The 71614-nt window shown below is 50.3% G+C and overlaps 1 protein-coding gene across 2 annotated transcripts; it reads left to right on the top strand.

Annotated features, from left to right (window-relative positions):
* Positions 1-24459: 24459 nt before the first annotated feature.
* Adgra1 (adhesion G protein-coupled receptor A1) lies at positions 24460-68626 on the top strand. 2 transcript variants are annotated; one of them, XM_048455293.3, is made up of 8 exons: positions 24460-24829; positions 25479-25676; positions 31257-31570; positions 36602-36729; positions 38352-38475; positions 42531-42676; positions 64518-64616; positions 65504-68626. In XM_048455293.3, the coding sequence occupies exons 3-8, from the start codon at positions 31559-31561 to the stop codon at positions 66726-66728; spliced, it is 1734 nt and encodes a 577-aa protein (XP_048311250.3). In that variant the 5' UTR covers positions 24460-24829; positions 25479-25676; positions 31257-31558; the 3' UTR covers positions 66729-68626. The 2 variants fall into 2 exon arrangements, with proteins under 2 accessions (XP_048311250.3, XP_048311251.3); XM_048455294.3 differs by lacking the exon at positions 31257-31570.
* The last annotated feature ends 2988 nt before the right edge of the window (positions 68627-71614 follow it).

Raw genomic sequence — 71614 nt, 5'->3', positions numbered from 1 at the left:
CACCCTGTTTTGGTGTGTGGTGATAATGGCTTTCATCCTGAGGGGTCCGTCAAGGAGCGAGCTCTCTCTTGCCCTCTCAAGTGGGCCTTAGAGTCTAGGTCAGTCCCCCGGCTAGGGCTGGCCTACCCCAGAGGGCTCTACCTGTGCAGTTGCTCTCCTTTGCTAGTGTTTGGGGTTAGCAGGGGCAGCCCCAGGGCCCTTCTAGAGGATGCCTTCACCCGCTTATCAGTCTTTCGGTTCCATGTCTTTTCTTTCCATTCTCCCAAAATGCTCAGTAGGATGAACAGCATCTTATCTTTTCACTAAGAAATAGATTCTCTAGCCCCTAAGATCAGCAACAACTTAAAACGAAGGAGACTGAGCTTCCTGTGTAAAGGAACAGGAAGCCCCAATAGGCCTGAAGGCGACTTCCTCCTGTCTGCATCATCTGGGTTCCTGCGAGGGTCAAACAATCTCTCCATGGTATGGAGCCATCCCCAAGCCCACATGGCAGGTCAGCCCTCTGTTGGGAACAGGCAGCTGGGCACAAGCCATTCAGTTCATCCAAAGAACCCGCTGGTGTCTGCGCCCAAGTCATACTGACCGCTCACACTCTTCCCTTCAACTTGGTGCTGAGGACATAGCACAAGAGAGGACAAGGGTCTCCGTGTCACCTCTCCAGTTGTGAACGGGACAGCTGGCTCGGGGAGGAATCCTCTGTTCAATGTGGTCTACATGTTTCACTATAGGACTCCCAGGGGCACCACAGCGAAAATCTCAGGGGAACCAGAGGAGAGCAGGTGACACAGAAAAGCAGACACCAAGGCAGACATTCAGCCACCCGCTGGTGCGCACTCTGTAGCTGGCTGGCGAAGACAGGACTCCCCTTACAAGGAGCACATCCTCTTGTGACCTTCACACAACAGTGGGGACAGCACCTGCACATATATCTGTACACATAAGACATCTGTAGGGCCATCTTGCTGCAGTGAGTGGCAAGGTGATGGCTACCTGCTGAGTTAACATCCAGTGCCCAACCGAGAGGCCGTGGCTTTGGAATACCCCTGGCCAGTGTGTGCCAAGAGACACTGGTAGAGAACATGGCTCAGCTTCCTCCCTGGGCCCAGTTTCCCGCTGAGGAAGGAGCAGCTGGTCTTTAAACATTGCCTAACCACTGTGCAAATACTTTTTTTTTCAGCAAAGTTAAATTAACACATCACATTCACGTTCCTTCTTTCACTGTTATATAATAGAGCAAAAAAAAAAAAAAGTCTCCCATTGTAAGTGAGCCAGCCAGGAGCTGCAGCTCCCAAGATAGAGCTTCAAGGTCACTCCCCATTAATGTAGGCAATGAGATCTCATGTCAATGGACCACATGCAAGGACAGCCCTCCCCAACCTCACCCCCTCTAAGAAACTGCTCATCCGTCAGGCAATGGGGAACTGGAGGCACAGAGACTAGTTAACTGCCCTAGCAAGTCTTGGCTCTAATAACAGACTCACCCGACTCTGAGTCAGGTAGAATTCAGAAGAGCTGACCCCAGGTCCTGTAGGACGAACTACACCTGAAAAGAGGAATCGGCTTAGTCGGTGGGGGTTCTAGCTGAGGGTCTCACAGGACAGACATATCTGACATAATGTGTTGTTAGCACAGCCAATAGGGATCTTAGCTGAGGGTCCCATGTGACAGACATGTCAAAAAACCAAAGAGGGCACTAGCTGGGGGTCCCACATGCCAGACACCTGACATGCTATATCACAGTCAATAATACGAGTTCTGGCTGAGGGTCTCATGGGATATTCTTGGTGCATCTGAGGGGATTCTAGCACTGTACGGTTCCAGTGGCTGCTACAAGACCAGTAACAGTCCACTCCAGTTATTACCTCATGGGCAGTCTGTCCACAGAGAAACAAGCCCACACACAGATTTCCATAGCCTCCTGAGCTGGCCTCACCTCCAGAAAACACTCCCTGGCCCAGGAGCCCCAGAAACGGTCAAGAAACCTGTGAAGGTCAGGCAGGCTCTTCCAGGTCAAGGTAGCAGGAGTGAGGACAGAGTCTTTACCCGGAGCCTCTCAGGGAGCCTGGGATGATTCCATACCCCTGAGCGCTTTAATGTTTGGACCAGTCTACTCCTACCTGGCCTGACTTCCAAACCATGGTCTCTCAGCCCATGAGCAGCTAGGGCTGGTCCACAGTGATGGAGTGGGTTCCTGACTTTCTCTGACTCATATCTAAACATTTGCTTTGGTCCCTAAGGACCTAAACCCAAATGTCACAAGCTGATTTCCCTCAGTGACCTTTCAAGCCCCAAGTGCCAGTCAGGTAACCCTGCCCCTCCTGACCAACTCAGGCCTATGCATTCATAATTGAGATGAACTCCTGCCCCCAGAATCTCACTACACCTTCCCTGCTGGTCACAGTCAAAGACTGCCCCATCCGAGCTTCAACGCCTCCTGGCCCACCCTCACATCCTCCTGCCTCTCAGCCAAAACCCTGTCCTAGACTCAGCCGGTGCAAAGTGGACACTGAGTGATTTATATGGCCTGGATTTAGTTTTTCTACGCTCGGAGCACAGGGGGAAGAAAAGCGCTCTAAGAAATGAGGTCTTGTCACATCCCAGCTGCACAGTCAAAGGCAGACACCCCATTAGGAGACCAATCATTTCTAAAGGTTAAATATGATGGTGCTTGAAAAATCATTCTAGCTGTTTAAATGTAGGGCACTGAAAAAAGCTCAGTCCAAGGCTGCTCTCCAGCTCGAGGCAGGCAGCGTTTCCCTTAATGTTGAAGAGAATGCAGTTTGCTCCTGCCTCCTCCCTTGGGATATGGGGCACAGAGGTCTGGACTTGGCTCAAAGTCACATGGCTGGGCCTCTCTTCCTTGTGACACTGACAGCTAAATGTTCTTCTGGCCAGCACAGCCTAGATGGATGGGAGGATGGATAAGTGGATGGATGGATGGATGGATGGATGGATGGATGGATGGATGGATGGGACGGATGGATGGATGGATGAGAGTGTGGATGGGTAGGTGAGTGTCATGATGAACTTTTTTTTTCAGCTTAACACAAGCTAGAGTCATTGGAAAGACAGAACTTCAGTTGAAAAAGAAAATGTCCCCGTTGAATTGTCCTGAGGTTAAACCTATGGTGCATTTTCTTGAGGTTCTTGCTAGGAGGGTCCAGTTCACTGTGGGCGGGGACACCTCTAGGCTAGTGGTCCTGGGTGTTATAAAAACAAACAAAAACCAAAAACAGGCTGGCTAAGACAAGAGAAGCAAGCCAGTAAGTAGCCCTCTTCCACGGCTTCTGCTTCTGTTCCTACCTCCAGGTTCCTGATCTCTTTGAGTTCCTGCCCTGGCTCCCTTCAGAAACAGACTAAATAAATAGTGGTGCAGGAGAATTGTCTGTATTCTGTCAATCATGTTTTAAATAAAATGCTGATTGGCCAGGCAGGAGGTGTAGGCGGGAAAAACAGACAGGAAGTGGAAATGATGCAAGGAAAGCAGGAGAATTCTGGGGAGAAGGAAGTTGATTCCTCCCACTCCTGCCCAGATCACCGAAGCAGCAGGATGTGAGCTGCCCCACTGAAAAAGGTACTGAGCCACATGGCTAACATAGATCAGAAAAATGGGTTAATCAAAATGTGAGAGTTAGCCAGTAAGAGGCTAGACCTAATGGGCCAATCAGCATTATAATTTATAGAGATCTCTTATGTGATTTTTCTCTGGGACTAAACAGCTGGGGGGCCGGGCAGGACAGAAACACAAACAAGCAGGCCCTTCATGTTACAAAATAGATCCTCCCCTTCTCAAGCAGTTCTTGGTCATGGTGCTTCGTCACATAGAAATCCTAAGACAATGGGCGAATGGAGGGGGGGAGGGGATGGACGATGGCATAAATGCACCAGGGGAAGAAAGGACAAGCAGTATCTGCTGAGGAGCCAAGGCAGTAGGTGGGTAAGAATAATAGGAAGGGAGGACAATTGTCTCTAAGGAAGACCAATGTAGCCCTAGCAATTTATTTTACCCCCCAAATTCATCAAACCTTTGTGAATTCAGACACACAGGAGCTATTATCGCTGCTATTGCTGTTTCACAAGAAATCTTTCTTTAAATTCAAATATTGGGTAAAATATAATGAAGTAAAGTAGGATGTAGCCGAGTTGGTGGGGTGATTGCCTAACATGCAGGGAGCCCCGAGTCCCAGTCTCAGCAGCCCATAAAACCAGGCATGGTGGTGCACGCCTGCCACCCCAGCCCTCGGGAATAGAGGCAGGCGGATCAGAAGTCCAAAGTCATCCTCAGCTACATAGCGAGACCAAGACCTGCCTGGGCTCCGTGAGACTGGGTGTCAAACAAACAAACAGCAAACCTGTTAGCTCATAAGTAACAATGAATTACAGGCATGGGGGGACTGTTCTTACTCCCTCACGTTAGCTCAGCAGAGACAGAAACTCTCCACACAGCAGTGGGAGCTTGTGAACCAGCATGGCACAGATGATCAATGGGACTGCAGATCGTCCATGAAGAGAACGTTCATGGACATGCTTTAAAAATGAAAGGGCGGAGGTAAAGGCAGGAACAAGTGATGTTTGTTCTGTAAATGTTTCTTAAACAAGGCCAAGTATCATAAACATACAAATTAGTTTAACGCAAACAAACATGCTTGGGAATTCCTCAGCTACTGTGTGAAAATTATTCTGTCTTATGCAAAGAAATTAAAGGTTTAGGGCTTCCAAAAATAGTCATTACTGAGTGTGCGTGTAAGAGGTAATAACTGTGCAGGTGGTTGGTTATTGTGGCTCACACAGCCCATGGATGGCTGGGTGTGGGTGGGTGACATAAATATGGACCCGTGGACAGGAGGAAATGTCACAGCTCTGTGTAGTGGGAGCCCCTGGTCTTCACCAGAGCACAGGAGCAGTGGAAACAGCGTGGCTCTTCGTGTTCTCGCTGCTCACTCGTGGGCGTTTGGAGGGTAATGGACGTGCTTCCCTGAAAGATGAGCCCTGTCCATCTATGTTGGGTTATCTGCCAGCTGACCTCTTCCCACCAAAAAATTAACTTCACCAAAGCCTGTGGATAGCTGACTGTCTACTGCTTGTCTTGACCCCTGTGTGAGCCTAGCTTTGGGACAGACCACTGGGTGAACAATGAGATACTGATCCATAGAATGGTCGGAGCCAGGGGACTACGCAGAGTCTTATATAATCACCTGGAGGGTGGACTCTGACCTTAAAGGCTTGGCCACCCTCTGCCCAGTGTTGAGCCACATTCACGGCATAAACACCCGTGTATGCAGTTATTTTGGCAGTGTGGATTGGAATGCCTCGGGACCAGGGGACTATCCAGCTCCTGTGCCGATTCCCGGAATCTGGAGACACCTCCACAATGCTCTGCACTCTGGGGTGTGCCCCTGTATATGAACCAACATCCAGTCTAAGCAAGGTCACAGCTGGGTTAGGGATCACAACAAACAGGCCTTGGGCCCTCAAGCTTAGTGGTATACCTACCCACCCACCTGAGTGGCCCCACCTGTTTCTGACAGTAGTTAAATGGCTTTTGCCAAAGTTGGTTCTTTCCCACATCTCCATATTTCTTGTTCTTTACCCACCTCACGGGCACCTCCCTACTCTTGAGTGTCCTCTTTTTTGGTTGTTGTTTTGGTTTTTTTATTGTTTGTTTTGTTTTGTTTTAAGATAGGCTTTTTCTGTGTAGCCCTAGATGTTCTGGAACTCGCTCTATAGACCAGGCTGGCCTTGAACTCAGAGATCTGCCTGCCCCTGCCTCCAGAACGCTGGGATTAAAGGCGTGTGTCACCATGCCCAGCTTGGTATCGTTTTCTTCTAGGGTTCCGTGTTCCACTCTGAAGCCAGAGCTTTGGCTAGCCCCAGGCTGGATGAAATTGACCAGGGTGCTACCATGTTCCCTGAGGTCAGGGAGAGAAAACAAAGGCGAAGCAGCCCCTGCACCCAACCACCGCATGGACATACCCCACGCACCTCAGCCCTGACCTTCAGCACAAGGCTGCTGAGACCAATGGTCACTTCCAGCCTCTAGCTCTGGCCCAGACTTAAGTGGAAAGAATAAAAAAATATGAGGTGTCTGTGAGGTTCTTTCAGAAAAGGTCATGGACCGGAGTAGCCTGAGCTCGGGGAGGTGAGCAACAGTCACTTGGGGGTGTGACTAATGCATTCATCAGTCATTTCAGAGGAAAGGAAGCCCAAAGGGCTTTACAGTACCTGGGACTCAGGGAAAACCTCTACTTGGAATGGAACCTTCTAGTTAGTACTGCAATCCAGTGAGTGGACTGACTCACGTAAAGCCTTGAAGGCGCTACAGAGAGGAGACCTGCCAGAAACCCAAACCCCTGCAGGTGGCACATTCCCCCTCCCCCCAGGTGGCATACGCTTTCCATGTAGCAAACAGCAATTAGAAGTGACAAGGAGCAAACACGTGACAGAGGCCTCAGCTTAAAATTGATCTCCGGCTGGAAGACATATGCTATAGAGATTCCCACACCACTGCAAGCCTGCAAAAGCTGGCTGGATGCAGAATGTGTAGAAGAGAAGATCTGCCGAAGTGTGGCTCAGGTCCTCGCTGGTCGCCTTCGGGGTCCTGCATGACCTTTAGGTGTATGATCTTTAGGTGCCAGGGTCCTTACAGGAGAACAATTCCAGGACCAGCCTCCAGCACTCCAGACTCCAGTCACTTGGGGATGGTCCTCTCCCACCAAGACCCAGAGATGAGACTTTCCCTGAATCATCAGGGGCCTTAGCTCCATGATGTGTACCCCCCTGCCTGGTACCTCAGTGACACACTACAAGCGACACACTGTAGATTGGAGGGCCATTAGATTTGGACATATCAAAGCTAAACCTGATATTGAGAGGTCACTGTGAAGAGCTAGATCATGTGACCAGAGGGCTGAGTGATGGGCTAGAGGTCATAGCAGCTCTGTTCATGGCATCCAAGGACAAAATTTCTTCTGACTCCTGTAACAGGGAAGGAGGAACTGGAAGGGATTGAAGCGGGTCACAGGTCATGTGGGCCACCAGACTTGGGGAAACCCAGCTGAATCTGGGACAGGTTCAAGGGCCTCTAGAAGGTATGTGTGTTACTGCTGACCCCAAGCCCAGATGAAGCTGCCTCCATGGCAGTAGGGCATCATGGCCAACGCCCAGAACTCTGCTTACATGGAGTTGAGCAGGTGGAATGCCATGCCAATGACAGGGTCTGGGAAAGGCTGCCTCTCTCTTCATCCTCACGGGCAGAAGACCTAACTGGCCTCACATGAGTGCAGCTCTCACTATTTCCCTGGGAACAGCCAATGAGGAGTATTTATGCATGTCATGTTAAAGATTGTCAGCCAGGTGATGATCTGTGCAGACCACAGGGTGACAGGAGGTTCCTGACCTGATCCTCCCTTGGGCACTAGAGATATTGTCTGAGTTGGGGACCACTCCGGCGTGACCTAACAGGAAATCCTGGATCCCATTGCACTGTGTAGCCATTGCTACATTCTCCACCCGAGACAGCTCCTTCCGATCAGAATGCAGCAAAGCCTCCTCTTCCTGGGCATGGGAGCAAATTACAGCCCTGCGCAGCCCAAGCCTGGGCCTGCATTTCACACCTGCCACTTGCCCGGGTTCTCTGAGGCTCCTGGGGATTCTGGTGCTTTATCCTTTTAATTAACACATGGCTACTATGACCTTCTGTCACTTAGTGAAGCTGAACGGGTGCTCCCTCAGGAGGCACAGGAGAGTGGCTCACTGCTGGCTCACCACTCCACAGCACTGCAGCTGGGTGGCTGGTTTTCATTATCATAAAACCCTTCAGTGGCTTTTCATCATTTCAGACCAAAACCAATAAACAAGTCCACATATGTCTAAGAGGCCGAAGCCAGATTGCAGCACTTTCAGACACAGAAAACCCTGGAGGAGCCCAGCCTTGTCCTTTATTGCCCTGATCTAACAGTCTGGATCTCCATTCCAGTCCCTAACCCTGATGTCTAAGGCTGAGACATAGTGACCTATGGTTTGCCCTGGGCAGGCCAAGCAGGGCTCACACTAATCATGCTTGACCTAGGCAAGTGAGTGGTGTATTCATTACTTTTCTCATTGGTATAATAAGATACAGAATAGAAATTATTTAGAGTAAGAACTATTAGTTTGGGTTCACATTTGAAGGGATTGATCCTCAAGGTGTGCAAAGCATGGTGGGAGAAGTGGCTGCCAGACATGGTTGCAGGAGCATGGGGTTGTTTTCTCACCACCCAAGGAACTGGGAAGCAGAGAGAAGGGGCTGTCGGTGCTCAGTGGGCCTTCTTCTTTTTCCTTCCTTGGTTAGTCTAGGACTCCAAGTCACCCACACTCAGATAGGTCTTATCTTCTCACCTAACCCTCTCTGGACACACTCTCACAGATACACCCAGGGATGTGTCTCCTAGGTGATTCTAAGTCCAATCAGGTTGTCAGTGAAGACTGATTCATCAAAGATGACTCAAAACATAAAGAAAAGAAACACGTTGGAAGTTTGCTCAAATCACCGAGAGATTATAATGCTTCTAGATGCCAAGAATGTTTCCATCACCCACTGCAGAGCAGAGAATCTCACTGGTCCTACCAGTGAAGAACCAGGTATTGAAAGGCCAGGTAACTGTCAGTGCAGAGGCCTGGAGATGAGACAGAGTTTGTCTTTCTGGGTTCTTTTTATGCAGTGGCTGTATAGTGTAAACAGATATGTCCAGCTCGCTTCTTCAGATAGTGCTGATTGGTGGGAGCAAAGCCCCTCTTAGACTGGACCAGACTGAGAGAGACCAGGAAGGAAAGAAAAAGGAAGACAGAAGAGGGTAGAGGGAAGAGAGAAAGAAGAGGGGGCAGCAGGATGGAAGGGGGGAAGAAGAAGAGGGGCTGGATGAAAAGGAAAGAAGAGGTGGGGAAGGAGAAGAAAGAGGATGAGGAAATGGGGAGAGAAGGGAGGAAAAAGTGGAAGTGGGAGGAGGAGAGGGGAAAAGGAGAACATAGAGAGGAAGATGAAAAGGGTGAGTGGAAGAGGAGAAGGAGAAAAATCAGATCCTTGATTCATTCTGCACTCTCTAGGTCTAGGCAGAGAGCCCCAGATTCAGTAGCCCCTGCCTGCTCCAGAAGGCAGCACTTGCCACAAATGTATCACCATGGACACAAGTCAGGGGGAAAACCAGGTATACTGACTTTGGTTGTATCTCTCACTGCACAGGAGTGTGCATCACCAAGCGTTCACCTGGCTGGCACACACAGTGGGGACACTTGGGAACAGGTAGATTTCGCATTTTTAAAAATACAATGTTTTTCCTTTCTTTCTTTCTTTTTTTCTTTCTGTCTGTCTGTCTGTCTCTCTCTCTCTCTGCCTTCCTTCCTGCCTCTCTCTCTTTTCCTCCCTCCCCCTTCCTTCCTCCTTTTATTTATTTATCTATTCATTCATTCATTCCTTTTACATCAGGACTGCAGTTCCCCTCCCTCCTCTCCTCCCAGTCATTGTCCTCCACCTCCCCTCTGCCCCACCCCCACTCCTCCCATTTCTAGTCAGAAAAGGGCAAGCCTCCTGTGGACATCAACAAAACATGGTATATCAAGTTGCTATAAAACTAAGCACCTCCCTAGGCTGGGCAAGGTGACCCAGAATGAGGAAAAGGGTCCCAACAGCTGGCAAAAGAGTCAGAAACAGCCCCTCCTCCCACTGCTAGAAGTCCCACAAAAATACCAAGAGACATAACTGTGATATATATGCAGAGGGCCTATGTCAGTCCCATGCAGGCTCCCTGGTTGTCAGTTGTCTTTGCAGACCCCTGTGAGGGTTAGTTGCTTCTGTGGGTTTTCGTGTATTGTCTTTGAGCCCTATTGCTCCTACAATCCTTTCTCCCTCTTGGGAACAGATAGATTTAAATCCCACCCAAGGACTACAACCACATTCTCTCTCTCTCTCTCTCTCTCTCTCTCTCTCTCTCTCTCTCTCTCCCTCTCTCTCTCCCCCTCTCCCTCTCTCTTCCAATAGATAAACCACTGGATTTCTGTTCTGTGTCTGTTTTTAGGTCCCTAGAACTTTCAAACCTGGTTAGCTCTTGCCTCAGGCCTACAAGCCTACAGGGACATCATTAAACTAGGTTGTCCAGGCCAGGGCATATATCCACTGAGAGAAGTCCTCAGCTTACAGGCCAACTGCAGGAAGGTCATTGATATGATAAACATCACGATCAAAAACAGTTCAGGGAGGGAAAGGTTTATTTCTCCTCCATCACTCAGAGAAGTCAGGACAGGAAGTCAAGACAGGAACCTGGAGGCAGGAACTGCAGCAAAGACCTTAGAGGAACACTGCTAACTAGCTTGCTCCCCATGACTTGCTCAGCTACCATTTTTGTACAGTCCATGGGATGCGTTTTTTTCTTTTACCTGCCCAGGGGGGCACCAACTACAGTTGGTGGGTCCTCCCACATCAATCATTAATCAAGAAAATGCCTCACGAGCTTGCCGACCAGCCAATCTGATAAGGACATTTTCTCAGCTGAGGTTCCCTCTTCCCATGTTAAGCTGACCAAAGGTCACAGCAACAGTGGCAAAAGTGTGGCCCAGGCACTGGTGAGAGCCTCACAAGGGTCATCCAAAGACTAAGGATAGCACATCCTGGCAGCCAAGGAAACATCTGAGCCTTCTCCTGGGAGTAAATACAGAGTAGAGTCATCAGGGGGGAAAGGGGCCAAAAGGTAGAGGCAAGGCTGACTCTCGGAAGATAACTGGATCCATCACTGTTGCGGCCTTGAGGCAGTGCGAGAACTCCTGCATAGACCTGCCAGGAGCCGAGGCAGAGACAGGCTGAAGCACAGCCTAAGGGGCTCAGAATTGCCCACAAAAGGTGAGAGGCAGTCCCACTGGCTGCTCCACCACCTCTTCAACATCTTCAACACCAAGGGCCAGATCTCTGTGTGTGTGTTACACCTGGTTGAGAATGTAAGACTCATAAGATCACATTTATGGAGTCGCACATCATGCCTTTCGAGTTTGTTTTCAGTTGAACACTGTCGACCCGAAAGCACTGTCTCTCACAGTCTGACGTTAAGCAGGGGTGATGGAGAACTCTTTCAGTCCTCCTTCCCACTGTACCCACTGTGCCCATGCTCCACAGCTACCTGCCCAGGCTACAGGGGTGATGGAGAACTCTTTCAGACCTTCAGACCTCCTTCCCACTGTACCCACTGTGCCCATGCTCCGCAGCTACCTGCCCAGGCTACAGGGGTGATGGAGAACTCTTTCAGACCTTCAGACCTCCTTCCCACTGTACCCACTGTGCCCATGCTCCGCAGCTACCTGCCCAGGCTACAGGAGTGATGGAGAACTCTTTCAGACCTTCAGACCTCCTTCCCACTGTACCCACTGTGCCCATGCTCCGCAGCTACCTGCCCAGGCTACAGGGCCCAAGAAGACTGCTCAGAAATGGGCAATTCTATTACCAGAGGCCACCGCTCACCTGGAGAAACTGTTCCTGGGAACATGTCTTTTTGATTGCATCCCGTACTCATTGCATACACTCCTACACTCCTCATCTCACCACTTGGTGACAAATCCTTAAAAAAAATGATTCCATGCTGATCCGGGGCCACTGAGTAGCCAGTGAGCCTCCAAGAGGCAGGCCAAGAGCTTGGTCAGGAAGCACTCTATGTTAACTCTGGTTGGCAGGATATGGGAGCCACGGCGTTGAAGGTACCCACAGAGACCAGGGTTCAGGCTGCAGAGCTGGGCCAGTGGCCAGTGGGGACAGCTCTGTCACCTCAGCAAGAGGCCAAGCTCCCTCAGAGATGAGAGTGCAGCACCCTATCACACATGCTCAGTTTTATCGTGACATTTTCAGGGACGATGCTCATTGGCAGAGAAAGCAGCACAGGAAGCAGACCCACCGCCACCACAGACACCCAAATCTCGGTCAAGCCTCCTTCCCTTCACAGGCTATTTTGAAACAAACCCCAGACATTTCCTCACTGCCTATAAATACTCTGCATGATAGCAGAAAGGTAATGGCTATTTTGTAAACACAGCCATGATAGCACTACCCAACACTCAGCCAGGAAGATCTTTTGTAATCAAGCATGAAGCTTGCTAAGGGCTGTCTAGACTGCCATAACCTTTGACCTTCCACCTGGAGATGGATAGGCTGCCCAGTACTCTCTGGCCAAGCCTCCTCAGCTTTTCCTTTCTGCTAGAGAATCAGGGTAAGTGGTCTTGCCAGTGCCCCATCCTGGCATCGCAGGAGCCTCTCCATCTTGCTCTCCGATCCTGGCTCCACCGTGCCCTTCCATTCCTCTACACCGGTTACAGTTTCTTGAATGCTTTTTTCCCCCTGGAAGCATGAGACCTCAAACACTGGACACTGCAGTGGGGACAAGGAAGGAAAGGATTCAAGGACCTCAGGCAGGGACTCATCAGATTCAGGGATACTTGATGTCTCCTGGGAACACAGCTACTGCAGACCACAAAGTAAGCAGTGGTGAGCTAAATGTGTCCTGGTATGGTCCTGCTGGAGAAAGACACTGAAGGATGAGCCCAGGATCGAGGAACTGAGTCCTAGAAATGAACAGGAATAGGCCCTGAGCTGTCTCATCTAGATTCTTTGAGAATTCTGTGTGAGCTTGGGGCTGAGCTGCCACCCTGGAGCAGGGAACTCCACCAGACATTGAGAGCTTCAGGCTATGGGGGTAGTCACCCATTCACATCAAACCCTCAAACTTAAAAGTTGTTCAGGGGCTGGGTGGTAATGGTGCATGCCTTCAATCCCAGCACACAGGAGGCAGAGGCAGGTGGATCTCTGTGAGTTCAAGGTCAGCCTGATCTATGGAGCTACGTCCCGGACAGATAAGGCTGTTACACAGAGAAACCCTGTCCAGGAAGTAGGGAGGGGGAGTTGATTAGGGGCGTTTTCCCAGTAAGAGACCCTTGTAAGGCATTGCCCTATGGCAGAGGAGATCCCCAGGATGGGGTGGGCTTGGGCAGAGTGGATCTGCAGAGACCTGTTTCCTACACAGCCAGATGAAGTCAGTATAAATATATGGGTCAGTCTTCAAACATCTCCACAGCTCCAAGAACTCACCAAATATCCCAAAAAGTTCCCCTATTTTCTACCTCTCCCAAGGATGGGATGGGTCTTCCGAACTCTGACTCCGCACTCACCTGGAGGAATGTGGTAAGGGACCTGCTCTTCTTGGAGTCACAGGAAGCCTGCAGCAATAGCAGCAGGGAGCAGGCTGGGACCCCCCCACCCCCCGCTAAGCCTCTCAGCAGAGGCTTCTAGCAGCTGTCCTCTGTGACCAAAGCTTTGTCAAAAGCCCTGTGCACTGCCCTGCCCAACCGAGCCAGCTTCATATGTCCTCTTCAGACAAGGGTAGGGAGCTGGCAGAAGACATCCACCACAGCATGGCCCTTTGGGGTGATGAGACCTCAGGTGCTGGAGGAGGAGAGGCAGGGGTAACCCCTTCCCTCCCACTGCCAGTAGCTGGGAAGATGAGGTAGCTGGACACAGGCAGGCCTCTGGTTGTCTTGCCTCTGACTCCTCATCCCCACCCCTGCCTGTTCATGCCCCACGCCTGCTGTCAGCTTCCCTCCCTCCAGCTCAACAGTTGCTTCTGGTGTCTGGGTTCCTGGGGACCCTGCTCCTGTGGCACCAGCTCACCAAGCCCTAGGAGGAGGAGAGTACAGAAGACGCTGTCTCTCCCGTCATCTCTGCCACTCACCAAGGTTTCTCGGCGCTCACTGGAAACACTGCTGAACACATGACCTGACCGGTCAAAGATTTGGAGTTGGTGAAACGTATTTTTAAATTAATGAGGATTTTAACTTTTATAAACTTCTAAAAATTCAAACTATACCAACTTAGGAAAAAAAGAGTTCACAGTCACATGAAGCCAGCTTGTACTGACCTGCTTTCTGTCCTGTAGTCCTCAGAATTTCACTGTGTTGCTGTCTGTCGCTGTGATAGAACAGCCTAAGAAATCAGCTGAAAGGAGGAAGAGTCCATTGGGCTCTTGGCTGCAGAGGCGTTGGTCCTTGGCCACCTGACGTCATTGCTCAGGCACTGTGTGAGGTAGATTACAGCAAGGAAAGCGTAGGGAAAGAGCCCCATAGCAAGGAGAGCGTAGGGAAAGAACCCCATAGCAAGGAGAGCGTAGGGAAAAAGCCCCATAGCAAGGAGAGCGTAGGGAAAGAGCCCCATAGCAAGGAGAGCATAGGGAAAGAGCCCCATGGCAAGGAGAGCGTAGGGAAAGAGCCCCATAGCAAGGAAGCAGGAGCAGAAGGAAAGAGGGAAGAGAGAGAAAGGGAGGGCGAAGAATGGAGGAGTGGGGGGCGGGGCTGAGAATGTCACACCTACAGATACCTTCCCTTTTTAATAAAATCCAACCCTAAGTTTCTACTGCCTCCCAATGTATCAGCCAAGGATGACCCTAACAATGGATCTGCCCACTAGTAAGGTGCCCACCTCACCCCCAGATGTCCCACCTTTGCCCATGGCTTCACACTGGGACTCATGCCTTCATACACAAGCCTTGGGGACATTTCAGATCCTAATCCTTGCACACACTGTACTCTGGTTTAGTTTCATTAGTGCGCTCTATCAGTCCAGTCTCTAGGGTGGGAATGCCAATGGCTATCCTGATAGCGTGACCAACAGCATGGCTCCTAAGAAGGCTGGATCTCTTCGGGAGAGTTTGCTGTTACTCTACCTCACAGGGTAACCCCATCCAGTGGTACATCCCCATCAGTCCTGCCTTGCCACTTTCAAGGTATTTGGGTGCCATCTGTAGACACAGAGGGTGTCCGTGCTGGCAGGTCCCACCATTCCGTCCCCAGAGTCCCACTTCTGACCACTCCTACTTGCAGGAGCACTGGGAAGCAGTGAGGATGTACCTCCTATACTGTTGGAACAGCCTGCACAAGTCAGGAGCGACGCTTCTGCTTCCATTATGTTCGCTTTCCCCTTAGTTCTTGACTTTTTGTCTGAAATTAGTTTAATTATTTTTTTTCTGTTCCACTTTGTAGCATGAGCAAATATGGGACTGAACCAAGCAGTCACAATAAGAAGTTAACTGGAGGAAAAAAAACCCAAATGTCTCCACTATAAATTTTTATTTTTATTGTTTCCACTGTTTTTATTAGATTTTTAACCTGACAGTGAACAGGAGAAAAGTAATGTCTGAATATACGGCAGCAACATGCACACACGCGCATACACACACAGATACACACGTACACACACACACACACACACACATGTGCACGCACATACCTTTAAATCCATAAGTTCATTTGCACTCGCACTCACACTCACACATATTTGTACCTGTATGCTTGCACACTCATGTACATAACACTCATATTCATGCACACTCACACACATTCACACACACTCATGAATATTAATGTCCACACTCATATCCACATGACTTACACCAACACACACACACTCACTTATGTTAACACTAACCACACACATTAACACTTGATGACACACACATATGAGCATACTCTCACACCCACATACATTCACATATCCCTATAACACCCAACCTCACACAATCTGACCAGCATGCTTATGAATGTTCACACCCATATAATGGTGCACGCTCACATTCGTGCACTCACACTCACATGCGCACATGACTCACATATACACACTCAAATCTGCACTCTTAAGCACATTCACACACGTCCATAAGTATACTTCTGTCCTCACAGTCATCCATATTCACACCTGTGTGCAAACACACATACACACTCACTGTGATGACTAGTTTTATGTCAACTTGTCACAACCTAGAGTCATTTTGAAAAAAGGAGCCTCAGTTGAGAAAATATTCCCACCAGACTGGCCTGTGGACAAGCCTCTGGTGCATTTCCCTGACTGATGATTGATGTGAAAGGTCCCAGGTCACTGTGGGCGGTGCTATCCCTGGGCTGGTGGGCTGGAGTGCCGTAAGAAAGCAGACAACAAACCACAAAGAGCGAGCCAATAAGTGGCACACTTACAGGGCTTCTGCTCAGTTCCTGCCTTCAGGTTCCTGCCCTGAGTTTTTGCCCTGACTTTGCTCGGTGATGGACCCATAAGCTATAGATGAAATAAACCCTTTCCTTCCCAATATGCTTTTGACCACAGTGTTTATCACAGTCATAGAAACCTTAATTAAGAAATGAGTACCAGGAGCAGGGTATCACTGTGACAGACCTGACCATGTTTGGGGGAAGATTGTGGTAGCATCTGAACTTCGAGCTGTAAAAACTGTTGAGTGCTGAGCACTCAGTGGGCTTTTCTGTGGTATCTTGGAGGAGAGGATTATTGAGACACATGCTGACAGTGGAAATTGGCTTGTGTCATTTCAGAGGGAAGATCTGAGAGCCTCTTAAAGATTATTCCACCAGGATCAGTTGTGTGTCTTGTATTAAGAATCTGAGTGTCTGGTCAGCTGGAGCTGAAGAATCTGTTGTGATTGTCAAGAGAGCAGCACCATGGGAGTAAAACTTTAACTTTTCTAGGACAATTGATACTGATTTGCTGAGACTGGGGAATTACTATAATTAAGAAGAGACCAGCGTCATTGAGGTAAAACCTCACAGAACCTGAGGTGGTCAAAGCAGCATTTCCTGCTGGCAGCTGAACTTGGTAGTCACTTGGTACTGGTTTTGAAGGCATGAAGGGAGAAGAGCTGAGGGTTGGCACTGTGTGCAGGGATAGAGACCCTGAAGATAGCCCAGAAGACATGATTCGTCAAAGTGTATCCCGATTGCAGTAGGAGACCCCAACACTTTGAAGTTGTCTATACTACAGAATGACTGCCCTGGACAGAAGCAGCAGCCGTGGAGAGGAGCCAGCCTGAGCCTTCAGGACAAGCTGTGTGCGCTCCAATAACAGGCTTGAGAAGTGAAGCTAACTGTCCAGACCCCTGGAGCCTGGGAGACTGTGAGTGAATCCCAGACACTGGATCGTGGGTTATTTACACTGGTAGGGTCTGGTTTGCTTTGTTCAGACTGAGACTGTATCCGGGTTCTTCCTTCTTGGAATAAGAAAGTATTTGACTTGTTTCTATTTTACAGGGGCCCACAGTTGAGAGAACTTGAATGTTTGAAGAGATTTTTGTAGTTTTAGAGACTATGGCTGTTTTATATAGTTGGGATATCGTGGAGAGGCTTTGAACATCCAAAGTATCTGGGTATTTTAAAGAGACTGGACTTTAAAGAAGGACTTTCACAATCAGTTGTGTTTTTATTATGATAATAATATTATCATGCCATCTTGGAGACATGGTCATACACATCCACACTTATACTCACCTATTCACAACTATATACATTCACATACTCGCACAATCCACCTGAGCTTGCATGTTTGCACACTGACACACTCACCTGCTTGTGCATGGTAGCATCCTGACACACCCACATACTGGCTTGTGTGCTCGGGGACTCACTTGTATCAAGGTGCATTTATACACACTTGGACTCTGAGACACATTTGCACACATTTTCACACTCAATCATTTGAGCAGGCATTTTCTTAAACACTTTTACACAGTCTGCCCAAACATGCTATCTTGTACATTTTTGCACGTACTAGCACACATATTCACACTCACAACACTCACAATGCCTGTGGTGAGGGCTCACAGAGCAGTGATACTGCCCTCTACAGCGTGATTTGCTGCCGTTCCCCAGAGTGGGCATTCAGGCAACTCCAACCCATCCCCAAGATGGAGAGTTAAGATCTTCCAACTTCTTCTCCCACCAAGAGCTCCAAGCACGAATGACTGGCTGGAAAATTATTAGAAATTTAAAAATATAATGATATTTTTAGGCTTAAAGATATTTTTGAAACTGAGAAAGAATTATTTCGCAATGTAAAGAAGTAGAAGACTGCCCTGGGTTGTGCCAAAATTGCTAATGCTAGAAAAACCAGTGACTCAGAAACATTAATTTTTAAATAAATAATTACTTTAACAAAATTGCCAGGTGGAGCAACTTGCTTTCCACCACATCTAATTTAGTTAAATCGCTCTGGCCCAACAGCCAGCGGATACAGCAAGAGCCAGGCCCCCCCGGGAGGGCAAGCAGCTAGCAAACACATGGCACACTGATGAACAGTCCAGGCAGGGTTTGGTTAGCAGCACCAAGAATGCTTAGAGGGTGGAGGCTCCAGGCTGCAGCTAAAATCTAGCTGGTAGATGGAAAGTCTCCAGCTATGGGCAAGAGGAGCTTGTACGTCAGACCGTCTGGGCAGCACCATGGACAGTTCTTGAGCAGCCTGTCTCCTACGAGGAACTATCCACTCACTCCCCTCCAGGCCAGGTGCCTCGTGGACTGCAACTGGACCTGACCTTCACATCCTCTCCATGTCTGACAATGGCCATGGAAGAGGATGAATGAGCTGGGGAGTCAGGAGGGAGCAGGTGGATGAGCTGGGCAGGAGAAGGAGGAAGACTGGGAGGAAGGTATAAGAAGCTTGTCCACTGAGATGGTTGGGGAGGCACAACTGCCTGAGAGCCACATCCACTCCTGCTAGAAGGCTCGCAAAGGTGACTTCTATCCACATCACACTATCCCCCAACACTCTCACCCTATGAGGTGGCATCGTCTCATGAAAACCAAGCTGTTGGTTCATTACTGGGGTCTGGAGACCAGAGCGGTCCCTGAAACTTAAAGCCATCCGGGTAACTGGATATCTCTGTTGCATCTCTAACTCACATTTGAGATGAAGGCAGCAGTAGGGAGTGTGATTTTGTTGCAGAAAGTCCCCGCCTGTCTGGCTAGAAATGCTGTGTGTGTTAATGTTCCTGAGGACCAGGTTAACTCCTGAAAATGGAAGATATTGGAGTGTCGCACCGTGCTGCAAACGCCTGGGGTCTGTGTGCCTTGCTAGCAGCCACAGCAGCCACTGCTCTCTATCTAGCCTGTGAGGACGGGCACTGTGTACTGCTTATCTCCCCTGTGATTTGCTCTTATTGAAACTCTATGCAGTGCCAGAGGCCTCCGTGGCTCCCGGGAAGCGTCCTCACCCTGTCTGTGGCTATATGCCTGGACCACACCTCGGTACTGGGAGATAAGAGATGCTGGTCCAGCATGTTTTGGTGACCAGTGAGGCTGGTGTTATCCAACAGGCACCCACTGGATCTCCCCTTACCTTTGGACTTTACCCAAGTCCATGGACAGGGACCAGGTTTTACCTAGGCCGTCCAGGTACATCAGGGGTCAGGGCAAGCAGCTAAGGATCAGACTACAAGTCTGTTTATGCCTGAGATGGGGCTGGCAGGTGTGGTATCAACAGAGGCAGCTCCATTAACCTCTTACCTTTCTGAAGGAGCTGGGTATGTCACCAGGGGGAAGGGATACATGGTCCCTAGAAAAGGCTGTGGACTCACTCCATGGTGTGGCCACTTTTGTTCCCCCTACTCTGTGCTTCTCCAGTGCTGAAGACATGGGTCAGCAGTGTGCTAAGTCTTGGCAACATGTCCCGTCAGGGAGGATTTCAGAAGGCTGTGTTTGAAGCATATGAGGTCTCGGGGGATAAAGTGAAGGAGCTGAGAGCCACAAAGTTGTATCATATCACCCATCACCATGACAACTAAGAACAAACCTGCTTCTTACTCTCTCCCTCAGATACATCATTCCATGGCTCCCTAGTGCCTGCAGAAGAAGCAAAATTTCCATACATGCCCAAGACTCTGCTCCTGGGCCCAGTGTACCAGGCTCTCTGTCTGGAGTGTGGGTGGGCTTGGTGGGCAAAGAAGCCATGTAGCTCTGCTGGAATCTACCATGGAGCTAACAGGAGCAGAGAGAAGCTGTGTGTGTTCCAGGATATCCTGCTCCCCTCTGATCTTGGTAGAATGGCACAAGTTCTCCATGTGGCAGCCTTATTAGTGCTCCCCTCTTCCTACCAAACCAAACCTCTCCAAAACCAAAGGGCCCCATGGAGAGACAGTGGCCTTCTGAAGAAAGAAGCCGGGTCTGGAGCTCAGGAGGCAGAGCTCAGTGAGGCACCAGGCACTTGGGATCAGTGGACTAGATGATTAATAACTCCATAACCTGCAGTCTCCACAGTTCCAAGACCAACAGGGCCTGAGCTCTCTTCACTGCAGCCTGGACAGGCCAGGGCCCTGTGTCTGCCCAGGAGGCCTTCTAGGTTCATGTGGAATGCAAGAGAGTCTGTTTGTTGCTGAGCAGAAACTGCACATTACCTCCTTGTCCTCCGTGAGGCTGTGATGGAGGCTGGACCGGCCCTGGACTCCTCCAGGATCCAACCGCGCTTTGTTAAGGACCCAGCAACAGAAGAGGACTGTAAGTTGGTGATTTCATTATTCACTTCTCAAACTCAGCTTCCCTCGAGGTGAGAATGAGTTGGTTGGCTTGAATCTGTTAGGAATGGTCTGTACAGATTCAGACTGATGCTGTGGCAGGCGGGGAGATGACTGGTTTCCACAGCAACACAAGAGCCTTTTTAATTCTGCTCTGCAGCCCTGATGCTGCACACTGAGAGGCCAGGGCCACAGACCCACCCCCTTTAGAGCCAGGCTGCATGCCTCAGAGGCCACAATTTCCATATCTTCAGGTTTCCCATTTCAGTTTCTTGGTCTCCACAAAATGGCTGGCAAGCCCACAGCTTTGAAGACTCAAGTACTCCAAAGAGTTGCATCTACCCAGGGCACCAGCAGTCATCCAAGGCCACCCCTATTCTAAGATGAAATGTTTCTTACAAGTACCTTGCCACGTTCTCTGTAACCTCAGCCTCTCCGAGAGAGGGAAGATGGTCAGTCTCGACTCCACTCACCAAGTACATTACTCAATCTCAACCTCCTTCCTCATTGGACTGTTTCCTGTTCTCCAGCTAACAGCTTGTAGATCCCTGAAGTCAAGCAATACAGAGAGAAGCCTGGCCTCCTGTGGCCCCGGGTTCTGGATGTTTGGGTTTCCTGTTAGCCGCTGCAGAGCAGCCAACCTTTCTCCTTCTGAGCATAAGGTGGGCTGTGGCCCCTCTAGAGTCTGTCCCCAACCAGGCAGTGTTCACAAGCCCACTGAAGTTTAACAGGAACTCCCAACTGTCTGGAGTCAGTATCCATGTCTCTACAGCATCAATGAGCCAGGTTCAAAGGCTACTGGGAAGGCCACAGCTTTGATTGAGATCCTAACACTTCAGAGGAGGCCAGAGTCACTGGCTCAGTCCGTGAGACTGGCTGGATGATCTCCTCGCAGTCCAAAAAACTGACCTCTCTAGAAGAGAGGCGGAGCCTGAGGGCAGCAGGGGAACTGGGATTGTCCATCTGCTGGAGAGACCTAAGACAGTGCTTTAAACAAGCCACACAGCCCTGGAGCCCTCTGTACCTTTGCTGTCCACTGACGCTCCTTTGGGAGAGGGGGTCTGTAGTAAGGTTTACAGTAGGAAGCAGTGAAATAGCTAGGCGCTACCCTGTGCCAACAATGGTGGGAACCTAGGAGATGTGACCAAGTCCTGAGGACACATTTCCTGAGATAATAGCCCGAAGGTGTCCTTTCTCACGGGTTTAAAAGGTTGGGGAAAAAAATAAAAAATAACTCGTGAGAACTATGTATTTTTCCAGTGTTGGCACCCAGCCAGCCCTTTGCCGAGAACTTGTCTTCACCAGCAGGGTGGATGGCTGTGAAGAGGACGTGGCCCATGGAGCCTGAGAGAGGTGCTGTCTGGCCCTTTAGGGAAGTGGCAGCCTGGTGGGATGGTCCATGCTGTGTATCCACAGGGGCTGCTGTCCTGTCCCAGACAAAACACATGGAGCTATTACAGAGAGGGGATTCTGTAGCTGCTGTGTGCGCTAGCGTTCCCTATTGCTTACTCCACATGAGGAAGATGGCCAGGGGTGATGAGGCAGGGTGACCTGCCGGGCGGTGGACAGGCCTAAAGACTATAGTGAGGTCTTCTTGAGATAAAAACCCTCAAGGACAGCAGTATCAGCACATGCTGGAGACTCCAGACAGTCATTTATAACCCTGTTGTCCTGTGTGACTGTCGCAGAGACAGAAACTCTTATCCCCTGCTGGCATCTCTTCGAGACTTAGCTGTGGGGAACTTTTGGAAGCTGCATGTACCCCGAGCAAAGAGCCACACCCGTGAGACAGAAATTGGCACTTCCTTACATAGAGGGATTTTGCTTGGCCTCAGTGAGGGCCTTGTTGCCTGCGTCCTAGTAGCCTCAGATTGGGGGTTGTTTCAGTTCTTTGTCCCTTGACAACCTTGTCCTTTTCCTGCACTTTCCTCTTCGGCCAGTTTGGGGAGCTAGCAGATACTCTGAGATGACTGTACCCCAGACGCCCAGAGACTGGGCTGTGTCCTATTACAATACTGAATCCACCCAGATGGCAGTGGCCAGAGGAGCAGCCGAAAGGAGTGTGGGCATGGACAATTGGGCTGGCTCATAGCAAACATCTCCCAGGCCCATCTGGGGCCAGGTTCCTAACTGCAGGGTGATTTACACTATGTCAAGAGTTGAGAGACAAGAGACCTGAGGCTTGAGCCACAATACCAGGCTTCCTTAAGTAGAAAAAGCAATCCCATAACCAAACATGCTTTCAGTAAGAGGCAAGTGTGACTTGTCTAGCAAGCAGCAAAAGCTGTGACCAGAAGCATCTCTGACTATGCCATGCCTCAGTTTCCCCTCCCATAGAACAGTGATTCTCAATCTGTGTTGAAACCTCTTTGGGGGTTGCCTACCAGATAGCCTGCATAACAGATACTTACATTTCAATTCATAACAGCAGCAAAATTATAGTTATGAAGGAACAATGACATGATTTTAAGGTTGGGGGTCACCACAGCATGAGGAGCCATATTAAGGGGGTGGCAAATTAAGAAGGGTAAGATTCACTGCCATAGAAAAACTATTCTGTGTTGATAAAGAACATGGACCACCATGGAGGCCATCATGGCACCTCTACCTCCAGGGCTACCCCAAAAATCAGATCTCAAGTGATGCCCTCCTTGGGCAGCTCCAACCCTAGGCCCTGGCAAGCTACAGAGAGGTATGTGTGACAGCTATGAGTATGTGGAAGTCACTAGTCCAGTGCCAGTATTCGTGAAGCCAGGTCCTGGACTTTGTTTCTGAAAACTTCAGCTAGGGACCAACTACTATATAAAAACCAGTTCTTGGTCTGGACACCCCAGGAAGAGGCTAAGGGACATCACTCAAGTTGTGCATAGAGTCACAGAACAGCCTGAAGTCCTGAATCACCTGTGATGAAGCTGGAGCCTTGAGCAAGAGACAAGTGTCAGAGTCTGCTCTCGTTCAGAGCCACCACCCCACCCCTACTGCCTACCCTCCCTTCTGCTCTTTATCTGCCCACGTGACCATGACCATCAGCCAGGATGTATCAGGAAGAGACCTGGGCTGGCCTCCAGTCCCTGGAGAAGCCACTCAGAGAGTTCAGAACACCTGGAGGTCCCCATGACTTATAGGGGGCTGAGCAGGCAGAATCCCCTCTGGGTCTTGAGTTCCTTTCTGAAGTTCAGGGCTCATCTCAATGTTCACACTGAGCTCTGGGACAGAGGACAGTTGACCACACCCCCACGCAGAAGTTACACACCACAGGACTTACAAAACCAAGAATTATAATGTCTCTGGCTCTAATTCTGCCTTCACGATTCTTAACAACCTCTCTGCAGGGACTCTAGTTTCTACCCTTTAAACTCTAGGGTAGCAAGAACCTAGGGACCCTCTGGAGTAGGCACAAGCTTCGAGAGCCCTTGGAAGAGCAGAGTAGATGGGTGGGGCTGAGTCAGGTGGAGCGGAAGTAAAGTGACCCCCAAACAGGTGTCTCTCAATCACAATGCCAACATCCCCCAAAGGGATTAACTTTGTGAAAAATCTACACCTGACCCTGGCCCTCCTTCAGGCTGCCTGCGTGGGGCAGGCCATCCCGCCACAGTTGAGACCCTGTGCTCTGGTCTCTGACACACTCTGCACTTTTCTTCTCCGCGCTCTGTTCTTTTAGCCCAGGCTGAGAGAAGGAGTTCAACACACTAGGGTTAAGGAAGACACTATTTGCCCAGCCAGGCTCTGTCCACAGGCAGGACCAGCCCTGCTGACTCATGCTCAGATAGACTTCACCTCAGTTTTGGCATATTTGGATTTGAGAAAGATTTTAATACCAGGATTGTGAAGATTCTTCCAAAATCAATTTCCGTTTTCTCCTTCCTGTTCCTGGAACCCTCAACAGACAGGGATCTCTTTTAAAAAATGAAATAACATCATCCTGTCCTCCTTTTGGGGGAGATGCTTTAATGTGAGTTGTCTGAATCTGTTGGAAGCAAGCAGCAAACCCTAGTCGGTTGTCTCTTTAAATCGACTCTGCAGTGTGACGGGCAGCGGGCCGCCGGGCTGGGAAGAACCATTCCCGCTCTGCCGCAGGGAGCCAGGGTACGGCGGCGCTGCCGCGGTCCGCGCCTCCCCCAGTCCCCATGGTTACAGCTCCTGCTTCCTGGCCGGTCCTTCATTCCCCTGGCTGCTACTGCAGAAATCAGGCGCGCAGGCGGCTGGCGTCCCCCAACCCAGAGCTGGAAACTGCCTGCAGAGAGCGCATTGGATGCCTGCTCTTCTGGGTTCTGACTCACTCCCTCCGGGTGCAGAGCTCCGTCCCCAGCGCAGTGCTCTGGCCACTGCCAGTCGCCAGGCTGCAGCCCTGCAATCTGTTGATAACTCCACTCACAAGCTCCAGTCGGATGCCTTTCGTCATAGAAAGCTGTTCCCTAGCACGAGGGACATGCCACATCTCGCCTATGAGAAGCGTGAGACCTGTGCCTCTTCAGCAGCCTTTACCAAAATAGGTGAGAAGTTGGGTGGCTTCCTCCTGGTGTCTGAGAAGGAAAGGGGAGGGGTGGTGCTTCTGGTCAAGCCACCGGCCGGCCACAGTGTCCACTCATGAGGGCCATTTCTGGGGCAGAAATGCCCTGAGGGGTTCGGTCACTCTTGTGTTGGAAGGTGGATTCTGAATAACTTTGGGTAAGTCTGGGGCTTGGAACCCTAGCAAGACCACATAGTTCCAGCACAGGCAAGAATGTCCATGTGGGAGATGCTAACCCTCAAGGTCTAGCCACATCAAGCAGCAGAAGCTTCTGCCTGCCAGGTCTGCCTGGGGACTGAGAGATTTATTCAGGTTTATTTGATTCTCTTGATTTAAATTGATAACATTGGTCTGGCTTGTGCAGCCTGAAATAACCAAGTAGCATTCTTACGTTGGGATGGGGAGTAGGGACTACTCAAGGGATGGTTTCTGGCTGCCAGAAAGGGGGGTTTCCTCCAGTCCCAAAGCTATGATTATCACCACCTCTCTGAATGCCTCAGATGGAGCCTGAGCCAGGGACTCCAACAGGCTGGCCAGGTTGATAGGAGCCAAAAAGGGGCACTCTTGGAAAGGAACTAGATGCTCCCTGAGTATACCCGGGCACTGGCCTGCAACATGCACTGTCTTTGCAGGTGGGCCGGCCTTCAGCTCCTCAGCCATCCTGCCACAGTCCCTCTGAGGTAGCCTTCCCAGGAGCTCCACTGTGACTGCTGTTTGGGACTTGACCTTCCAGACGGCCATGGAGGCTAGAGGGGAGAAGGGCGCAACATAGTGGTCACTGCCAGCAACCCCACCGGTGTTCTTGCCTCCCTAACCCTGCAGGGCTCATGGTGAGTACACAGCCCAAGGGGCTAACGGCTCAGGGCACCCTGCATTCACGCCGGATCAAGTGCTACCACCCTCTGTTAGACGGAGGAGGCCTGGACAGGAAAGTAACTTATGGGTGGTTAGGTAGTTAGCAACTGCCCAGCATGTGCTCAATCCTGGCGTGGAAGAATCCTATGGGGCTGGTGCTGAGGGCAGCAGGGTCTGGTTGCCCTGGGTCTCTGGCTGCCTGCCAGGGTCTGTCTGCTCACTGACTCACTTGGTGCTGTTCATACTAATTAGCTGAAGGCACACGGCAATGTCGAATCATTTAATCAACGGAGTGGCATCCATCCGCGGGGCTCTTGTTCATGCCCTGGGGAACCTTGTCTAGTCCCAGACAAGGTTCCCTCCCACTGAGGGGGGCCTCAGTCAGATCAACCAGGCCCTTCCAACTGCCCCGGCTTCTCAGAAAGCCCAAGGACTTCGGCAGCTAGGGCTACAACAGGAGCGGGGAAGGTATTTCTCTCACTAGAAAGGAGTAAGGACGGCATGGTCAGCGGGTTGGAACAGTATCCAAGACATGGTGGGGCCCTTCCTGAAGGCTCCCGCAAGCTTTTATTGTGGTCGCTGTCTATCGGTCTCCAGGAAGGCTGACAGCCGAGTAAATAATGTATTGTGTATGCTCCTAAGGGACAGCTGACAGGGCAGCTCGGGCTGGGGTGCGTGCTGAGAATGTCAATGACCACCAGGAGAACGTGTCCATAGCCCAGATATGGGCATGGATGCTCAGTGCAGACCCGTGTGTTCGCCTAGTAAGGAATCTTCTGTCTGAGTCACTGCCTTACTCGCTTCTTGCTCCATTCAAAAATGCCCAAGGAGAGAAATCCCTGATACCCAAAGCCACATCACTTCAGCATTGATGGCTGAGGCAAAGCTCCTGGCCATGCCCTCTCCTGACCCCAGCAAGGTTACCTGTTCCAGGCACTGGCAGCTCTCAAAGGAAAGCAGCTTGGGCTCAAGGGTCCTTTGGCTTCTGACACTCTCTCCTGATGCCCCCGGGTGCCACGCCCAACATGGCTGTCAGCCCTAGATTGGAATGGTTTGTGGCTTCCATTCTCCAACTCATGATGTTTGCAAAATGGAAACCTACCCTTAGCAGATAATAAATAAGCTGACTGGAGCTTCAGGGGGCATGGGTGGTGACAGTGGCTGCCCTGTGGGACCCACTGGGCAGAATTAGCTGCTAGTTCGGCCCTACCCTCCCCTACTCCCTACAAGCCCTGACCCTTGCCTACACTCATCTCCCTGGGCAAGAAGTGCCCGTCCTCTACTCCCCCTGCTTCACGTGAAGCACTCACAGCAGCTGCCAGCAGCCCTGTGGGGATCTCTGTTCCACACAAGGGCCATGCCAGACTTCAGCTGCCCAGGGCTGTCCATTTAAGAGCCCATACTGTAAATGCCTCCCTGCCAGCTTGGCCCAGAGTCTGTGAACTTTTGGTAGTTTTATTACTATCACCTGATAGTTGGCAGATGAGAGTATCTCAGAGACACAGAAAGTGGACCGCCCGAGGTGCCACACCTTCTGCCTGTCTACAGTCGGTGGTGCGGGTGCTGGGCCGTTCACCTGGGACCTAGAGAAAGAATGATGAGTGGTCCTGAGACCGTGTGACCTTAGCTGATCCTCCATGGCTATACCTTCACCTTGCCTACCAGAGCTTATCCAACACACGTCCAACAATGCAACACCACCTTCCTGCTCCCAGGCTTAGGACACAACCACATCCCCTGGTCTTCTGAACCACATGCCAAGACTTAAACGAGCACTGGATTCAAGCCTCCCTCACTTAGGCCATGCCATGCTCCTCCTTCTAAACACGATCTTTGTCTGATTCTCCCTATGGCCATGTCCAATGTGTGAAGCCAAGGGCACCTGTGTCACAGCAGGTAACAGACTCAGAATCAATCCAGCTCATTTCCACAAGAGGTACTGCTGTTTAATTCCAGCAGACACCCAGACATGGTTGACTTTGCCCTCTGTCACCTGTGATTCTCATAGTTAGCACCAAGAAGGCCTACTCTCGCGGGGAACAAAGCGGTACCCGTCAATGACAGGGGGAGCTGTCCAGCACCTGCTTTCTCTCTGCTGTTCCCTAAGAGCATCCAGATTTAGTGGGCTAACTAAGGCACTCTCCATGTGCCTGGCTCTTGTTTTCTGGCAACCAGAGGTGAGGAACTAAACAGGATAGACTGACGTGGCAGACATATTCTGTCATGGTGTTGGATATGCGGTAGAGAATAACGTGGTACGGAGCATGCCATGTAGAACGGAGTTGGTTGGGTATGGGATGTGAATTGGTGTGACCCAGAGCAGGGGTATAAAGTGTATGGAAGAAGATGGTATAGTGTGGGGTCCGTGTATACAATGTGTGGGATGTATGGTATGGAATGTGTGGCGTGGGACATGTGTTGTAGGTGTGTGGTGAAGAATGTACGGTGTAGGCTTTGTGGTGTGGAATGGATGAGGTAGGCCATGTGGTATAGAACATGTGGTGTCGTATGTGTGTTACAGACATGTGGCGTAGAATTGGGGTGCTGTGTGTGTGCCACAGACATGTGGTTTGATATGTAGGATGGAATCTGCGGTGTGGGATATGTGTTGTAGGTGTGTGGCGTAGAATGTAGAATTCTACATACCAGAGAATGTAGAATGCTCTGTGGTGTGGAATGCATGGAGTAGGCCATGTGGCATAGAACGTGTGGTGCCGGACGTGTGTTATAGACGTATGGCGTAGAATTATGGTGCTGGGTATATGCCATAATCGTGTGGTGTATATATGTGGGATGGAGTGTGCAGTGTGGGATATGTGTTGTGGGTGTGTGGTATGGCAGGTACAGTGTAGGCTGCGTGCTACACAGCGTGTGACGTGGGATGGACGATGTAGCTACGTGGTGAGGGTTGGGTGGCGTTAGATAGTGTGGGATGTGTGGTGTGGGATGTGGTGTGGGATGTGGTGTGGGACTGTGGTGTGAGATGTGGTGTGGGACGTGGTGTGGGACGTGGTGTGGGACGTGGTGTGGGACGTGGTGTGGGACGTGGTGTGGGACGTGGTGTGGGACGTAGTGTGGGACGTGGTGTGGGACGTGGTGTGGGATGTGGTGTGGGATGTGTGGTGTGAGATGTGTGGTGTGGGATGTGGTGTGGGACGTGGTGTGGGACGTGGTGTGGGATCTGGTGTGAAATCTGGTGTGGGACGTGGTGTGGGATCTGGTGTGAGATCTGGTGTGGGATCTGGTGTGGGATCTGGTGTGGGACGTAGTGTGGGACGTGGTGTGGGACGTGGTGTGGGACGTGGTGTGGGACGTGGTGTGGGATGTGTGGTGTGGGATGTGTGGTGTGGGACGTGGTGTGGGACGTGGTGTAGGACGTGGTATGGGATGTGTGGTGGGGATGTCGCTGTGGGACTGAGATGCCGAGCAGTGTGATATCAGATGTGTGATGTACGCTGTGTGGTGGGAAGTGGAGAGGTATCGTGTGGGTTGTATGGTGTAGAATAGTCCCGCACCAAATGGGAGTGTGGTATGGGATGTTTGGGACAGGCTAGTGGCGTGTGGAGTGTGTGGTGTCGAGTCACACATTATGAGAAGTATGATAAAGTATGGTGTAGCATGAAATGTATTGTATGGGATGTATGGGGTGGGTGTATAACATGGACTGCTTGGTGTGAGAGGCATGATATATAACGGCGTGGCCACGTAAACCGGAGTGGTGGGCCATATCTATCTTCTCAAAATTCAGGAGGCTGAGGCATGCATCTAAGGCCAGCCTGGACTCCATAAAGAGACCCTGTCTGGAAAACAAAATAATAATGTGGCATAGAGTGGTATTGCATGAGACAGGACCAATGTGGATGGCGTGGAGAAGGATGTGGAGTGGGTGGCCAGGAGTGAGACAGCAAGGGATGCGGTAGCCTGGTGTGATGGGGCGTTGCAGCGTCACATCGTGGGCTATCCTAGGACCGAAGAGGGTGGTGTGGATGGTGACGTATGGAATGGCACAGTGAGCAGTGGCGTTGTGTGGAGCTGCAGGATGCGGGCTTGTGTGGTACAGGATGAAATGGCGTGGGTTATTGACAAGGCGTGATGCAGGATGGTCAGAAATAAAATAGGATAAAGTAGGGTGGGAAGGATTAAGGTGGGCCTTATGTAATGGGGTGCTCCCGTGGGTGGGATCTAATGATTAATTGGTGCTGTGGGAACCTGTGGCACTGGGCAGCGTGATGTGGGGTGGCACCGTGTGGGGTGACAGGGTGCGGAGCGCTGGGATGTGGGGTTGATCCCTGGCTCCCTGCCATTGTAATATTTGAGTCTGGTGATCAGGTGCTACTCCTGTCCGTTGGTTGTAACAATGCTGTGGCTTTGCATTGTTCTAAGCACTATTAATAGCAGTAGCAACCACGGAAGCTGGCACTCCCACAGAGAACTCAGTTGGTCCTCACTTGCTGTGGCCCAGAGCTTACCTCACTGCCATTGAATGGTCCTTAGCCACATTTAACAAGGACACAAGGCCTCACCTGCTCCCCACTTGGGGTCAAGGATCCCAGTACATGACATATTTACAACAACCTTTATGTCTTCAATTTCCACATTCAAAAAAGACAAGAGAGGGCACAAAAGACCGACAAAAGCCTATAAACCTGAGTTCAATCCCCCAGAACCCACATTAAAATGAAAGGAAAGGAGAGACCCATTCTGCAAAGTTGCCCTTTGGCCTCCACACAGGACCCACGGCATACACAAACACACACACACACACACTCTGACTCACTGATAATAGTCAATTAAATCAACAAATATATAATAACACAGGCATGATTTAAAATATCAAAGGCACTGGAAAGGTATATAGAGGGCAAGACCTCAAGCCCTGGTTCTGCAGTCTACAGAACACAATCAAGCCCCAAGGCACTGCCTTCCTCCCCACAGTGCTGGGGTCACAAAGGCTGACGGTGGACACTTTCAGATGCACAAGGAAGCTTTGCCTGTGTGAGGTCAGCTCAGGAATAACAGGTGAGAGGACACCTGAAGCTCTAAGCTATGAACAGTATATGAACCCAAATGTGGTGGGTTCATTTCAGCCTAGCCTGGCTGTGGCGCTTAGGAGTCAGCAGATGGCCTGGCCCCACCTCCCCTTACAGGCAGGTGAAAGATGCCTGTGTTTAGAGCATCTCAGAACTTTGCTCACAGGGGTTGGTGGGTTTTTTTTTTCTTTCACTTTTTGTTTAATTTGGTTTGGTTTGGTTTTTGGTTCTCCTCTTTCTTTTTGTTCATTCCAAGTTCTAAATGACTAGAAACATCTCAGAGCTACCTTTCTGTCAGGCAGAGCTGTTGCCACTGACTCAACATTCCCCTTCAACTATCCGCACCAAGAAAGCTACCATTAGGCCAGAAGGAAGTTCCCATAATACTCTTCAAAATGTCTTTCTCATGATTTCAACATCCCCTGTATCCCTCTAAAAAGAAAATGACAGCAAACTATATTCGTGTACTATCCAGTTGGTGTTTTGAGCGAATGAGTGACTTACCTTCTGCTTTTCCCATGGAAGGCTGACCGATCAATAAGACCCAGTTATCACTGAAAAGACAGGCAAAGACATGCGTCAGGCTCTAGCAAGACCAATCTGGGTTGGCACAGAACCAGAAAAGAAAACAGAACCAAGAAGAAGAAGAAGCAAAGTAGCCAAGCCGAGCGAGCACAGTGACTCACACGGGTGATTCCGGCACTTAAGAAGCTGGGGCAGTTGCAGAGTGAGACCCTGTCGCAAAACAAAGTCAAACAAAGCCACAGAGGGAGATGAGGAAGACTACCCAGGAAAACTAAGTAGGAAGAAGAACCAAGGCTGAGGAGATGACTCAGTGGGTAAGATAACTGGGCTGTGCAAAACACAAGAGCCTGAGTTCAAACCCCACCACCCATGTAAAAAGCCAGGCATGGCCATGTGCTCCTGGAACCCCAGTGCTGTGTGGGGCAAAGACAGGAGGATTGTATAACTGGCCGCAAGACTAGCTCCAGGTTCAGTGAGAGACTGTTTCCAAGGAATACGGCAGGCAGTGATAAAGCAGGACACTTGGCCGACTCCTCGGGCTTCTGCACACAGGCAGAGCCACATGCTTCTGCACATACATGTATGCACACATCACACTCACATACAGACACATACATGCACACACACTGACACAGAGACCCACAAAAAATTTACAGAAGGGAAGGAAGGAGGCGAGGGAAGAAGAAAGGAGGAGGGAATAAACCAGAAGAGGAACCAGAAAGATCCAGTTGCTCCCTCTATACTCAGAGCTCCCAGGTCAGAAAGCAATGTGACCAGACCTGGCATCCCCATTTCCAAGAGATTCCTTTTCTGCTTGTCACTGTCACCAAGAGCTGTCATGTTACTTAGTTGAATTCTCTTCCTCCCTCCCTCCTGTCTTTGGTCCTATGTAACTTCCTGGCTCATTCCATTGGCAGAACAAGTCTAAAGGATCCTTCAACTAAAACAAGATGAAAATGTGAGAGGAAACCGTGACTTAGGACAGGATGCCTGTTGTTGTATGTTGGGGCAGTGGTTTTAGTCACTGTTCTGGTGCTATGGAGAGACACCATGACCCAGGCGACACTTATAAAGAAAACATTTTACGGGGGGCAGGCGTACAGTTTCAGAGGTTTAGTCCATGATCATTATGGCAAGGAAGACAACAACAAGCGGGCCTGGCTAAGAGCTACATCCTGATCCATAGGTGACACTGGGTTTGGCAGAGGATTTTGAAACCTCAAAGCCCAGCCCCAATAACACATTTCCTCCAATAAGGCCACACCTCCTAATCCTTCTAATCTTTTCAAATATGCCACTTGTTGGTGACTACGCATAAGCCTATGGGGCCATTCTTATTCAAACCGCCGAGGTGAAGATATTCATGAGTCTGTTGACTGGAGTCATCTTAAGAGAAAGGGACTCTGGAATTTCCCAGTGAGCAGAGACATGCCACAGTGTTTTCTGGAACAATCAATCCATCCTACAGGCAATGCAAACAGTATGTCATCTGGACCTAGATGGCTGGTGTCTGAGGGTTCTCTGGGATGACCCTTCTTCGCCCTATTACTGAATCTCCAATTATTTTCTTACTTAGTGCTGATAGCATCACCCAACAGTTCTGGGGAGGAGGAAGGGAGTGTTACCCCATGGTCCATGAACAGAAAAGGGAAGCTCGACTCTGGAGGCCCCCCATCTGCTCTAGGGTGTGGGTGTTTACCCTGCACTCTGACAGTACAGTCTTCGTGTTGTTATGGGAGAAGGGAGGAGACTTCCAGGAATCAGGGTGCTGCCTCTTTTCTCCCCTGACTTGGTGTTATTCAGCTCTGTGACAGCAGGGTGGGTGGATCTGTATCACTATAATGAGATTATAATGAGTTCAGCATCCTCTGGAGTATCAACATGACCTCCACACCAGACCTCATGGGTGCGGAGTTCCTGCGCAACGTGAGTGGTAGCTGAGTAGCCGGCAGTCAGGAGCGTGTGGTGACCAGCACGCTAGCTGCCGTTTGTGGGAGCAAGCGACACAGCTGGCTGAGCGACAGATTGTGGTCATTTGAAAGCTCTTATGTGGTGACTGGGAGCCAAGCTCCGCTCACCATCCCTGCTCCAGAGAACGTTCTGGCTTCACAACTGCAGAGGGACTCTTTGTCCTCGAGCCAGGCAGCTTCTTCCTGACCCCATGTCAGATCCCTGGAATCTTGCCCAAGGAACATTTGCACAGTAGACTCCTTGAGAGGAACTTGCCCATGTGTGAACTTTAAAATATGAAATGCATCTCCATTTTGCCTTGCCTACTTTGAATTTTAAATGTCACCTCTAAAAATGCAGAAAGGCACCGCCGATCATTCCGATACAAACAAGCAGGAAGCCAAATCAAACCTCACTTCTTCCCAGGCTCACTGGTCATCCCCTGGGTCAGCCTGCCCTTAGTCTCCAAGGTCTGTCTTCACATAGGTGGTTCCACCCCTCTCAGGTCTGGTCTCCCAAGCTTACAAGCCACTAAAGAGTTAGAGGCCAGCCCTGTAAATATCCAGCTGAGACTGAGCCCCTCAGCCCAAGGCTGTGTGACCCTGTCTGGACAGCAGCCTTCAAAACACATCACTGCATAGCAAGCTGACTCTGAATATCCTGTCAGCTCACTGGAGACAGCTCTACTTTTTCCGTGTGGCCTCCTATGAGGCTTTGTTGTGTGAATTCAAGCCATAGAGAGGAGTATCCAAGTGCAGGTGTTACTGTAGGTCCTGGAGATAAGAATTTGGAACATCGCTACCAACTCAGAGCATCAGGAACACCGCAAGTACTGCTTTGGTCAGAACTGAGCCCTCTTCCTTCCTTGGTTGTCCCCAGATCCTTCCTATCACAAGAGTCTGATATTGTCAGGAAGACAAGCCCCTGTGGCATCCATCTGCCCCATATACACAGTGACAATGACTCTGAAGAGGGCCATGGAAGACTTGCAAGATCATTGTAGAGTTTTAGTTCCAGGACGAGACCTAGATGCAAGGAAAGGACTGTACTGGGAAGCTTGCTTGCACTGCAATTCTCTCTCTCTCTCTCTCTCTCTCTCTCTCTCTCTCTCTCTCTCTCCCTCTCCCTCTCCCTCTCCCTCTCCCTCTCCCTCTCCCTCTCCCTCTCCCTCTCTGTCCCTCCCTCACTAGTAACAATAACCAAATTGGGTCAGAACTCTAAGACCCCCATGAAAATACCTATGTGCACAAAAACCTGGAAATATCACTTGGGCCCTGTTGAACCAAGAGCTCTTAGGGCCCCAGGGGGTACCCCACCTCCCAGCAGCAAAAACTCATCAGGTGTGTGGGCACCCTGATCTCATCAGCAAGCCTGCTTTCCATGACTCAAGAGTTGGCTTCTGTCTGACAGGAAGCAGCTGAGCCGAACAGACTGAATAATGGCCTTGGTGCTCACAGGAGCCACAGAGCATCCTCTATCAACCCATAGCAAACGCAAATACCCTGCAGACAGACCATAAAGAAGGACATGTGAGCTCCCAAAGAGACCAAATGTTCTAGAGGAGGAAGCACTACACTGGGTCTGGGACCCTCTGCTCAACACACTAGGAAGCATTTAGGCTTTTGAAGTCAGGGTCACTCAGGCAGTCTTAATGGACGTTCTTGTTGCTTGGAAGGTCAGGTAGTCTCTGGCCATGGTCCTAAAGATATCCATGGGCAAATGTCCGAAGTATGTCACATAACTGAGCTGGGCTATCAGACAAGATGTGTGATCCCAGGAAGAGCCAGTTGAAGACACACTGCTCGGGGAAACAGACTCAACCCCTTCAGAAACTGCCATCCCATGGCAGGTGCCTTGTCCTCACTCAGACACAGGCTCCTGCAGTTGTCAGCACTTCTAGGGGCTTCCCATGGCAGAGGCGCATGGTCCGAGGATAGGGCATCCTTCCTTAGCTGGGCCATCCTGTGGCTATCCTGACTGCTGAGTTCCCGTCCCAGGACCCAGTGTGGAAAGTTTCCTCGTCAGGAGGCGGGGATATGGTGGCAGCCAAGGGAGAGCACACAGTGTGCCGGCACTAGGGATAGCTCCCCAGTGTGTTCTTTTACCTTCATTCCAGTACCTGCACTTTGAACTACCAGCGGCCTATAGCCCAGGGGGGAGCTCTGCTTCCCCAGACAATGGAGATTCAAAGGCTAGGGCGAAAATCTGTGAGCTCAGAGATTTAGAATAGCAACTGACTAACTTCCTTTGCTGCCTTCCACACAGCCGGAACTAAAAGAAGAAAAAAAAAAAGCACCCACACTAAGCTCCTCCCTGCTACTTCCTGTCAACCAGTTGCTAACCCGGCCTCTCTGAGTCCAGGCTGTTTTTATTTAATCAACGCAAATGCAACACATCTTTACACAGTAAACGAATGCAGCAGGAACAAATATAACACCTCTTTGCCTGGTTTAAAGAAATATTCCACAACATGATGCCTCATTAGGAAATCATCATCTGGGAAGGACACAGGGTCCATGGCATCCTAATCCTTGAACCTCATGTCTTATGAAGAGTTGTTCATGTGCCAACCATGTCCACACCTACCCCTCAGACTTTCTGCCCTGCACCAGCTATGGCCCAGAAGCGTGAGGGTTATGAGAACACTGTGGGCACTAGCCCCAGCTGCCCACTGACCAACTGTCCCTTCAAAGTTGGAGACTTGACACTTTGCTCAAACATATTGGCCAGGACACTGACCCCAGGGCCCCAAGGATTCCGAGCATTTCCATCCCAGACATTCATTCCTCTGTGTTTCCCTACCACAGGGAAGCCATGCTTTCACTTGAACTGTGACCTTGAACCTTTTTCCTCAGTTCTGATACACAGTAGAGTGGGTGAAGGTAGAGAAGGTCCCGAGGCCAAACCTACTGTTCATGACAACTCCTCTTTCTCTGCCTGCTCAGGTCAATGCCACTGTCTTAGGGCTGCTGAAACATGATGCGGAATTCCCCAGGGAGTCGTGTAAAAGCATAATGTGGGGTGTAGGGAGTGGGCTGGGGAGGCTGAGTGTTCCTTACCATCTCTGGGGACAGCAGTGGCACACACAGTGGAAGCTAGCATCTGCTTGCCCTCTGCCAGAAACATAGATAGAAAGGGCTCAAGGCAGGTGTGGGCACTGTGGAAGTGGTATCTCTGGGAGCTGCTTTCAGAGTCGTGGGAAGATGCTCTCAGCTGAGCAGCCCTGGGAAGACACCAATCCCAAGTGGGCTCCTGGGATACTATGCCCTCCCTACACCCTGCATGAGTAGCCATTGAGCAGAGTCCCTCTCAGCCTGACCCCTCCTGAGACACCTGAGAAATCACGTAGAGAATCCCAGCCATATCGGTCACTCGAGTCTTTGCTTCCTTTCCAGGATTTGAAGACTGTCCTCTCCTTGCCCCAGTACCCAGGGGAGTTCCTGCACCCCGTGGTGTATGCCTGCACCGCGGTCATGCTCCTGTGCCTCCTTGCCTCAGTCATCACCTATATCCTACATCAGAGGTAAGGGAGCCCACCTCACCCTCCCTGGAACAGTGGCCACTAGGGCATACATAGTACTGGAGAAAACCCAATCCTTCCATCCTGGGTCTCTGTCTTCTTTTTGTTGTTGTTGTTGTTGCTAATTTATTTTTATTTTATGTGTGTGAGTGCTTTGCCTACATGTATCTATGTGTTCTGTGCGTGTGCTTGGTGCTCAAGGAGGCCAGTAGAGGATACCCGATCCCCCAGAACTGGAGTTAAGAATGGTTATAAGCCACCATGTGGGTGCTGAAAACCAAACCGGAGTCCTCTGAAGAACAGCAAGTTCTCTTAAATGCTGAGCCATCTCTGCAGCCCCCACTGAGCCTTCTTAACATCAGCCCCTCTGTTCTTGTAACACTGTGAAATAGTCCGTCCTGAAATGGAAGCATGTTGGCTCCAGCATCCTAAGAGGCATGGACAGGCTTTTGCAGCACCTTGAAGTTCCTCTCTACTGTGCCTTTTTATTTAGGGAGGGCCTTCTAGACAGAGGCCTCCTGAGTTCATTTCTGGCTGCCTATGTCTGGCGATGAGGTTGTGTGCGACTGCCGTCTGCCTGAATACCTAGAAGACACACTGAGACATAGAAGGAGGGGATCACAGCCACAGCCAAACCCATAACCAAAATTACGAGTGATACCTAGGTCTGGGTCATAGCCAGTCACAAGCAAAGGCTTGGTATGACAAGGTCCTGTTGCGGGAGGGGTTTGGATGGTGTCAAAAGTGTTCTTAGTCTCTTTTGGCAGCTCTAACAAGTTACCACAGAGTTGATAACAATGGAAGAAGTTTGGATAGGTTCAAAACTCTTCTTAATCTATTTTGGCAGCTCTACCAAGTTACCACAGAGTTGATAACAATGGCTAAAATAGAAATTGTTTTTTCATAGTTCTAGAAGTTATAAGTCAAGAGTGAGGAGGGTACTGAGCTGGTTTGGTGTCTGATAAGAATCCATATCTTGGTCCATGGATGGCACTCTTTTTCTGAGCCCCCCAATAGTATAAAGAGAAAGGCATCCCTTAGGGGGTCTTTTTAATAAGGGCACTAAATCTGTTCATGAGAACTCTGCCCCAACAACCATTCTCCAATACCAACATACTGGCAGTTAAGTTTCAACAGGGATTTTGAGAAGCGTGTTCAGACCAGAGGAGCTGTAGGAGACTTAAACACATGCACAGCCATGGTGGGGTCAAGTTATAAGGAGAGCAATACTGGCCCTGCCCTCGCTGGCGAGGCAGAGCTTTAGCCATGCTGGTGACCATAGATATTATCAGGACCAAACAGTCACATAATCTGGCCCTCTCTGTGCATCAGACATCTGCTCTGAGATGAAGCTGTCCTGGTAATCAAGAGCATGGCTTCTCCCTCTGAGATCCTAGACAAGACAGACTCTGTCAGACAAGCAGAGGGGTGAAACTCTATGCACCAGTGAGAACCTGCTGAGGTGGACAAGGCCCAGTTGCTCATCTTTCCCATGGTCCTGTCCTTTGGGTGGGTTGCCTCCAGCCCTACTGAGGTCCTGCTGGTCCCACCGTGGACAAGGTGTGGTATTTCCAGGTTCTTCTCGGAACCACTGGTTTTTAATGTGAAACCCCTGTTTCCCGCAGTGCCATCCGGATCAGCCGGAAAGGCCGGCACGCGCTCCTCAACTTCTGCTTCCACGCGGCTCTGACCTTCACGGTGTTTGCTGGTGGCATCAATCGCACCAGGCACCCCATCCTCTGCCAAGCGGTGAGTGCTGCCTTCCCTGTGCTGAAACACAAAAGCGTGCAGGCCAGCTTTCTTATCAAGGTGGAAATGGATGTTCATTTATAAATAATACCTTAGTGTTTGTGCAGATGGTGCCCCTGAAGGGAAAAGTGAGGTTTCTTTAGTGGGTTTGTATTCTAATCCATCTGAAGCAGGTTGTTTTGCTCAGCACTTGGCCATATGAAACCATTTTTTATTCTTTACTATAGCAATTTGTTTGAGGACTTGTGGTTATATACCTAAACATACACTGTCCAGCAAATGGTGATCCTCACAAGAAAGGGGACAGGATGCATTTCCTGAAGATCAATGGGGCAGGACCCAGGGGTAGGCTGACTGAGACCTTCCAGGTGCTAACCTCATGCTGCCAGCAGATCTGCCAGCCATAGGTACCAGTGGCAACAGAGGCTCCGTCCCCACATGAGCCGGGCAGAGTATCCCCAGGCATCTCTGTTCTCTCTTAGGGAAGGGGGAGCTTTGAAATAGCCAGCATGGTAAAGACTATCTCAAATCACAAGGCACTTCATCGTCACATATGTGCCTTGGTTTGACTGGCTTAAACTGGGAAACAGAAATAACCTGTGAGCCCTGACTAAGGTGACACTAGGGAGCATCCTTTCCAAATCAAGCCCAGGATTGTCCTGTTGGGTTGTGACTCAGGGCCAATGAAGAGAGCCCTCTGCACCTGCAGCAGGGAGTCTGTGTTTGCCCTGCCCCCAGACCTGCTCCACACCTAGGTTCCATGAGTGAGGTCAGGCAGGGACTCAGAGACCCAGGATAACTTACCAAGGACCTTGGTGGTTTCTGTCATTCATCTTCCCTGCACCGTGAGTCCTGAGATATCCATCACTGTTGCGAATTCAGCCAATGGCTATTGGCCGCTGCAGAAATCACCTCCAGCCAACACCTGAAGACCACAGGACCCACATTAATGACAATAGCCACACTAACTGGTTCCCTCTGCCTTTCCTATGACCTATAATCCTGCATGGGTAGCTAGCTGAAAGTGAGGCTTACCCTGTGAATCAATGGGTTAGTGGCTGTTCCTAGACCGGCCTGGCTCAGAGAACACGCCCTCCTAACTACCTGGTTCCCACAGAGGCACCTAGCTCAGGCAGGCTCCAACTGAGTCAAGCACTGCTACTTTGCTTTCCCACACTGATGCCATTTGAGGCTCAGAGTGGTCTGTGAGCATGACACCTACACCTGAAAGACAACCAATGCTCTAGTCCCCTGGGCATCAAATGTCTGACTATGTGACACTTTCAACCCTGGGAAGCCAGGCCACTACCCAGGCCTGGGTCAGACAAGAGGAAGAGACAGTACCACATGCCTGAATGGAAGGGAGAGAAGACCACTTCCTCCATGGCTGCCTCTGTTAAGCTGGACACAGCCACAGCGAGGGCTAGGAACCCCTACTCGCTCCTGTTATAAAAGCCTGTCCAGAAGCCATAGACAAGGCAACTGAGTGGGTCGTTATCTTTACATCTTTACTCTGCCACCAAGTGCTGCACAGCTGGGGCCTGCTGGCCACACAGTTCATTGCAATAATATTAGTGCCTCCATGAGGTCCAGCACTGGCCCAAGGCTCAGGCCAGCTCCATGAAGTCCCGGAAGGTAGGCATCCATGGCATTCCAGAATTCTACAGATGCAGGACCTGAAAGAGAGCTTTGGTCGGTGGGGATAAACCGGCCTGGAAACATCCTCCCAGCTAAGATCTGAAAGGGTCATGCTCAGGTGAAAAGTCCTTAGTAACAGCGCTGGGACTCCAGATGATGGACGGGTCCCTGTGTGCTAGAGCAGGATGGTCTGTAGAAAGCAGCCACCTTCTGGTCTCCTGTGGCTTTTCCTGGAGTGACCAGCCTCTATCCATCCCCCACTTGGCAACACACCTTCCAGGCACAGGCAGTGTTAAGGATGTGGGACCAATGGAAACACGTCTGCCGGGCTATGTTGGGAGAAACTTGAACAACAGACTAAGGAGAAAAAGAAAGAGCCACAGGCAGGTGGGCGTTGGGGGACACAGAACTGCTGCAAGGGCAATGAGGAAGTGGGGGGAACTCAGGTAAAGAAGAGCTAAAGGGTGGGGACCTCAGTTCCCACAAAGCACTCTAGGTGACACTCTCCACTGCACCAGGGCACTTAATTCCCCATGCCTGTAAGCAGAAGTGGGGTTGTCTATTGCTTCTGAGGCCTCCCTGAGCCAGAGGCCAGGCTGGCTTTAATCAGCAGCCTGCTAGGTCAGGAGTTGGCCCAGCTCACCCAGCACAGCTGCTCCCTCACCTGCTAAGAGGAAGATGCCTGAGAAGGAGCAGGCGAAAAGCGAGCTCACTGAGAGCTAGACGAGAGCTAGACGTGGGCCCACGTTGATTAACAACCAGGTGACCGAGTACAGGAGTCCCAGCCCCTCCGCATCCAAGCTCAGCATCACCACAAAACAACCAGGAGAAGTGGTCCAGAGCTCTGGATGGCTAGCAAGAACAGACAGTTGTCATAGCAACAGAAAGATGACCGTGAGTCTCATTAAAGTACTAAGTGACATCATAAACAAAGCAGACGGCTGCTGTTAGTCCCACATAATGAATGTGCGTCAGTGCTGGCCCTGGGTCTGGAAGCAAGGGAGGGTGCCCTGCCTGCTTCTTCCTTTCAATAGCACAAGCTGTCTGGAAGCCAGGCGGCGGCTCCCTTGACCTCTCTGTGTGTTCTGCCTCAAGCTGGTGTTTAAGAGACAGAGCCTGCCCTTTGTACATCTTCACCCACTCCCTGATCATACAGCCTGGATGAGAGTCGGCCTGAGGAAGGATGCAGCCAGGCCTCCTTTCTCTCCCTCCTCCCAGCTGGGCCACCCACCTCAAGGCCCTGGACCAATGTCTCAAGACCAAAGTCCGGAACCCTTCTGAGGATGAGTCGGACATTTCTGTTTGTATATGACAGTGACAGCCACACTACAGACCTTCCTTCAAGCCATGGCTGCCCGCCCTTCTTCTGGGTGCCCTTGCCTTAAATTCTTAAATGGCAGACGGCTCTTGACACCCAGGTCTAGAACCTCCTACTCTCATTCAGAAAGGGTGATCGCAGTGTGCCTGGGATGTCCATAAGCCTCATCTCACCTGGGCGGCAGCAAGACCGAGGGAAGGCTGGACTCATAGGACACAGTAGGCTGTACCTATGAAGCCATCTGAAACCACAAACAGTTCTTCAATCTTTCTACCACCCACCCTGCCCCAAATCCTCATCAATTATTATAGCATTTACTCATAAGTAAAAACTGAACTCTGGATTTGATAAATCATTATAATGGCGCGATGTTAGCTTTGTTCAGGAAATCTCCGTATTCCTGAAACATTTATGTCCTTTCCGATTATAGCAATATTTTACTTGTCATTTCAAAATGTCAGGTTATTACCTCAAAGGTAGCCTTATTTTATGGAATCAGATGGAGATGAAGCAGTGCAGAATGCGTAATTAGCTAGCGTAAAAGTGCTGGATGGGACTGGCTCCAGCGGCTGTTTCCATAGCAATGAGTCCCTCTGACGTGCAAGGGCAGGTTATCAGAGCCTCGTCCACGAGGCGCCTATCCTTAAATTCAAAACCACAGCGAATACACGTTAGGAGTTCTGCTGTATAATTGTGCCTGCCTTTCACTTGGGGACCCTAGAGGGGGCCAGAGTTCACAGGCAGGTGTGTATACCAGGACCCATACTTAAGGATGGCATAGACGTCCTGCAGAGGGGGGACCAGTATGCAAGACCATAAGCTTCCCACAGGTTCACATACACAACAAGCAGCTGAACAGTTTTAAAGTCTTGGCTGCCCCTGACACATCCCTTACCTGTCCTTCTGTTGGCCTCATATTTTTTTTTATTGTCCCTAAACAGTTTCAGAGTAGCTGTCAGGGTTCAGGATGCTTCCAGCACAGAATGTCTGGGCGGCACGTGCACAGGGACCCTGCTGTGCTGTGCTGTGCTGTGCTATACTGTGCTGTGCTGGGGCAGGTGGCTGGAGGAGGTGGCTGGCTGACATTCTCCCCTCCCAGGTGGGCATTGCCCTGCACTATTCTACGCTTTCTACCATGCTGTGGATCGGAGTGACTGCCAGGAACATCTACAAACAGGTGACCAAGAAGGCCCTGCCATGCCCAGGTGCAGACCAGCCACCGTACCCCAAGCAGCCCTTGCTCAGGTATCCAAGAATGTTCATGGGCCCCTCCACCACCTGCGCCCAAGAAACCCGTGACCCTGGACATACTGGTTATGGGTCCTGCAAACCTTCACCAGATTCCAGGCTGGAGAAGGTCTGGCCTGCATAAGCGACCTGAGGGTTGGACAGAGCTAGGAGGTGGCACAGTCAGTGGGGGAAAGAGTCTGGGGGCAGGAATTGGGAGGCACTGTGATGAATACGGGGACCAGGGGTAACATGGGATAGTAGAGCAAAGCTCTGAAGTTGTAGATAGAGACGTCTCGTTCATGCCTGGCCTCCCAGGCCTGAAATAATCACACAGAAACTATATTAATTATAATACATTTTGGCCAATAGCTTATGCATATTTCTAGCTAACTCTTACATCTTAAACTAACCCATTTCTATTATTCTGTGTATCGCCACAAGGCTGTGGCTTACCAGGTAAAGTTCCATCTGGTGTCTGTCTCCTTCAGCTGCTACATGGCATCTCTCTGACTCTGCCTTCTTTCTCCCAGCATTCAGTTTAGTTTTTCCACCTAGCTCTATTCTGCCCTGCCACAGGTCAAAGCAGTTTTTTAACAAATAAAACACACTCCCAGCATACAGCGGGGACTCCCAAATCATAAAGTAAGATGGGTTCAGCCATAAGGGTGAGGTGAATACAGGGACAGAGACCCGAGGTAGGCCTGGGGCAAATTGAAGGTCAGGGTATTGACCATGGTATCTCTGGTTGGAGCTTGGCTGGTCTGAGAACTTGTGCTCCTATAAATGCATGGGACACTGAACTGCCCGGTTACTGGTAGAAGACCCTCCATAGCCCTGATGTGACCAGGCATTTGTGACTTTGGTTTGCTTCCTGGTCTCAGTGACACTAAGGCATCTGCTTTTAGCAAACAGAAAACCTTTGCACATTCTAGTAGTAATTTCATAGTCATTGTTCACTGACCTGTTGGGACCCCGGGGAGGAAGAGGCCCTGCTCAAGCTGTGTCCCTCTCTCCTCGGGGAGAATCCTCAGCAGACTTGCAACCATGCTGGGGATACGGAAACAGCCCTCAAGGACAAAGGCAGCAGGATGGTTGCTTCCCTCTTTCCAGGGTCAGAGACAGGGAAGTCACAGGGCTGGTCCATCCAGGAAATGGCAGGAGCCCTCTCAGTTCCCTTAGAAAACAGCTAAGCTGCAGAGCAACTGAAAGCTGCTTTAGATGACATGCCTGTAACCACAGCAGACAGAATTTATCAAAAGGAGCCCCACAGCTTTGTCACTTGCTTAACACCAAACCCCCAACACTGCAGTCAACAGGAGTGAGACTCAGAGTAAATCCTAGGAGGCCCTGGGCCTCCCCACATGAAGCAGGCCTCGCCTGTCCTGTAGATCACTGGGGTTCCATAAGTACCTTTCTTGGCATACCAGGACCTGATGTGTTAGGATGGTACATGTTGCTAGGACCCCAGCAGCCCTTGGTCACTGGCATGTCTGACCCTTCCTGTCTTTACCAGCCCCTTCCCCCATGGACAGCTATGGGCTCGATATACATACCTACCTGTAAGTGCACACCCCGTATATACATATGTAGGTGTATACCTTCATACACACATAGGAACACACATCCACAGGTACATAGCCCCTGGAGATACATGTTATCCATGTATACATGCATATGCTTGTCCTCCAACAGGTTCATACTCTCAGTGGGTTCATATCATGTGGAGGTGCAGGTTCAGGGACTGTGAGGGGTGTCTGCCTCACTCACCACTCAAGGCCTGCATCCCTCTGCTGACTTCTGACTCGGTCTGGTGCTGGTAAGGGAACTGTTGCACCTGGCCCTTCCCAGCGAAACCAGAGGCTAAGAAGAAAGGAGGGAGTCTTTCATTTCAGACCCCACAATGGGCCCTCTGATCCTGGATCTTTATTGTTAACTTTACTGAATGGAGACATGTTTGGGACCAGAAGACTACATCTGGGTATGTCTGTGAGGACATTTCCAGAGATGACTGATATACCATTCAGTAGATGAAAAGGAAAGGCCCACAGTGAATGTGAGCAGTGGCACCCAATTAGATTGGGGCCCAAATGGAGCCCAATGAGAAAAGGAGAGTACCAGCCACACTTCCTGAGAGGGTACATTTATTTTGGCTGCCATGGCCCTTGAACACCAGACTCCATCTTCTTCAGCCTTTGAATGTAATCACAGCAGTGACTCCGCAGGGGGCTTCCAGGTTTTCATCCTCAGATGGGGGCCTCGCTGGTCCCTCTTGTTCTAAAGCTTCCAGACCCTCAAACTAAGCAGCTAGGGGATCCTCTGTCTCTCTAGCAGGCAGCCATTGTTGGACTGCCTAGGCCCAATCATGTGAGTCGGTGTAGCAAATCTTTTTATATTGCTATCAAATACAATAATTTTAAATATATACATACAGGCATACATCCTATTGGTTTTGTTACTCAAGAGAACACTAGCAGATGCATCCTTCATCTCTGGACCAGAAGTCTCTAATATGCCTTCCTTGATGCAATATTTCACCCAGGTGTCTCTTCCTGGGACACCACAATGGACATCTCTCTGGATTTGCATCCTGCCCTGGTCCCCCAAACTCATAAGTGCATAGCAACATTCACTGAAATTGGTTCTAGAGTCCCAAGAACCGCAAAGTCCCAGGAAAGAACCCCCAAAGTGCCCACCAGGTGCACATCCTGCTTAACTGACTGCTGGACAGAACACCTGTGCCCCTTTTGGCTGAACTCTGGGCCACCACCGGCAGAACAGTCAAATCCCATGGGTGCAGCCAGTGAGCTCTGTTTCCCATAAGCCATGTGCCAGCATAGCCTACAGGTTTCCAAGATGTGGTACTAAGGGAGCTGCCCGCATGGACTTCCAGGAGAGCCCCACACTGTTGGAACTTTCCACATTTCTAGAAACCTTCCTGTCCTTGAGGTGGTGCTGCAATCTCAGTATTCTAAATACACTCCCTGATTAACTTGGTGGAAACACACCCACCTCCGGGAGACTCTGAAGGAAACTCCAGACTAGAAGATGCAGAGGGCTTAGGCAATGAGGCCTGTCTGTAGGGGTGCTGGGTACGATCCAGCCTGTGTCATTGGGTGACAGCATGAGGGGTCGAGGGTTCTGACTCCTTAGAGCCCCCACATGTGTGTTAGTGCCGTTTCAAGGAGAGGGAAGGATCCACAGAGTTCTAGAAAAGAGCAGCTGAGCGGGCCTCATTGCCAAGGTTGACCCAAAATTTGCCCTTCGACCGTGATCGACGTTGGTAGTTTCCATGACAACAAAAAAGACTAGAGTCTCAGTGGGGATTCTGTGAGTTTAGATCATGATTCACCTGGTCTCATCTCCCCTCACTCTCTAGATGTGCACGTGACCACGTGCATGCACTTGCGCGTGCGCACACACACACACATACAAGATTAAGGGACACTCTGAGAAACCTATTGCGAGCCAAGCTCTCAGAGAATGGCCGTTGGGTATGTGGAGACGCAGTAACCCAGGTCTCTTCCTCAACAGTGAGGTGCCTTGAAGAAGGCATAACCAGCCCTGCTGCCAACAGGATCCTGGCTGGGGCCAGGCAAGTGGATGCTCAGTCATGGAGCATGTGTCCCAGAGGCAAGCCATCGAAGACCAAAACCCCACAAAGAGACAGGCCAGGCACTCACACAAGCTCCTAGCACTGGCCTTGGGCAGTCTGTCAGATCTTTCAGTTCAGACTGCATTGAAGAATGATGCGACCTGCAGACCATGTAAGGAAGCATTGTCATGGTCACAGGATGGACTGAGGTTTCAATGCCACAGACACAGCCACCTTTCCATGTATGGCAATCTTCGACGTCCCCCAGAATCCCCTGTAGTTTACAACACAGAAGGTTTGGGCCTCCTTGTTCACATCTTTTTTTTCTTAAGTACATTTTTTTCTTTTTAAATGTTACTATAGCTAGTTGTGGTAGCCCATGCCTGTACTACCAGAACTCAGGAGACTAAAGCGAGGATTATCAAAAGTTCAAGACTAGCTTGAGATACGTAGTGTATTCCAAGCGGGCAGGGATGACAGGGTAAGACCTTATCTCAAAAAACAAAAATAAAGAAAGTTACTATGAATTGAGATTTTCTTAATTTTCACTTCTAATTGCCCCGTGCTTGCCTATGGAGATACAACTGGATTTGGGTGCAGATCCTGTTCCTGTAGCTCTGATGATGGGTTCTCTTATCAGCTTCAAAGGTTTTTTTGGCTAGGTCCTAGGAGATGTGTGCGTGTAATGATTGTGTCCTTGGTGCCTAACAACAAAGTTGCTCCTCCCGTGCCAGCCTGAGCCGTTCCTTTTCTCCTGTCTGGCTAACTGTTCTGGCCATGACTCCAAGCCAGCATTGGCCTTTCCCTCCTTTCAGCAGGGCACACGTTTGCCAAGTGTGTCGAGCATTCTAAAGAGGCGGCCTTCGATGTGTCCACCGTTTCCATTTTGCTTTCTGTTCTGTCATCTCTGCTCTGTCCTTTCTTCTGTGAACAGGTTTGTTTTGCGCCTCTTCCTAGTTCCTAACCTTGTGGAATTGGGGGATTCATCTTTCACTAAAATGACTCTGTCATAGCTGTAGGGTTTTTGTGTGTGTGTGGCTTTGCCAGGTCCCCAAGGCATCCTGTGTGGTTGTTCATTTATCTCCAAATCATTTCTGGTTTTCCTCAGGATTCCTTCCTTTTTTCACAGATTGTTAGATATTAGGAAACGGGAAAACTGTCTGAAAACTTGTGGAGACTTTTCTTTTAGTGATGATTGGAATGAAGAAATTCTTGGCTTGGCCACAGGGACTGGTGACGTTTCAGCTGCTCAGACTCTGTGAAGAGATCTTTGCTATGACCAGAGACGAGTCTCATTCCTTTATCATGTTCAGAAAATTCTGTGTGCCCAGTGGCTCTGCTGACAAGAAAGGAGCAAAAACTGGGCTGAGAGTAGATGTCACATCTCTTCCCTCCCAGCTAAGACTTGGCTGCGCCTACACCAGCCACTTCCTACTCTGTTGTAGTGGAAAGGGGAGAGTGGGGAGTGGAGCTGTGTCATGTGCTCAGTGGGAACTATGGCCTCTAGAAGGCACCAGGCGTTGATGACCCTGATCAGAAGTCATCCCGACACCATGCAGTAGGCCCAGAGCCTTGATGGGGGCTCTGGCACAAACACAACTGGACATTTAGTGCAGACTGCATCCCTTCTTCAGTCCTATCTCCAGCCTCGGTGGGTTAAGAAACCATCAGAAACAAAGAGAAACACTAGGGAAGCCCAGGAGCACAGAGGCTTGGGAAACAGAGCCTTCGGACCTCTACTGGGGAACTGGAGGGACCTCTGGCAAGGACAATCTGGCTTTGCCATTGAGGGGAGGGTGACCTTAAACAAGTCTAGCACAGGGGCAGAATGAAGCAGACACTGAAGAGAGGTTATTCGGGGAGAAAGGAAGTGAAGGGATAGAGGGAAGTCTTAGGAAAAGCTGAGTTGCCTGGTTGAGGGGCACGTCAGGATTGGGCATAGTCCACCTACCTCCTGGGAGATGCTGTGCCGGCACCTCCAGCCATCTATGCAGGGCCTCTACTGATCTGGAGACACCCAGCGTAGCCAAATGTTCTATCTAAGATGCCACCACGTAGCTCAAATGGGATTCCATGCACAGGTCTTTCCCACAATCTACTTTGAAATCTTACCTTGTGGAACCAAAACTCCCCACAATGTTCATATGGGACCAGAAATCCATCCCCCAGTGTTCACATCCTCCAAGGTATCCAAGACCTTTTCCCCGTCAGTATTTACATGGAAACAGAAACTTACGCACACTGTTTACGTGAGACCAAGATCTCCCCATATATCTATGTTGACCCAGACTCTCCTCCTCAGTATTCACATAGGAACAGAACTGCATCCTTATGTCCCCATGAATCCACCTGGAACCATGATCTCCACTTCAATGTAACACACACACACACACACACACACACACACACACACACACACACAAAACGTCCACATATCTCAGGACTTCTCCCGATGTTCACATTGACCCAGGATCTCTCTCCAATCTTCACGTAGGACTAGGACCCCTCCCTACAGTGTTCACACAGGGCCAATAGCTACACCTTGCTGTGCCCATGTGAAACCAGGACCTATACTCTTCAGTGCCAGATAGGAACAAGATCTTTCTCTGCCCAGTGTACACAAGGGACTAGGACCGCTCCCTCGGAGCCACATTGGATCAGGATTTTCCCAGTACCTTGAGGGTTCAAGGACCAGGACCTCTGTTTAGTGTCCACACAGGACCAGGATCTCTCTCACTCTCACTTTTGCACAACACACACACACACACACACACACACACACACACACACACCTCACATGGAACCAGTATTACCCTTTACCCAGCACCCCTGGGAGCAGCACCAGCCCCTCCATTCCACATGGGAGCAGGGCATTCCCCCCCTTTCCCAGCGTCCACCTGGGACCAGGCAAGGACTTCCTTTCTTCTTTGTTTATCAGAGTCTGGCCTCAAGTCCTGCTCATAAATATTAACCCTCAGAGTGGTCACTCATCGGGGTCTAGTGTAATTTGTTGACTTCTCCTGGAGTAAATCTTCTCCAGTCTGAGCCGGATACTTCAAAGAAATGCCATGTGTGAATTATCCTTGTGAGGTATGAGTGACCGGCAGGGTCCATCCTCGTTGTGAGTCTTCGGAGCCCCACAGTTTCATGTAATCAAGAGCAAGCCAGAACTCAGGACTCCAAAGCAGCCACCATTATGAAATGGTACCTCTTCACAGAAGGACACAGGACAGAGCCCACAAGTACAGACGACCCATTAAGTAGGATCAATGAGAACCAGGGGCAGGTGTCTGTTGTGTGACTTTTCCAGGGAGGATATTAACAAAGATCTCTTCATCACAGGTAGGACACCAACAGACCAAAGGAAGAATTCCACAGAGGCCTAGCCTAGTGAATCAGCAAGCTTACTGTGGTTATTGGAGAATCATAGGTGATTATTTACAGAAGGTTATAGAAAGTTATTTACAGAAACATGAGAGACTCAAAGGCAAGCATTGTCACCAAAGCCCACCCAAGAATAAGTGAGGACTCAGAAGAGAGAGTTTCTATCTCTAAAGTGCCCTGAACAACAGGAAGTTAGCTCCGCCCATTTGGACTCTTCCCAGAAATTGTTACTGTTTATATAACCTGTGAATCTTGTAAGTCACAGGAACTTCCTGAACCTGGTTTGCTTACTGAGTCTTGGGACTCTTCCTCCAACCTCCAGTAGGAAATTTTTCAGTGCAGAGAACATAGCTAGCAATAGTCTCCTAGATTTTCCTGGGGTCCATGGCCCACTCCTTCCTCCAGCAGTGAAGTGGGTTATGTCTTCATCTAGGAAAGCTGGCTCAAGGCCCCACTCAAAGTTCTTTCTGGGTCTGCTATCTGAACAGAACCTTGAGGTTCCTGACCCTTAGGAGGTACACTGCTCCCTGGCACACCCGATGTTGTGAGGCCAGTTCTGCAAACTCAGTGCTGGGCACAACATGGCCCTGTGTAGACCACATTGGGAGCCAGACTCCAGCTAAGGGCCGGCTACCAGCGCTACTCTCCTAGAACATCAAGAGGTTAGCAACTCCTGCACAGGGCGTCTGTCCTTCAGCGAAGACTGGCAGCCCTCCCTCTCTCCATCTACGTTACACACAGGGCCTTCGCTCCCCTAGGAAGCTGCTGCAAACGTCTGTCTCTAAAAAGACGATGGGAAGAGCAAAGCCAAAAGAGATTGGGTGAGAAGTATGCAAACAAACAAGTGTGAATACTGTCCCCCAGGGTCACACCTTGCTACACAAAGGAGGGGTACAGTAAGCCCCCTACTTCTGGAGCGTCAACACACTTAAGACTTTACATCGGATGATCACATGACTTGCTATGCCCCTAGAGTCTCGCAACCCTAGTCAACCCACTGGCCTGTTCATGTCCCTGTTTAACTAGCAGTCTGAACAGCGCAGGACAGGACAGCGATCACAATCCCGACATGCAGTCACTGTGTCAGGTTCCACCTGTTACCACAGGGAGACTGGGGCTGAGACCAGGCCTGCTGCCCACCTCTCAGCCAATCCTGGTGGTCTGCCCTCATTCAGAGATGGTCTCTGTGGACACATCTTGCCGCATTTTTTTCCACCCTCCATCAGCCTGAGGGAAGCCACTTCCGGGGCTCATAGAGTTTCTTGGGGTGGTTTGTAGATGCTCAGGGACCAGTGTCCAGTTAGCTACATGTGACTACATCCTAACTGGCTGGTCTATTCTTCTCTCTTCCGGTGGCATCTCCCACAGTAAGCCCATTGCATTGGCCCACCAGTGAGATTTCTGTTTGGAAGAAACTCAGCAGCCCCAAGAAGACTGTAGTCAACTCCAAGAGCCAGCTTTGGGAAATGACCGTTAGTTTCCTCCCATACAATGAAGACAACTCTGCTGAAGCCCCAAGGACAGGCATGAGAGTAGAATGGTTCCCTAGGACCCTCCAGGAACCCCTTTATGGGCAACACGGGCAAATTTCAAAACCTACCATGGGTCTCGGACGTTCTCATGTCTAAGCACCAGTCACGCCTGATCTCCTCACGGAACGCAGGACCCTGGAAATGGCCAACAGTGCAAGTCCACCTACTTCTGTTGCTAGTCTTCAAGAGAACTGTGTGGCCATGAGCTGTGATCTCTTGCAGGCAGACAGATGCCAGGCAGGAGATGGGCACGGCTAAAGCCCCGCCTTGAGTTGTCTCCTGCTCTAAGAGTGTAGAGAACCAAGTGTAGGTACCAAGTGTAGTATAGGACGCCAAGGTTCAGAGCCAGGAACTTAGACACTCTTCCGAAGGTAGCAGCCTCTAGAGCCTGCTGGGGCTATGAGCACCCGATAAAGCCTTCCTCTGCCTCCTCTCCTCACAGGTCCTTGGGTCCTTGTGTGCCAAGCCGGAAAAGGCCTTAGAGTTAATTTCCTGACTCATATTTCCAAATGAGGAAACTGAGGTTAGAGCAGCCTGGAAGGTTGTACACAGCCACAGCTGGGCTTTCAGATCCTGGGCCCCATGTTCTCACCCCCACAGACTCTGGCCATACTGTGTCTCCTCACCCAGATAGCCTAAGGGCCACAGTATTGACCTACTCTCATTGTCTTCAAATGGGCAGGAAGACCAGAAAGGGCTATCTGGTACTTCCAAGAGCCCACTCACCATCTCCATGAGAGCCTCCTCAGCGTCCCCCTGGGGACAAAGAGAATTCCAGAACCTTGGTGGACAGGTGAAGTCATGGCAGGTACCCACATCTAGGAGCAATGCTTGAGTCCACACATGGGAAATACATCCTCGAGCAGACTTGACCCAACAATATAAGCTCTCCTCATGCAAAAATGATCCCCTAGCCCAACCTGTAGGAAGTCCTAGGGAATGGTGTCTTAACATTTTGGTAGGTCTCTGTACAATAAGATGTCACAGTGTCATTGGCAGGTGACATCTGGTCTCACTCCACCCCTGATCTCCATGTCTTTGTCTCCACCTGTCCTCTCCTTGCCTAAAGCAGCTCCCTCCACCATCACTAGTTTATCGGATCCACCTCGGGGTGCATGGAAACCATGAGTCAGCCTTTTTATGCAAGTAGGTGCAAGAGGATCAGCACCTTAGTTCAAACTCCTCTCTGAGTTCTTGCCAAGTAGAAATCCCTCCCAGCATCTCTCCATGGATCCTGTGTCCTGGGGACATAACGGTCCCAGAGGACAGAGCCAAAATGTCGTCATTTCTTTTCCAATAGCTGTGATATAATGCCCTGACTACTCTTGGAGAAGAAGGGTTGTTTTGTCCTTCGCTGTGGGAAAGGCACAGCAGCAGAAGCTGGAGACTACTGGCCACATCGCATCCAGAGTTAGAAAGCAGAGAGAGGGCTGCTTGTGCAGGCTCCCCCTTTCCTTTTCACTCTGTCCAAGGCTTGAGCCATGAGAAAGGGCTCCACCCACATTCAGTTTCAATTAATCCAATTAAGAAAATTCCTCGCCGGAACAAGAGAGGTGGTTCATTGGTTAAGGGCACTGGTTAGTTCAATTCCCAGCTCTTACATCGTAGCTAACAACCATCTGTAATTCCAATCCCAAGGAGTCTAGCGCCTTCTTCTGGTCTCTGAGGGTGCACTGCATATATGTGGTTCATAGACCCAAGTAGGTAAAATGCCCATATCCATAAGGTAAAAACAAAGGGACTTTTCTAAAATAAAAGAAAATCTCACAGACATTCCTAAGGGCCAGCCTGATCCAGACTGCCTTCAGCCCCCCATAGCCACCACAGTCGCAGCGCTGGGCTACATCCCAGGCATGGGCCTGCCTCTTGCTCACACTCCCCCAGCTCATGGGTTAGCTGATGTCCTAATGAATTTGTGACCTGGGATGCTGCCTCTTACAAGTATGCAATCAATGAGCATACAAGAGTTTTAGTATATAAATACGTATGTGTTGAAGCTGTATGCACATACATAAACAGATATATATATATATATACAATATTATGTACACATGCATGTGGGCCTGTTTGTATGACATATGCATGTCAAGTGTGCACTGTGTGCTGTACAAATGCCATTCGTGTCAGTGGTAGGCTCATGTTGAACAGAGAGTGTGGCTGGGTCTGAGCCCTCTTCCGTAGTTTCTCGGGATTGCAGTAATAAATTTATCCCAACAGGTACACCATTTCCAACTGGCAGTAAGGTGACTGGAAAGACAGGAACACGGGCGGTCTTGTTAGAGTTTCTAAGACTGTGATAACACACCATGACCAAAAGCAGCCTGGGGAGGGAAGGGTTTCAGCTTACAGCTTGTAGCCCGTCGCTGGGCAAGTCAGGGCAGACACTCAATACATGGAACCTGGAGGCAGGAACTGGTGTAGAGGCCCCAGAGGAGTGTTACTTACTGGCTTCTTTCTCATGACTTGTTCAACCTTCTTTCTTTATAGCACCCTGGACCACAAGCCAGGGTTGGCACTGCCCATAGCGAGCTACTCCTACCCCATCAACCAGCAACCAGGGAAATGCACCGCGGCTTGCCCACAGGCCAGTCTAGTGGGGACATTCTCAACTGAGGTTCCTTCCAGAGTGGCCCCAGTTTGTGCCGAGTTGACAGAACGCATCACTGGCTAGGTTCTTTTCCTTCTTCTTCTTCTCCCAAATGTACGAAGGAGATGAGTGCAGCCCAGGGCTGTGCGGTCTGCAGCCGTGAGCAGCTGCCGTGCCTGTCTAGCCCTGAGTCCCCCTGACCTGATTTTTAGAATGCCCCATTGTCTGTGGTTTGCCACCCAAGTTAATGTACACTGAGCCTGAGCTGGGAACCCTGGGATCTTTTCACTAGTTTGTTTTTACCATGGTTTTCTCCCGCACGCTGGTCTTTATGGTCATTACGTAACTGTCCACAACACGTCTCACCATTTGGTCTCACTGTGCAAGACAGGTCTGTATGGTGCTGTGGTTGGCCCAGCCCCACTGCCTCCTACACGCTCAGGCTTCCTGGTCCCACCTCCCTATCCAGGACCCTGAACTGCTACGTCTGGAGTTAGCCTTCTGAAGCTCTCTCCTTCTTCATTTGACATACTGGGATCTGATTAGGGCTTCCTTGAGACTCAGTTTCCTCCTTCCATTCTGGAAGCTGTCACTAGGAAAGGAGACGGCCTGACCCCCACCTCCACCCCCAGCTAGATAATTCAAGCTGCACCTGCCCTGTGTCTGGTGGGCTGATGATTCCCACGAGGTCCAGAGTCAGAAGGGGCCCTGTGGCCAGGGCTGAAACACTCAAGATAGACAGACGCCTCCCTACAGAGGGAAACGCCACATATCACAAAGTGATATTAGCAGGGCATGATACAAGAGAAGGTTCCAGAAGAGAATGCACTGGGAGCCTCCTCATAGCAAGCCAGGAATCAGACCCCAGTGAAGAGAACGTGACTCATGAGCTCTCCTGGCGGTCAGGACGGTGGGTACCCAGGAAGAGGACAGGACGGCACTGGTGCAAAGGTCCACAGCCCAGAAGCTGACAGTGAGTAAGGGAGATCTCCACAGTAGTCCAGCGTCTACCCAGGTGATGGATGCAAACGCAAGGAAAAGGCACCTGCAGTGGGGCTCTGGCGCCCTCTGCTGGACAAATATGGTACTGCAGACAAACCCGGAAGGAAGTAAAAGACTGAAGTTGTGGCTGTGATGTGTGAGGGCTTGGAGCTGGAACTCTGCAGGGGAGGAGCGACCTTCCAAGCCAGCAACTATGTATAGAGCCACCCCTCTGAGCAGATCATGGGGACACAGGAAGAGCCAGTTTCCCAGGATAAGTTCTACAGGCACTGTAAACAGTGGTGGACAGTACTGAGTGGTCCCGGTGCGAACCACAGCAGAGTTTTCAATCTCCAAGTAATAACTGGGACTCCGGGGCACTATCTCTCTCCCGCTCCTCTGGGTCCTGTGTCTGCCAAGGAAACCGTAGGTTGGTCTCAAATAGAGCAAGTGTATTGTTCTTGTCACATATTGCTGCCGGGAGTCTGCAATATCAAGGGGTACCTTGCAGCTGGAACCTATAGACAACATGGGTAATGGGACTGCCTTCCCATTCTAAGTGGGCTCCCCGCTTCCATGTTCAGAACCAGGGCTTTCTGTGCCCCACCAGCCATAGAAAGAGCAGGGAGTCCCTGTGTGTAGCATCAGATTTGCTGGCACTGACTGGCCTTCAGTACCCAGTACCCAGTACCCAGCAGCAAGCTCTGGGCAGAACCTGTTTTGAGTGGATCCCTACGCACAGTGCACTCAGGGGTTTTCCCATTGCTCTTACGAACAAGGATCTCCTGTGGCATCCTTGTTGCCCACTAATAGGAACCACTACATAGTGTGATACCTCCAACACGTTAGGAGTCCCACGTGGTCTGGTCATCCTCTGCTTGGCTTTCTGAGATTATTGTTGGGTTCAGCCAACTTACTTATGTGTGCCTGAAAAAGGGAGTGAGGATTAGAAAAGAAATAGACAAGAGACAGAAGATAGAGCCGGGAGGGCATCCACTGAACACTGTAGCAGCCTCAGGTTTATTACTCATAGTCCTTATACACCCCAATCAGAAGGGGAGGGCAAAAGCCTTCCTTCCCATGATACAGAGACAAACAAACGTAATTACCTCCTTACATCTCAGAACACCTAGTGACCACACCCTAAGTCAAACATCCTGTTGTCTGGTCTTTGAGTAGCAAGACGTCCAGTAGCCACACCTTTGGCCAAACGTCCTGTTATTTGTCCTTGTGGAACAAGAATAGGTTTGAACTCTGACCTTTAGTCAAGACGGAGCGGGTTGAAAACCGTGGGCTCCCACAGATTATAATCTGGAAGTTTTTGCGTATTTCCCTCCACATCAAGCCAGAACAACGTCTCAGCTTTTGGCCTTGCTTTCACCCCTCATTCAGCTGGTGCCTGGGCTCACCCTGTGACAGCATCATACAAATTAGGTGCTCCCTGGCAAACCGTCCTCCCTAGCTCTGGTGTTCTAGCGTGGTGCAGATCCACATTTAGCCACAAAGTCTTCATCGCCACACCCGCTGCACAATCCCAGTGGTAAGTCTGCACCGGTGACTAATTTGACTAAGATGTGTGAGAATCCTGTGATAACAGACCCAACACCCACCAGCAACCCCGGCCGGCGTGGAGGCACTGTCTCGCTATGGGGTCAGTGAGGTGTCTCCATCTCTGTAGACAGAACAGTGATGTGGCCACACAGATTCTCCAGTGAGGCATGGGAAGGCTACAGAGGCAGAGACTTGGCATGGCGGAGGCAAAGCAGCTGGGGAGCAGCCGGGACAAGTGCTGGTAGAAGATCCAGAAAGGGTCAGGGGCCGAGCCTTGAGGGGCTACAGACTTCTTAGGCATGCTGCCCAGGGGCCTCTGTGGTCCTCGTCATTAGGCTGAGAACACCACTTTACCATTTAGGGTTTCCTGTTTCCTAAGAAAAATCCTGACACTTTTTGATCAAGTGAGTGTCCCCCCTCCCCTCCAACACACACACACACACACACACACACACACACACACACACACCTTCTTCCCAAGAAGAGCAGGGCCTTTGTGAGAAGACATCGGCTATTCGGTCTCTAGGTAAGGCCAGGGGCAAAAGGCGTATGGAGAGAAAGAGGCCCAGGTGTCCCATTGGTCTCCTGTCTCCCTGGGAGCCACACAAAGCTAAAACACCTGAAGCTTTAAGTGTTACTGACCAGGAAGCCAGGCGGTCCCCAAGTGGGATAACATGGTTGGTATTGCCTCTGTCTAGTGGCAACTCTTTCAAGTGGTAGGACTTAAGCAAGGTCATTAAGGGGCCTGGGAGGGAAAAACCCCATGAGAGGGGAACAAAGGCCAGAGTCAGAGCCAGATGGGACCCCCAGCCCAGAATAAGTCTGTGTAACTGAGTCTCGCCTGGACTAGTGACTAGAGGAACCGAGTCTAGCCTGGACTAGTGACTAGAGGAACTGAGTCTAGCCTGGACTAGTGACTAGAGGAATCGAGTCTAGCCTGGACTAGTGACTAGAGGAACTGAGTCTAGCCTGGACTAGTGGCAAAAAGGAGCTGAGTTTTTCTAGACGTACCTACCTTCTGAGTGCAGAGACCACATGACCATGTGTACTCTGGTGGGTTCCCTAAACTGCAAAGCCTCGGGGATTTTGATGGGTTCAGAGATGGGACAAGGCCAAGTCACAGCCAACCTGCTGCAGCTGACACTAGGGTTCAGCGGGAGGTCAGTCAGTCCTATTCAGATCAGATTCCAGCCTAGTTCCATGTAGCTCCCAAGGTACCAGCCCTGGATATGGCTTCAGGTGAGTCGCTGTGAAAGGGGAGGTCCTGCTGTCTAGTGGCCTTCTACTTTGCTTTTGGTTGCTGTGGTTAAACACTAACCAAAGCTGACTTGTGATGGCGCACACTTTTATCCCAGCATTTGGGAGGCAGAGGTAGGGAGTTCTCTGAGTTTGAGGCCAGCCTGGTCTACAAAGCGAGTTTCGAGGGGACAACACTCACCAAAAGCAGTACAGAGGAGGAAAGAGTTTATTTGGCTTACAGGTTACAGTCTGTCATCAAGAGAAACTAAGGCAGGGACCTGAGGACGAGTAATGAAGCAGACACCACAGAGGAGGACCAGCGCTTAGGGACTTGCTCACTCTGCCTGACTCAGCTACCTTTCTTATGCAGCCCAGGCTCACCTGCCTAGACACAACATTATGCCCAGTGGTCTGAGCCCTCCTACATCAATTAGCAATAAAAAAAAAATGCCTGACTGGGTGGTGCACTTTTAATCCCAGCACTGGAGGCTGAGGCAGGCAGATTTCTGTGAGTTCAAGGCTAGGTGGGCCTACAGGGTTAGTTTCAGGCCAACCAACGCCACACAGAGAAATCCTGTCTCAAAACAAACAAACAAGCCTCAAAGACCAGTTGATTGCAGGCCAATCTGATCAAAGCAATTCTTCAGCTGAGGTTTCCTCTTCCTGTTGACTCCAGGTTTGTATTAGATTGAAGGCTGAAGCTAACTAAGACAGGTGCTCTAGGGCATTTCCTGCTAGGACAGTGGCCTTCTCCCACCTCCTCCCCACAGTTTACGAGAGCCTTCACAAGTGTGCAGAGCTGAAAGTCAGGTGCCCCTTGCTATCCTACCCCAGCCCTGTGCTGCACCCTGCACTGTCCCATCACCCTTCCGAGGCTGTTGCCCTCCCCCTGTGCATCTGCCCTCTTTAGTTCATCATCCCCTCCCCCCGCCCATCCATTCCACTCTCCTCCATGTCTAGCTATTACCCCCCCCCCCCCCGCGCGCACGCGCGCGTGTAATCCAGCCCCTCCGCCCCCACCACATACCTGTCCATCCATTGCCTGTCTTTATTTCTGTGCTCTTCCGACTGTGCGCAGACCTCACCTGTACAACAAAACTGGCCGGTGGTGTCTGCTTGCAGGACTTCCCCACTGTGCAGAACGTGCCTACAGTGAAGTGAGTAGCGCTCACACATGCTCTGTGACCTGAAGCAGATGCAGGCAAAGAACTTGACCATCCACCTAGGTAGCCATGAAAGCCCAATTTATGAAGACTAAGTTTGCAGGAGGCTATGCCCACCATGGTAAACCATGAGTGTATTCAAGGAGGAGGCAACCAAGAGAAGGAAGGGGTGATATCCATGGGGTATAATAAGTGATCTTCAGTCATCAGTCCACAGGGGATTGCTGCCTGAGTCTGAGGGGCCTCTGGGGACCTCCCCACCAGAGTGTGTCCTCCTGGAGGCGGGGTGGCAAGCTGTGCTTCTAGCGGTCTACTCTGGTGGCTGTTCACATCAGGCCCATGGTGAGCTCTTCTTGATCACCCGTCACTTTATGATTTATCTTCTCGCTCATTTGTACTTGTTCTGCTTCCGGTTTGACAACTTTCACAGCCAAGTCCCAAAGCGATCCCTAGGCATCTCTACGGGCAGATGTTTCCATCCCACGTTGATTCTGCCTGATTTGGTGCCTGGGAGGAATAAGATCACTCAAGAATGGAGTGCAGCTCTGTGGTAGAACACGTGCATAGCATGTGCGCTCCCATCAGAGCACCACAAAGAAAAAGGAAAGCAAAAAAAAAAACCCACTGCAGGGGACAGCCTTTTGAATCAGACATGCTTGGCTCAGAATGTTTTTATATTCACATCCCGTGGGGACGGATACACAAATCCAGCTTGTCAGGAATCTGGGAGGACTAAGGATTCTTCTGGGTCCTGCAGATGAATCTGAATAGTCTAATCATTTACACACCAGATAATTCTAGAATCAATTTTTCAACTTTTTTTTTTATTTTGGGTTTTTGGTTTTTGGTGTTTCAAGACAGAGTTTCTCTGTGTAACCCTGGCAGAGAACTTGCTCTGTAGATCAGGCTGGCCTCAAACTCAGAGATCCACCTCCTTCTTCCTCTTGAGTGCTGGTATTAAAGGCATTTTTTTTTTAATTTTTTTCTTTCAACTTTTCACTTTTACAAGAAGAAAATCTTCTGGGGCTGTGACCAGGATGCGTTTATGCCATTTAATGACATCTTTGTTTTATTTCTCAGCGGCCTCTGTCTTCACTCAAATATAAAAATGTGTGTCTGTGTGAACCCTGCACCGTCGTCAATGTACGCACGTCCTGTAGATCCTGCAGGATCTCTCATGCAGACCATCGCCTCATCTACAAACAGAGACATCGCTCTTCAGCCTCAGCTGGTGCTAGTTGGTCCCAGGTGGCGTTCAAAGACAGGAAAGCTGCCTTCTGCTGGGTGGCTGAGTGTGGAATGAATCCATGCTATTTCCGCTAGATGTTTTCCCTGAACCCGCTGACTGAACTCACCGTGTTGTCCACCTGCTGATAAGTCGAACTACTTTGCTACTGTGTATGAATAATAACCCCGCCCAGAGTCTTGAGATCAGTCTTACTTCCATAAAGTGCTAAGACTTCATTTAGAAAGAAGTTACAACGTACTACAGGTGCAATTAGCTGACCTCTTTGATGCCTGTGTCTGGTTTTGACATCGGGTCCCACTGGCCTCAGGTCTGAGGAAGATTTTCCTGCCCTTCTCCCCCACTTTGCCGTCTGAACAATACTGTATAATACTCTACAAGCAAACCCATTGAGTGTACAGATGCTAAAACCCAGTTTGGTTTTTTATTATTAGACAGAGCACAATTAAGTTTGGTTTGGTTTGGTTGGTTGGTTGATTAGTTGGTTAGTTGGTTGGTTAATTGGTTCATTGGTTAGTTAATTGACTGGTTACTTGGTTGGTTAATTAGTTGGATAATTGGTTAGTTGGTTGGTTAATTGGTTGGCTGGCTGGCTGGCTGGCTGGCTGGTTGGTTGATTGGTTGGTTGAAAGAGTTGTATTTTGGCTTCTTGAGACAAAGTCTTGCTATGTCGTCCAGCAAGACTTTCTTTTCTTTTCTCTGTGAAATAAATTTTGATAATAATTTCCCCCTCCCTGACTTCTCCCAGATCCTCTCCCTACCTCCCTACACACCAACTTTGTGTTCTCTCTCTTTCTCAGAAAAAAAGACACAAAATGAAAAACAATAAGACTGGAAAAAAAATGCCAAAACAAAACCAAACAAAAAGTTCACAAAAAAAAAAAAGAGTTTTGCTTTGGTCAATGATATATTCTTGGGCAAGGGACCTACCTGGGGTGTGGTTGTAAACCCAGTGACACTCTGTTGGAGAGAACTGATTTTCCCTTTGCTTTCAGGTATCAACTCCAACAAGCTTTTCTAATGGATTTTGTTTTATTTTTTTCCCCAAGGAATATATCCATTTCCTCAAGGTTAGTGACTCTGTTGGCGTACAGTTATTCACTATATACCCCTTTGATTCTTGCAGTGCGTCTGCAGGATGCATAACAATAACTGTTCCTTAAAATTGAGAATTAATCTTCTCAAACAATTTTTGTAATTAGTTTATCATTATTGTGTGTTCACAATGTGTGTGAGGGATATACAAACCATGGTATGTGTGTGGAGGTCAGAGGAATTGGTTCTCTCCATCCCCCTTTATTCGAGTTCTAGAGATCAAACTTGTGCTTGCAAGGCAAGGTCCTTTATCAAACTGTGCCCTCCTGTCAGCTCTTTTCTCTTTACTCAGTCTGAGCGTTTGTGGCTTCATTGATTTTTGCTGTGGAGGAGCAAGTTTCCAACGTTTTTCTCTGATCTTTATCATCTTCATCACGTGACTACCTTGGGCCTGTCTTAAGCTTTTGTTTTCCTACCTTGTTGGTTTAGATCACTAAGGTTCAGAACTTTCTCTTCTTCCTAATGAAAGATTGGTAACTAGAAATTTCCTGTTCAGCCCTGCTGTATCTGCTGCTAAAAAAAATTCGATATGTTGTATTTTTTTTGGTATTATTTAAGGTACTTTCCAACCCTTTCTGATTACTTCCCTACTCCATGAATGATTTATTAGTGTATTGTTAAGTCCACAGTGTCTGTGGTGTCTTGGTTATAATATTGTTATAAACGTCTCTTCTAATTTTTATGTGGTCCTAGACTATGCTCTGCATGATCTCGAATCTTCTGAATGTTTGGGTCTTTCATGGTATATACCTATTGAAGGGCCCGAACACACTGAAGAATGTCATTGTTACCACATGTAATGAAGGAGTGCATATAGGGTACCAATGTTGTCATGGTGAAGACGCCACACACAGGGAAGAGGGGTGTGTAGATACCACAGTTGCCATGGTGAACAGGCCACATACACAGTGAAGGAGGGTATATGAATGCCATTATTAACATGATGAACAGACCACATACAATGGAACAGGATGCCACTGTTGTCATGGTGATCATCAGTACATGCACAGTAGAAAAATGGATGCTTGCTGTCGATGCCAGTTTTCAGAGCCACGGGCTCTGGAGGAAGACACAGATACCATGGTTGGCAGGTCACACACAGCAGAGGAGAATGTGAAGAAGCCGTGGTTGACATGGTGAAGCATGCACACTGGGAGGAGATGTGTGAGTGCTTGGATTGCCATGGTGCAGGGGCTACATGCACTGAAGGAAGATGTGTGAGTGCTACTCGCCCCTGCGTGAACAAGTCACACACTCTGGAGAATAGTGTGGAAATGTCACGGATGTCATGGTGAACAAGCTACCACCCCCGGAGCTGGCTTACACTGATGGCACTGTAGGGTGAGATGTGTTACAGGGAGCCTTGAGGCCAGCGTCTTCGAATGCTGTGCTCATGGTCTCTGCTTCCTCGTTGATGTTTGACTACTTCTTCTATCTTGTGCTGAGAGAGGGGACTTGAACACCACCTATAATTTGGGAACTTCTGCTTCTCCCCTCAGCCTGACAACGTTCCTTCTGGTGTCTTGAACCCTCTGTTGGCCTCAGCTGTGCTGCCTCCCTGGCAAATGCAAGTGTCACGTCTTACCATAGCCTGTGTTACTTCTGTCTTGCCTGAGCCTGTTTTCCCTCCCGCTGCTGGTCTGGCTTCCTTGACTTACAGCAGTGGTTCTCAACCTTCCTAATGCCACGGCCCTTTACTATAGTTCCCCACATAGCATAAAATTATTTTTGCTTAAAGCTGTAATTCTGCTACTGTTAGGAATCATAATGTAAATATCTGATATGCAACCCCAGAGAAAGGTTTATTCGACCCCAAATGCATCACAACCCACAGATTGAGAACCCATGACTTACAGGCAGCGGCTGACTGGGGGATGACTCCTCCTATAGGTCCACTTCCAGGCCCACCCCATCTCCTCTACTCTATTCCCAGCTGGGTCTTTCTTTTTTCTCTATTCTGACAATCTCTGCCTTGAAGTAGAATATTTAGACTGTTAAAATGTAACTGATTTTTCTCTTGGTTAGATTGTCTCCATTTTATTCTCTTTTCCTTCCTCTTTTGCCATGTTTTGGTGTGGCTTCTGTTCTTTCATTCCTCCTTTTCTTCCTGTTTTTGTGTTGCTATAATATTTTTATTTCAAATTTAATATATTAATTAGCTTTTCTCTCTTAGCATCTTGCAGCCTCCTCAGAGATTAAAATGCCCAATCTAGTCACAATCCAAGTAAATAAAGTTGTACCACATCACATGAAACATCGAGAGATATTCAGTAACTTAAAACCACCTCCATTACAAATGCCACATGCATCACCCCCCTGCGTTATTCATGAACTCACAAAGTGTCGAACTTCTCTGTTCTAACACTCATCTGTATTTTGAAAAAGTTAAAGAGAAAGCAAATCTCTTCTAGCTGCCCTCATCTCAGCCTTCCTTGTATTCTTCCTTCCTGGTGACCAGGTTCCTTCAGTGCAGCATCCTGCTACCCTGAGGAACATCATGTGACCTTCCTTCAAGTGTCGTTCACCCAAACACAAACTGTTGCTATTCTTTTCCGAGAGAGCATCTCCACTGCACAAATTCTATTTTGTCTGTTTTCAGATATGGTATCTCCATGTAGCGCTAGCCTGCCTACCTGGGACCTACCTACTAGGCTACCCAGGCTGTCCTCAAACTCGCACCACACTGTCTGCTCAGTGTGTCTGTCACAGCCGCCACTTTCTCATGGGACACCTCTCTGAGCTGCCTCTGAGGTGGCCCCACCATGGCTCAACACAGTGGGAAGCTCTCAGTCACACCTGATATGTCAGAATCAGTGTGCACAAGCCAAGCCTAGGACACACATGCTCAGTGGGGTTAGACTCAGATAGGAGGTATCCAGGGGACTGAACACTGAATCACCCTCAGTGAAGCTATCATCCGAGGCCCATGGAGGGGAGGTCAGTCCATGATCAGATGTCTCTCCAGGGATAGCTCAAAGGTGAGCAACTCTCCCAACTGCCACAGAGGGCTAGGTGAGCTAGGCTCCTCACTCTAAAACCACATCTAACAATCCACTGGCCCGCTGATCGCTGGGTACTGCTGACAGGGAAGGGAGGGGTATGAGCAGGGCTCCCGCTAAAGACAGATCCAAAGGGAATCCAGCTGGGCCTCCACTCAGGATACCACTTTAGGATAGCGATGCCACACTCAACACCCTCCTTCCCCTGCGGATATACTGGATGTACCTCTTGGTATCTGTCCTGCTCCCAGCCCAGGCTCCTAAAGGTCCCACTGAGTCTGCAGATTTACCAGGAGCCCCTGCCAGCCAGAACCAAGTGGGAGGAGAGCAGGCTCCCCTGCAGGACATGTGTTTGTCTATACCAAATGTGGCGTGACCCTGGAATCCAGCCACCTCCCTTTTGCATCGGGGAAGGGGGGAGGATGGCCTCGTTTCTCTAGGAGGCTTTGGGCCATTCCTGGAAAGACAGCCTTCTGATCTCTGGCAGGTTCTACCTCATCAGCGGAGGGGTCCCCTTCATCATCTGTGGGGTCACAGCTGCCACAAACATCAGAAATTATGGGACCGAGGATGAGGACGTGGCATAGTGAGTACTTCCCACTTGTGAGCCCCTGAAAAGTTGGGGGCGCTGCCCAGCTCCTCCTGGGGTCACCCCAGACACTTAGGGAATTTGCCGACTTTTCACCCAGTCCCTGGGAGGGCAGGGAAGGTGCCCCAAAGATATCTGTCATAACCAACCTCTACTAGTGACTCTGCTCCAAAGTACCTGTAATAAGGCAAGCCCTTGAGAAGAACAGAAAGCCTTGGGCCCCAGAAGATCACTCAGGATTGTGTCTCCCCAGACTCTGTGTAAGCAGAGTCCCCCTTCTCCCAACACACTCAGCTTCCCACTGACTGTTTCCTTAGACACCAAAGGCCTGCCTTTTTTATAGTCCGGGACCAGATAACAGAAGGTCAGCTAAGCACGACATGCCCCTGCAGCAAAGACAGACCCAGTCCCAACCCCACAGGTGCCCAAAGCCCTAGTGGGACCTTCATCCTTCTCAGTACCTCAGTACTTCAGGACCCCAGGATGTCCGGCCCTCACTCAAACCACGCTTGCTTGCCCCATGCGCTGCCCATCAGAACCTGCCTCTGCCCACTCGCTCCTTACCCAGGACAATGTCCTGACCCCTCAGCGGACCTCCTTGCCCCATCCACCCCAGGCCTGCCCCTGTCCCATCCCCATCCACCTCCTGAGGACTAGCACACAGTTAACCAACCAGCTGGCTCCGAACACCCATCTAGATTGCAGTTCTGTCCCCATCAACCCAAACCTCAGGACTGATCAGTCTCCGGTGTCATCTGTTTCCTTACCACAATTAAAATACTCCCTTGTAGGAAACCCCATTTAGTCCTGATGAGTGGGGTGACACGTGGGGAGGGGGCAAATACTCGAGCTACATACCCACACTTACCTGCTTCTCCCTGCAGCTGCTGGATGGCCTGGGAGCCCAGCTTAGGTGCGTTCTATGGACCGGCTGCCTTCATCGCCCTGGTCACCTGTGTGTACTTCCTCTGCACCTATGTGCAACTACGGCGTCACCCAGAGCGCAGGTACGAGCTCAGAGAGCGCTCCGAGGAGCAGCAGCGGCTGGCAGTGCCAGAGAGCGGCCATCGCCGTGGGGTGCGTCCCGGCACGCCACCTGCCTGCGATGCCCTGGCTGCCTCACAGCTGCAGAACGAGCATTCCTTCAAAGCCCAGCTGCGTGCTGCCGCCTTCACGCTGTTCCTGTTCACAGCCACGTGGACCTTTGGGGCCCTGGCCGTGTCTCAGGGCCACTTCCTGGACATGATCTTCAGCTGTCTGTACGGCGCCTTCTGTGTGACCCTGGGACTCTTTGTCCTGATCCATCACTGCGCCAAGCGGGAGGATGTGTGGCAGTGCTGGTGGTCATGCTGCCCCTCTCGGGGAGATACCTCCACCACCAAGCCCAATGCCCACCCTGCACTCGATGCCAACGGGGATGCACTGGGGCATACAGCCTGCCTGCAGGACTCACCGTGCCCCGGAAAACTCAGAGGCTTTGGCCATCCATCAGCCGGCCACTGCAAGATGACAAACCTGCAGGCTGCCCAGGGCCATGTCAGCTGTCTGTCGCCAGCCACCCCGTGCTGCGCCAAGATGCACTGTGAGCAGCTGATGGAGGAGGAGGCCCACATGCACATGGCCGAGGAGGACACCTTCCCGCACGACCCCCACCTCCACGACCCTCACCTGCACAGGTGCCTCAAGGGCAGAACTAAGCCCCACTACTTCAGCAGGCACCAGGCAGCCGCAGCTGAGAGGGAGTATGCCTACCACATCCCCTCCAGCCTGGATGGCAGCCCCCACAGTTCACGCACAGACAGCCCTCCCAGCTCTCTTGAGGGCCCAGTGGGGATGCATACACTGGCCTGCTGTGCCCAGGCCGATCCTTTCCCCATGGTCAGTCAGCCTGAGGGCGGAGATACGAGTCCTGGGCTCTATGGCTGTCCCCCACGGCTCTCCCCAGGCCCTGCCCACTTGGAGATGCTACGAAGGACACAGTCCCTGCCTTTCGGGGGCCCCAGCCAGAATGGGCTGCTCCAGGGTGATGTCCGAGAAGGCCTGCCGTTTGGTACTGATGGGACAGGGAACATCCGAACAGGACCCTGGAAAAATGAAACTACAGTGTAACCAGGTTGGGAACACCAGTCCCTCACCAGTGCCACCATGTGTCCCTGGAGGAGCTTCAAAGCAGAGAGTGGCACTCTGCTGTGTGAGGTTAATGGGCTGGGAGGTTCATCAAATGACCGAGCAGGTCAGAAGTGGTTCACACTCCTCGGCCATGATCTCTTTTGTTGTGACAGAACCCATCTGGAGAACACTAGGCCACAGCCACCTCCTCTGGTTCCAAGGTGGGAGGTGACTCTCCATAAGCTTGTCACCTGCTCCCTGTCCATAGCACCCTCCCTTCCTGCCAGGAGGGAAGCTGGGAGACCTCCGCAGAGACTCCACCTGATGTTCCTGCCTTTGGTACATGTGTGTTAGGTTTTACTCTAGGGACCACAGCAGTGGCTCTCCAGAGCACACTCACACCGGGCAGTTTCCTGTCCCCTGCTAGCCCTGTGTTACCTCAGACCTGCATCTTCACCGGGAGCCATCAAGCACTTCTGCCTGCCCACACCTGCACCCGTATGGGACGTGGCCCTGGACTGATAGCCTGAGGGCATCTTGGGTGCTAAGAACGGGCCTGCTGTGGAGCTATGGGGAGAGGAAACAGCCGATGGCTGTGGTCTTCAGAGAGCTGGCTGCAGTCTCTCTGAGTCTATGCTTTTGAAAGATGCCCACTTTTTGATGGAGATCTAGCTGTGAAAGTCAGCAACCCTCAGACTGGATTCTCTTCCAATGTGAGCAAGTAGTAATCAAGTTCTCTCTCCCACAAGGAGGGGTCAACCGGGCTGTGACGGTCATCACAGACGAAAGCTGCCTTTCCGTTTTTGTCATTTTCATGAACATTTGGGTACAAAGCCCCACCTCAAAGAATAGACATCAACAATGACCCTTTTGTAAAAGCGAATGTCTTGTGCTAGGGGAGGCCTGCACAGAGGTGAGAGCCCGTATGTCCAGAGATGCCAACCTATGAGACTGTACACCTTTCCTTTCTATCTTTCTCTTCCCAATTTGTGGTCCATATGCATACACATGCACACACACACGCATACACACACAGCACATATGCACACATATATATGTACACTACACGTGTGTAAACACACACGCTTATACACATTTACAGTTACATGCTACACACCACAGACATGTGCATCTGCACACCTGCTCACCACATACGTGCATGTGCACATGCCGGCACACCACCCCACACACACATACATACTCAATGCCCACATATAGACGTACTGGTGTTCATATGCACTCACAAATAATTAGTGCGTCTCGTAGCCCTGAGCCCTGAGTTCCTTTGCAGATGTGAATGAGTCTCTGTGACTTGCATCACAGAGCGTAGCCTTGCTGACAACCTCCTCAGAGAACAGGGCCCCGGGTAAGTTGCTAGAGCATTGGAGGCAGCACATTCTGTAGCCTGTGGTGGGCAGTGCCATCTAGAGGCAGACACTCAGTATCTGAGTAAGGAGACTGGCAGGTAGATCTGACATTTACAAGTTCCTCTGTGATGTTGTCCCTCAAAGCAACATCTGCACCCATCCTTCAGGTGGGGAGCCAGAGACCACCAGTCTGTTTCAGCTCCTTTCACTCCCGGACTTCTTCACTTGCTTGCATAGCTGAAGAGTGCAGAACCCACCATGCTGTGTGTGTACTGTAGATTCAGACCATCCAGAGGAAAATACAGTGTTTTACATTGTTTGTCCTTGGTCAGGCTGGTCAATAGCATTCGTGTGTGTTTCTCAGTCTTAACAGGGATGAACAGCGCGGAGGAGGCTGGGATGCCGTCCAGGCTGCTCCCCTGGGCTTGCCCCTCACATCTTTTCTTCCATGGTTCCTCTGGGAGAACAGAGACACCTCTTCATTCAGCCAAAGAAATCCAGCATTAAATATTGAACTTTACTCTGCTTCAACATTGACTTAGAGTCATGAGTCCACTTGGACCAACACTGCAGCAGACTCCACTTATGTCCTGCAGGGGGAGTGTAGTGATTTGTAGCGTTGCTGCCTCTTAGAGCCCTTGACTCCTCAGCAACCTCCCTTAGACCGTGAAACTTGTCTATGCCAGCCTCGCGGGCTTCCTCTGTCATGACCCTACCCTCTTTCATAAGAATGCACACAGCCAACGTGTAGATGGCTGTGCTGTGAGTGTGCACATTAGTGTGTGGATGCACATCTGTGTGCGGAGTGTGTGAGTTGTGAGTGGGTGTTTGTCAGAGTCATGTCGCATGTCCATCTGTATCAAGGGCGCATGTGTGTATCTGCCCGTGCACTCTTCACAAAGGTAGCCTGAGACACCCCTCACCCCTCACCCCAGCCTCCGTGCACTGCTAAGCATTTCCTGAGGTTAAAAGCTCAGCACTCGGAGACGTTAAGGCAACTTTAATCACCTCTGCGGTGATTCTAGCTATGGAGGCTGTGCATGCCTGGAGGCCAGCAGTGTTGCTGTGTCTCCCAGGGGTGTACTCCACAGCCAGACAATCTCACATCTGCCTAGGCAGATCGAGGACACCGCTCAGATCTAGGAATGAGTCACCTTCTGCGGGGGCTTTGGGCAGCTGAGAGGCCCCTCAAGCTACCAGAAAGAAGATGAGATGATATCCACCTTCCAGCTGCCTAAAACGAGCAGACGAGACTGAAACATGGGGAAACAAGGAAGACTCTGGACCCTGTCTTCAAAAGAAAGTCAGCTCAGAGGATACGATGAGGCTGTCAGGGATGTGGAGTCTGGGAGCAGCCTTGGATGGGGGCCTATGGGTGAATCCTTCTACAGGAGCAGGTAGTCCCAGGTATTTCTTAGTAGTGTCTGCCAGAGGTTTCTCTAACATTGGCTGCACTCTAGGCAATCTTCCAAGTCCTACCCACCTGTCCCCTGACTCTCAGTGTTTCTGGATAGGCTCTGAGATCAGCAGAGCCCCCTGTAAGGACCACAGCCCTCAGGGAAGCTCCCCACCCCCAAGTACACTTACTCCTCCATGGCATTGTTAGAATTTACATTTGGGGTCAGCGGCATGGGAAATACCTTCACTGTGTGATTTGCTGTCCGACAAACTGTCACCTGTTCTTATTACAGCTGGGACCAAAGACTGAAGCTGATAAAGCTGGGTATTTGGAATCCTGTGAGCACCATGGAGCCCAGCTGTGCATCCGCAGCACAGGGCGTGCCCAGGAAGGTAGAGACAGAGGCTAGAGAGAGAAGAGACAGGAGCGACACTGAGCATATAGCTTAGGCAAAGGCTGGACCCGGTGAAGCTTCTGGGGTAGAAGGCAGAGAAACCAAGTGTGCTGCAGTGAGCCAAGAGGATGGCTAGAGCAGGAAGGTCCTGAGATCCAGGCAGCAAAGAGAAGTAAATCCCTGGGGCCACCATTAGTAAAGGATGTTTTCCCAGTGGGCCGGTGAGGCTACAGTGAGAGCCATTCTTCATCTCATGCCTTTTTCGCTTGGCTTCTGTGGTCCCAGATAGGGGGGTTAAACAGAGTTAGCACCCAGACAGCCAGTCCCCACTACTCTGGGATTACTGTCCGGGCCCACCACATTCTTTACACTCGAAGGCCCAGGGAGGCACTGGAAGCCTCCATCCTGTGGCATCCCAGCGGATCATCTGGAACCGTGAGCCCCTGGTTCACTACTCACCCACTACTGATATGGGTGCTTAAAGCAATGACATGAAGTTCCTTCTAAACCTGGCCTACATGATTTGATTCTGCATAAATATCAACACAGCTGTGATACCACATTCTTGTCCCCACAACCCAAACTCCAGTCATAACCAGTCATGGCCCCATTGGTTTAAGGTGGGGGACAGGGACGTTGCAGTCAGGCCTGTGAATAAGTCCCCATGGCTGCTCCAAGAAGACGGTGACTTGTAAGACAGCTGACAGAGAGAGCAAAGGCTCGGTTTGACACGCGGTTTGGAGGATCTGATTCAGGACCGAGAGCCCATAGCTTTGGATCCTTGCGGGCAGGGGATGGTACCAGACAGCATCAACAGACAGGTTGGGGAACACATGGAAAAGTGAACAGTACAGATCACACAAGGAAGAAGGACCGGAACCCCACAATCTCTCTTAAAAGCCAGTCCGGCGACTTAAGGGCTTCTGATCCCACAAGGACTCCCTCCTAAAGGTGCATAGCCACCCCCCAATAGCACCACCTGGGGAAACAAGCCTTTGACACATGGGCTTTTAAGCATACCTATCCAGACCACAGCAAGGACACAGCAGCAGGACACCAAGAAGGCAGGCCCTTCCCTGACAGTAGATGTCCTTGGCCTGTACTCAGACCAGATCCACCGGGGGGGGGGGGGGGGGGCAGGGGAAGGAAGCATGAGCTGACTCACTAGGGAAAGCAGGAGGAGTCCTCATGCCTGTGTCTCCGTTTAGAGAGGACTCCTGTCCCTGTCCCTGGAACATAGCCCTGTGTACCAAGACTCCCAGAAAGAGAGGCAGTCTAGTGGGTTGTTGTGGGAAGGTGTTCAGAGAGGATGCCAGCAAGACAAGGGGCAGGATGAGGGTCACTGTCAGAATTCACCTTTCTGGTACCCCAGAATGGTGAGTGTTCCCCACTAGTGCACTTGGGGACGCCCCTAAGAACTAATGGATAGGTAAATATTGTGTGGTCTTTGTATTGTGAGAAAGAGTGGGTCAAGGCTTTGGGGAGCTGAGCCTGGAGTCTCTGAACCGTCATCATCTTCATCACCATGGAGGTGTCTTGGGAGAGGACCTAGGACAGAGGTTATTGCAGGTAGGTGGCCCAGGACGGGAGATGAGGGAGAGGGCTTCTAGACAAGAACATAATACCATTACGGTTTTGGTGATTCAGTTATGCAAGGCCAGTAGCCTGCATCAGACAGTCAGTGTCGCTTACCACAGCCTGGGAGGAAAGATGGTGGCCAGGACTA

This window comes from Myodes glareolus, chromosome 7, assembly GCF_982192425.1.
Source record: "Myodes glareolus chromosome 7, mMyoGla1.1, whole genome shotgun sequence".
Classification (NCBI taxonomy): Eukaryota; Metazoa; Chordata; class Mammalia; order Rodentia; family Cricetidae; genus Myodes; species Myodes glareolus.
The sequence above is the reverse complement of the archived record's forward strand: the minus strand, read 5'-3'. Positions and strand labels throughout refer to the sequence as shown.

Bases quoted from the DNA above. Each gene is read 5' to 3' on its own strand.
- Adgra1 (XM_048455293.3), top strand. The intron at 38,476-42,530 runs GTGAGTGCTGCC...CTCCCCTCCCAG, and splicing joins ACCCCATCCTCTGCCAAGCG to GTGGGCATTGCCCTGCACTA. The intron at 42,677-64,517 runs GTATCCAAGAAT...GATCTCTGGCAG, and splicing joins CCCAAGCAGCCCTTGCTCAG to GTTCTACCTCATCAGCGGAG.